This window comes from Aythya fuligula, chromosome 1, assembly GCF_009819795.1.
Source record: "Aythya fuligula isolate bAytFul2 chromosome 1, bAytFul2.pri, whole genome shotgun sequence".
Taxonomy (NCBI): Eukaryota; Metazoa; Chordata; class Aves; order Anseriformes; family Anatidae; genus Aythya; species Aythya fuligula.
In genome coordinates, this window is record NC_045559.1 from 143,674,284 (window position 1) to 143,745,952 (window position 71,669).

The 71,669-nt window shown below is 41.5% G+C and overlaps 2 protein-coding genes across 3 annotated transcripts in view; both read right to left on the reverse strand.

Moving 5' to 3' along the window:
* The window catches only part of UPF3A (UPF3A regulator of nonsense mediated mRNA decay), a 19,306-nt gene extending 2,910 nt beyond the window's left edge, over positions 1-16,396 (reverse strand). The window contains exons 1-7 of the mRNA XM_032207396.1: positions 16,297-16,396; positions 8,404-8,502; positions 8,190-8,300; positions 4,704-4,759; positions 4,454-4,612; positions 2,952-3,112; positions 959-1,253 (exon numbers count right to left, since the gene is read on the reverse strand). Coding sequence (XP_032063287.1) covers positions 959-1,253; positions 2,952-3,112; positions 4,454-4,612; positions 4,704-4,759; positions 8,190-8,300; positions 8,404-8,502; positions 16,297-16,330 — 915 coding nt within the window. The 5' untranslated portion in view covers positions 16,331-16,396. The remainder of the gene's footprint in view (positions 1-958; positions 1,254-2,951; positions 3,113-4,453; positions 4,613-4,703; positions 4,760-8,189; positions 8,301-8,403; positions 8,503-16,296) is intronic.
* A 4,082-nt stretch (positions 16,397-20,478) lies between these two features.
* On the reverse strand, positions 20,479-40,645 carry CDC16 (cell division cycle 16). 2 transcript variants are annotated; one of them, XM_032203703.1, is made up of 18 exons: positions 40,455-40,645; positions 39,421-39,475; positions 38,523-38,620; positions 37,778-37,816; positions 36,843-36,983; positions 35,180-35,339; positions 33,734-33,828; positions 33,031-33,164; positions 32,194-32,273; positions 30,574-30,623; positions 29,806-29,879; positions 28,295-28,420; positions 27,415-27,567; positions 27,012-27,075; positions 26,318-26,379; positions 24,178-24,313; positions 23,217-23,307; positions 20,479-22,095 (listed from the first exon to the last, which is right to left on the reverse strand). In XM_032203703.1, the coding sequence occupies exons 1-18, from the start codon at positions 40,500-40,502 to the stop codon at positions 21,830-21,832; spliced, it is 1,872 nt and encodes a 623-aa protein (XP_032059594.1). In that variant the 5' UTR covers positions 40,503-40,645; the 3' UTR covers positions 20,479-21,829. The 2 variants fall into 2 exon arrangements, with proteins under 2 accessions (XP_032059594.1, XP_032059602.1); XM_032203711.1 differs by lacking the exon at positions 40,455-40,645 and having other exon boundaries at positions 38,523-38,618; positions 39,421-39,461.
* Between the last annotated feature and the right edge of the window lie 31,024 nt (positions 40,646-71,669).

Here is a 71,669-nt window from a genome sequence, read left to right on the forward strand (position 1 = left end):
GGTTTGCACCAAGTGACCTCCATGGCACACACAGCGAGGCCACCTGGACTGGCTCTGGGTACACTCGTATGGACTCACTCCACACATGACCAATTTGCCAGCTCTAGCCTCTGCCACTGATCAGGAATTTGGTTTGAAAGGTTTCACATGCTGAATACATTTCTACACAAAACAGTGTTTCTGTCATCTTTTGCAGGAAATCAGAGAAGAACAGAGAAGGAATGAGGCTGACAGGGATAACCACCTCCTGAAAAGACTTCGGCACATCCATGAAATCAGAGGGTCTGAGAAAAATAACGCCCATGTTTCTGGGAGGCAAGAAGGGAGAGATCTAATGTACGCCCTGCTACGGGCACCATTTTTGCACCCGTTCTTTCCCTGGCATTGACCGTGAGTATCATTTGTGGTAAGCAAACACCAGCCTTTTCTAACTGGCAGGTATACAAAACACTGAAGGGTTCACACACTCACACCTTCTCAATGCAGTGGCTTCAGAATTAGCTTTTTATTAAAGCCCATACAGTTCCCCTATTAGGCATGTCCTGGCCATCCCATGATTTAATTATTTTATGGGCTGGGTAATGAAAACATATTTTTAAAAGGCTAGCGTGCCACAGATTTTGAATTTCATTGCAGACCAGATGTATCTCATTTTTTAACACACTCATAAAATACAAAGCTTCCAAGAATAGCGTTCTAAAAATGCCAGGGTTGAAAGGAAGACAGAGAGTATGCTATATATTGTACACACAAATGAGCAGAGACCAGTGACCTTAACTTATTTTAGCTGCTGTTGTCCTCTGCCAGTAATAAAAAGAAGTCAGGGTTTTACTGAAAATGAAATAAAGAACTGCTTTTTCTCAAGAAAAGCATCTTTATGTTGAGTTTGCCAAAGTAAAACCTGTGACCTTGAAGCAAATTTAACTAATGAAAGATTATCCTAAATGAATAAAAGAACCTTATTTCTTATGCGCTCCTTTTTGGATGCCATGTCATCACACTTGTCCTCTTTACCCAGTTTGTCTACTGCCTCCACAGTGAAGCTGTAGGTGTGGTTCCCTTTCTTTCCTCTGTCTTGGCTGTATCCTTTCCCCCATTTCAGCTCTTCTTCATTCCTTCTCACAAACTTGTCAAACTCATAGTGAGCTCTATGCTTTCTGCCATCCTCCAATCGATACCTTTGTCTTTCAGGTTCTTTTTCTCGAAATCTTCTCTCCAAATCTCTTTGCTCTTTGTCACTATCATTTTGTGACCTACGAATATGCATGAAAAGAAAGAAAATCCAAGCAATTAACAGTAACAAAAAGCAGTTGAAGGACATGACACAAAGTTTTCCTTGGCCTTCAACCTTCTTTAGATGAGCTGTATGGTAAGGATCTTATTTTTTTTTATGTCCAGCTCTTGACTATGCATTCAGTCCAAAATGTTAAAGCTTTCCAAGCAAAATCTGGCTCTTGTGTAACTACTGTGGGAGGACTCTTCTTCAACCTTTACCCCTCTTTGCAACTCCCTGAGTAGCTCCCCAACAGTCCTCACACAATCACATGCTGCGTGCTCAGGGCCTGTGGGCTGCTCTTGAGAAGACTCACGCTGTGAATACTTGTGTTCTAGGCTTTTGTTTATGGTGTCTCCAAATAATTGACTCTATCTTTCAATATTTTAGTTAGGTCCAAGAGCACTGCCTTATCACAACATAATATTTAATTTACACTATGAGTTTATATTATAAAGACTGTTAGTTTGCAATGTTTTGCTGCTGGATACAATCCACACCTCTCTTTTTTACTTCAGTGTTCCTGTTCAGCAAGCGTGTGCTTCTCTCATAAGGTAAAACTACAAATATTGAAGAAAGATCACAGAATAGATTAAATCTTAAAAGCAGCAAATACAGGTAGTTTCTTTTTATATATTACATATATCCGATACTTAAAATTGAAAGAGGAAAGTTGATTTTGACAGTGTGCTCACATTCCGTGAATCAGCAGAGAGAATTAGAGAGGCTGGAGACTTTCCAATGATGTAGTGATCAAGCAGTGAGACGTGTTTCTGATTCAGGTTGGTTTAATATGAATAAATGTTTATCTTTTTACACCATTTTTTTTCTTTTGGATAATGTAACTATGAAAACTCTCATGAACTCTAGATGCTACCTTCAAGGCCTAGAGGCTCTGGAGAACGGCCTTCCCAAAAGGCAGGAAGACACATCCAGCCTCACTGCTGTAGCACTGCCTGGTACCTGTCTAGCTCCTCCGTGACTGGGGGTGATGAGGAACACACCGGTGGTTGATAGGTGAGAGGGAAACAAACCCCAGCTCCAGAGGGGGTTGAAGTCGCTTTCTAAAATTCAGCCCTGGGGAATGGGCAGGCAAGAGTGGGAGTGGTGGGCTGTGGGAATGAGGCTACAGCAGCGACAGAACTACGCTACGCCTCTTGTTCTGACTACTGCATGTGGAATACAAAAGGCAGTGAGAGACTGACAGCCTTCTGCATGCATCTGTCATAAGGCTGTCATTCACACCCTAACTATGCTGCCGTTGTCCCATTTATCAAACACATTTTGCTTATTGCAGCAGAAACGAAGCCGGTATGATGAATTGTAGGGCACTGAAGGTAATTTAGTCTTCAATATCAGTAATAGAAATTGGGCCTTACCTGAGCTCTTGGTGGGGAAACAGATGAAATAACAAAGAAACTCTCAACGATCTTTCACGCAGAAATCCTTCCAACCTGGGATTTCAATGCACTTCACAAACAATAAATCGCATCCACTAATACTGCCATCAGGTCAGTCAGTTGTTATCAAACACTCCTTACAAAAAGGACAGTTCATGTGCAAAATGAAATCAGCTCCTTGCTGACAAACACACAGCCAAACACTTGCATCATGTTTAAGCCTTCATATCAAAGCATTTAGGATATACCCTGGAGACCAAAAGATAAGTATTACTTACTTTTCCTTAAGTTCTTTTAGTGAGCCCTCAGATGATTTGGATTTTATACTCCCAGACCCAGGGGACTTCTCCCATTTGTTTTCTTCAATGTCAGCATCTTCATCTTTTTCTTTGTGCTTTTCACTGGCCTGCTCATCTCCCTTTTCCGGCTTCTTAAGAAGCTAAGAAATATTTGTGTATATTATGATGTAAACTCCTCTGTCGTAATGGATATTTTAACAATGTATTAAATATATCAATGACCTATTAAGACTGAAGATATTTAAATCTTATTTAATAATGTTATGAATATACGTTGCAAAGTATAAAACTTAAAATGTCATTTTAAGAGGGCTTTTGCTAAGGAATGGAGGTCATTAACAGGCGCTCAACAGCATGCTTTTAAATATGCCAAGAGTACTGGAGAAAGCACTTACCTGTTCTTCTTTCTTTAGCTTTATATATAGTCTATGATTTCTTAGAAATCAAGTAACAACAGAGCTCAGCGTTATTGCCAACAAAATAAAAGGAGAATCTCTACAATACCACAAAAAGAGCAGGATTAATAGCTCACTCCTTGAAGTATTGCATATAAAATGTGTAACATATGAATTACTTGGGACAGGCTGGCATACAGAAATAGGTGCTTCATATAAATACACCTTAACAGAAATAGAGACTGAGGAAAAAATATGATGTTAGCAGGAAAGATCATATTACATTTTAATTTTGGAGATCAAGATTTCCAAGAATTCTGTTACTTTCACAAGAAATAATCCGCACAGGGCTTGAGCAGTGTCTGGCATTACAGAAGTAATCTTTATAGAGGGATCAACTGTCTGAAACTACTCTTCTAACACTTCATAAGTAGAACATCTCACCATTCTTTTTTTCCACCAGTTGTTCTTAAAAAGCACGTTATTCTTCTCCAATACTTAAAACTTCTATGTTTCTCTCAGGTAGTATTTTCTTTTTCTTTCAGGGAAAATTATAGTATATTTTAGATATTATAGTATTTATACACCATGTAGGTGTACTGTATAATTATAACACTATTAAAATATATAATTATATATAAACTATAACAAAACATTTAATAATTTGGTGAAAGCATATTATTAAAATAAATCAGTTTTGAGTATAAACACAAAACACCTTCAGCAGATATGGCTAGAAGAAGATTTACCTGACAAAGTGTTAGAAGCCATATTTGCAATAATCTTCCCAGGTGATAGCACAGAACAATTTGGTTCTGTCAGGTTACATCAGCACAGAATTTGGCAGTGTTATTAAAAGGCATCTGAGTTACCTGTTGTTGCAACTGCACTAGCACAGCACGGTACCTGAGGTAATTAGTCAGACTTTTCAACAACAGTACTTAGTCTAGACCTTACTTTAATTCTCCTTTCAGCAAAAACTGTATCGACCCAATGTGCTGCAGCACACTGTATAAATAGTATTAGTGTGAAACCAAAGCAACTTCTAAATAACTTCATCAGAGGAATATTTTTTCATTAAGATACCTTGATTCTTATTTCTTTTTCGGAAATTTTCTTTTGCTTCTCTGCTTCTTTCCTTTTACGTCTTTCCTCTTCCCTGCGCTTCCTTTTCTCCTCCTCCCGCAGACGTTTCTTCTCCAGTTCTCTCCGCCTTCGTTCCTCTCGTTTCTCTTCTCGAATTCTCTGAAGAGTTCAAAATGCTTAATTGTAAATTGTCCAAAGGAAAACCATGTGAAACATAAATGTTGAACTTCAGGCAAAAGTCTGAACGTACCTGCTTTTCTAATTTTCTATTTTTAATATATTCCAAAAGGGGTGTTGTTCTTCTAGCTAAAACACAAAAAATTTGTGATATAGTGTTCAACTCCTAAAATATGTACTCATTTCTTTACTTCAGTACTAACCCCTTTTTTCTAGCTTTATCCGCAAGGGAGCCAAATAATTCACAAACTTTTTTTTTTTATATATATTTTGGACAGTATTCCCATCATTCCATTTTTGAAACACTGCTGGTTTTTGTTTTGTTTTGTTTTGTTTTTCTGTTATGATTAGAATTACCACAGATATACTGCATAATTATTTAACATTTAATTAAAAATCATGTATTTTCAGTTCAGAGAGAATGGCATTTTTTCTCTTGCTCAGCAAAAAGGAAACAATGTGTTTAGTATCTACTCCTACTATATTCCTACCATAGATCTATTCCTTTTTTAACCTTTTTTTTTTTTTTTTTACATCAAAATCTACCTAGACTGCTGTTCATGTACAGCCCACGTTACTGTAATCTCACATGTCACTCTTCAGTCCCAAATTTCAAATTACATTATGAAGGAAATGTCATTCTCATATAACATTTCCATTTAACTCCCATTTGGCATTCACCACTCCATGGGAAAACAGGATAAATGAAAGAGAAGTGGTTTGTGCTAGGATGCACAGTAAGGTATCAACAGATTCAATAAAAGTCTGTTTTCCTAAATAACACATTTTGGGTCGTCATCTACTGAATCACACAGCCATACTTATGTTAAAGAGCTGTCTCCACGCCCAGAAATCTAGCCTGAACCACCCCCAAATTCTACAAAAGCTTGGAGACATCATCAATTTCTTTATCATGTATGGCATCTATGACTGTCAGCACTGAATTGAAGTTTGAACCATGTGCCTATAGCTGCAAGTCGTTACAAAGAATTTTGTCAGTCTTAACATGTCCCAAGACAGAGTTACAGAAAATATTTAGTACTAAAAAATGCTCGGCAACTATTTATAGGTCTCTTCCTGAAACCAGAAGAAAAATTCACTAGTTGGAATACATGATATGATGTGGAAGAAAGAATAGAAAGTGGAAAGAAAAAAATGAAGAAAGAAATTCTTAAAGCAAATTTAAAATGGAAGAGCCAAAATCTAGACACAACCTGTATCCCCAAAAGATCTGAATGTTTCTGTTTTGAATGTCTAACGTGCATGGAGGAGAGGCTGCTTGATGAGTGCTATCAAAAGAGGAGGCCACAAAAGGATGTTTACCAATGAAACCTGAATCTCACCCACCTTGTTTATGAGCCTTACTCTAAATGAAAATCTAAGAGGCTTTTCTGAAAATGTTTACAAAATGTTGAAAGAAAATAAATTACTAAGTGAAGAACTCCATCAGCAATAACTTTTATGCTTTATCTTTCTTTCTAGAAACAAGCCAGAAGAATGAGCTTACCTTCATCCTGCTACAGAGAAATTCTGCTCTATATCTCTCTGTCACACTGAAACTGATGAGCTAACACATCTGACGTGATGCATAAAGCATGCTGGTTTGCGGTAACACTACCTGGAGAAATGCTGAGAATGTGAGGCCCAGTTCTACTAACAGAGTACCAGGTATGTCTTTCATTGACTTCAGTACGTGTAACGCCTTTGGAACTGAAATACACCAAAACCCTGACGTACCTTTGCTATAAACATACTTCCCACTGAAGTAATCTTTGGTTTTGTACTGAGAGAACCAAATAATTTGATTTTCTGTGATTTACCAGAAAAAAAAAAATAAAATTCCTAATGGAAAGCTGCCTTCAGGCAACACGGTTATTCTAAAAACTGCAATACTCAAGACCAATCATTTTCACTGAAGAGTCAGAATATTTTTAAGTTGATAAATCTTTCCTGGGATTGTAAACTGTCTTTGAAATTTTTACTGCTTTTACTTTGCTGTCAAATACTAGGATGATTTGGAGTAAATAAAAATTGTTGGGGAACTTTGCATCTAGAAGAGCAACTATTTCACTGGTAACAGAATTAGCTAAATGTCCATAATTCTGTCACTTCCATTTCCTCTATTTTTTTTTTAACCTCCAAACCTTCCCAAACCAAATAATTTATTATATATATATTTTTTTATTTTATGTATATGAAGAACTAATGCCTCTCTGTATAAACCCTTGTCACAGGCAGGGACAAATAAATAGCACAAATCATGGTATTTGTTCACTGTAAAGAAATATTAGCAAAGGTTGAATTTATTATTTTTTTTCTAGCCAATTGTCACACCAGGGAAAAGAGAAAGTGCTCTGAATGTTGTCAGTTGGAGTTCCAGCACATCAACAACCCTTGTTGCCCTCAAAACTGCATTCTGGCAGCTGCCAAGCCCCAGCATTTTGGAAAGAATTACCTGTGTTTCTCAGTGCACCATGGCACTGTTATTTAGATGTTTTGAGAAAATATACATCACATCACATTTTGAATGAAAAATAGATCTCTCCTACCTATCCCAGGAAAATTTTCCCTCAGTACTGAAGGAGTCCTGAAAACATTCCTCAACATTCATGTCTGCACTGCTTCTTTACATTCTATAAACAGCTTTATTTTTCTCTTTAACGTGCAGTTTTCTAACAGTCCTAGCAATTATGATATTCTGACCTCAGAAATACGTCAGCAGTCTGCACTGCTATGCTGAACACTGCATTTTATTCCAGCTGTTTTTTCCCCCATCTTTCAGTGCCTGCCTTGTGCATTTTCTAGTAACAGTCTTCTCCTACGCATTTGCTGATAGTCAAATAATTATCTAAAGTGTGGCAGTACTGTGCAGTGGCATAGTCACTAGAGTCAGTCCAATAATGGTACTCTTTCAAAGACTGAATTGAAAAGAAGAAAAAACATGGTTCTGTTATATAGTACAGTATGGATCACAGCACATAGACAACTGGCTTTTTGTTGATACTCATGATTTGTATAAATGTAACCAGCAATATTCACATTGCTGAAGCCTGCAATTGAAATTTGATGTGATTTATCCCGGAAGATTTCAATGTTATCTCCTTAAAGATTCCCCCTAAGACTGTGAAAGTCACACCACATGCCTACAGAGAACAAGGTGTTGCCTTACTTTCAAAGCTTTTGCAGAATCCTAACAGAGATCATTTCACGTTAATAAAAGCAGCTAGTAGCAGGGATCAGTTCTTAAGTATTCAGCTACCTTATCTTTTAAAAATATATCTTCCACCTTTTTATAACACATCTGCAAGTATTTAGAACTACTAAGGAGCTAACTTTGAAGCCACTGTGGATACAAAACTTTGAGTGATTGCATGCACAGAGACTCAAAAGCACAGGTGAGGTGCTTCCTGTCACTACTTGGCTGGGGGATAAAAACTTTAACTGTGATAACCTCAGTCTGTGTCAGACCGAACGGGCCATATCTTGCAGGTAATATGATAAAGATATAAAAATAATATATTTCATATTCTCAATAATAAGAAAAGTCAAGAAAACAGACCAATGAGTTCCCTTGTTTTGGCCTCAATCTCTCCCAAAAGAGTCTCAGGATTGGCACAGATTTTCTCTTCATCAGCACAGTAACTCTCTAAAAATTTCCTATATTCTGGATCTGCGAAGATAAATTTTTGAATTATGTTAATACTCTGCAATTCACAGCAGAAATGGAGAAATTGAACCTGTTTTTCACAGTGACATCAAGAAAATATGCTTACCATCTTCAATGCTCCCGGCTTTGGCATCTTTCTTTTTTAACTTCTTTTTTGAAATCTTCTGGAATGGAGCAAATTCAACCACTGCAGGATACTCCAGACCTTAAAAGAGATCAATTCTTAATTTTTATTCTGGGAAGCATTCTTCATATACAAGTAAGATTTTCCAGACTCTTCAAACTTGTGTTGGGCAGCCTTATTTGAAATCAAAGGTGTCTCTAAAATGTCATCCTAAATTTCTAATGATAAATTGCATGTAGCAGTACTTTGGATTCAAAACAAAATACATTTATATCTGAATTATATACTTAAACATTATTATTAAAATATTATTTTGACGTGCTAACAAAGGCTGTCAAGATGAAGAGTGCTGTTGCACAATAAAAGCCTTGCATTATCATTTATAATTCTCTTTTAATTCTTCAAAAATTGTCATTGAGTGGAAAAATTGACATAAAATCTCATGCTGACAAATGAATGATTACTACTGGGAAATGAATTTTAAGTGATCCTGCTGCTCTGTGAAGTGTGTGGAACTCCTTTTTTTTGCTATTTATGGTGGACAACATGACTACTCGCTTGTGTTTACTGGCACCTATTCTTTGAGGTCTGCCTTGTGTATTGGATTCTTCTTCAGAATCTTGGAATCATGCACTGGGAGGAAGGTGCTGCTCTCCATCTTTGGGGAGATCCATCCAAATGCAGGGTAAAAGCCTATCACAGAATCCTGGGACGGCTCGGGTTGGAAGGGACCTTGAAGCCCACCCAGTTCCAACCCCCCTGCCATGGGCAGGGACACCTCCCATCAGACAAGGTTGCCCAAAGCCCCATCCAGCCTGGCCTTGAACACCTCCAGAGATGGGGCATATGAAATATCTCAGACAGGAAATGCTACAGAGAAATTTGTTATCTTGGCAGCCAGCTTCTTTGGAGAGCTACTCTCCAGTTAGACTGGACAAGACTATTTCACAGGTCCCCTGCAACATTCCGTGTTCAGAACAGACAATGGTCAGAGAAACCCACAAATCCAAGTCTCTTTTATACTGCCCATGCAATCCTTTTAGAGAAGGTGTGAGAGAGTGAGGCGAGGAACAGCTACAGACAAAGCACAATGTCTTGGCTACAGCAATTTAATGCTACTATACAGCAGGATTTACCCACACCTACATTACAGTGGTTTTCTTTACTGTTGGGCAAACTTCTGTAGAATGAAAGTTTTAAATAAGGCAGCTAACCTTGCAACTCCTTTTCTTGCAACTCAGGATGTCTGAGTTCTTATCAACACATGCCTGAAAGCACTCACAGTTGTGGACATCAGACATCTAAAGTTTTATCAAGCATTAATGCTCTGGAAAGTCACGGCATACATATCTCAAAGTGGGCAACCAAAATGGTGAAGAAAACTTGTTTGGTTTTGCTTTCTCAAAATGGGAACACATAACACAGCTGAATCTCACAGAAACACACTGAAGATGCAGCCACTCGTGCCTTCAGCGTATGAAGCTATCGTTGTGATGAACTGCAAAGCTCACATAGGATCATTAATAGGATCCTGCTAGTGGACTGCTTAAGGTACACGAATGCAGATAAAGCACGAGCACCATGCAGACAAGTGAGACTGCACGGACAAATACATTTTCCACTTCATTATCTTCTAGCAGCTAGATTCTGGTTCAGTGTATTTTTATGTAATTAATTGTATATTGAGCAGAAAAAGGCATCATTAGAAAAAAAAAAATGAAATGAATTCATGTTCTAAAATGATATATGTATATGTAGACACGTGTAATATCTTACAAATAGGCCAACCTTTATTATCAATGAAGACATAGCCATCAAAGCGATCTCTAAAAAGAAGGATGTCCTCAGGATTTCTAAAGTTAATGTATGCTCTCGAGTAAAGATGAGGATAAAGGCTGCAACAAGAAACAATTTTATTTTTTGTTACTTATTATTCCGTTCAGGACTGGAAAAAGTTACAACCAGTAAGATCACACTGCAATTCTCAGCCTCTTTGGGAAAAGCCTAACTTAAGCATGCATATTGAAGTCCTTATGTATTCATATGCATATATAAAATATATACAGAGAGATATATATGACAAAAAGCAACTCAGTGACTGAATTCCTGGATGCAACTGTGAAATTTATTCTGAACTGAGACAAATATTTCTATGCAGTTTGGTCTCCCTACATTACAGAGCACACATTTTCATTTTGCAGGATCAAAGCTTTATGTATAATTGTTTATGATCTGAGAGGTGAATAACAGCAGTGGTTTCAGGGAAATTCTTGGGCATGTTAAGATTAAGTTTTCTGTTGCTGAAATAGTAGGAGGCAAAGTAAAAGTTCACAGTGCAGTGGCAGCTGCCAAGCTGTCACTGTATTTAAAGAGATTCCCACTTTTGGGAAAGATTAAATAACTTAGTAATTGGCAGGATAACATGCTGAATCACATACTGATAAACAAACTCCATTCGACACACGTGTATGAATATACGTGCAATGTCCTGTTGTGAAGCACGGTTACTGTGAAAATCCCAAACATTTGTAGTGAAAGAAAGACCAGGTACTTACCGAAAACAATCCTGATCCTCCTAGAATTTGTTGGCATGGGTCCCACTCTAGGTGTGTAAATGTTAGCATGCTTGGTCAAAACCTCAGAGCTGGCACATCACCAACCACCGTGGGATTGGGGTAATTCAACGCATTACCACCCATCAGCCGAGTGTCAGGTACACGCTTTAACTCTCCCTCCCACCTAATTAGGATGCATAAAAGTGTGGCTTAAACAGCCTTTAGCAATGGCTATGCATTAAACCATTTTTATGGGAAATACCTGAACGTATTTGAACGTAAGCCCGTAATTTTAGAATACCTATGCTCGTAATGTTGTTGCTGCAAGGCCCATCTTCAGACAAACTCACCAGCAGCAGTAGGAGACAACCAACACAAGCAGATTTCAATTCTGCAGCTACTTCAGAATCAGATTTCACAGCCAGAGAGCAAGAGCAAAGACAGGGGTTGGATCACACGATCCACACACGTGGCATCCCGAAGAACCACGGTCACTACAAACCAAGTGATCATTTTTTCGTTTTCAAACACGCATCCATTTGGGGTGTTGGAAGGTGACCACGATGAGCACTGCTGTCAGTAGCTGGCCTTTTTGTAGAACAAACAAAGTTGTGTTTGACATCGTAGCCTGGAGAAATGTTTAACAAAGAGCTAGAGGGCTTCTCTTGCTCAGATGTTTTGTGAATACCTGTTTCCAGGGTGCCTCTACAGTATGCAGAGGATGCACCTTATAATTCTAAGGAATAGCTATTTCATCTATATTTACTCACTGTCTTGGTGTTTTAGGAAGGGAATAGCATTGAGTAACACGTAAGCAGGATTACAGACTCACAGAATGGGGAAGGGACCTCTGGAGGTCCTCTGGTGTAACCCCTGCTCAGCCTGGAGCAGGTTGCCCAGGACCACGTCCAGATGGCTTCTAAAGACCTCCAAGGAGGGAGGTAACCACCAAAATTCTTAGAAAAAAAGAATTTTTCAAAACTTAGAAAACATAAAGGTATGTGAGATTAAGAAGCCCTGAGTTTCTTTTCCTAATCTAACAAGTACTGCAGTGTTCTACCATCTTCAGCTTTTGTAAAATACAACAAAAATGACAGCTTGATCATATAGGTGGATTTTTTTTCTTCCGCTGTATAACTTAGACCCTGTGGTTGGGCACACAACCATCGCGAAAAAGAAATGAAAATACAAAGACTTGTTCCTTCCTTGTTTCCTTGAGCTTGCACATCAACACCATCTGTTTCCTGTCTGCTCTGGCAACGCAATCTTTTCCTGGTACACGACAGAATATTTTCCTAACATTTTTTTTTTTTTTGCTTAGATTTATCAGAGGATCTTTCAGAGAAATATTTGATGTGGTTATTAAGCAATTACTAGTAAGAGAAAAAAGAAGGCTTGTAACGTGTAAACAGGACTCTGGAAAGCAGAGGTTTAGAATTTATCTTGCAAATAAGGGATCCAACATTGTTGCTATACATTATTAGGTCTTCAAGGACTTCATCACCTCTGCAGAAACATATGAAAATATAGAGGCATGTTTGTCCACAGTAGGATACTGATGTGCACAGTGGCACAGTAAAATAGGGCTGTCTCTCTGCTACTGGTGCTGGATATCAGGGCAGAAGGTTGTAGAAGTACAGCTGTGACAACGCTTAACAGTTACAGGGTTTCTCTGATGCAGCCACTCCTACACAGTCAGATCTCGTACGCACACCCGTTGGATGTCAGAGTGCTTCGTGTATCATAAGAGCCTGATCTCAAAGTGTTTCAGACCCCTTCAGGCTTCTTATCCAACCAAGTGTGCAGTCTACCTAAAAAAATGCATAAAATCCACTCTCTGAACGGGAAGCTAACTAAAACTAGCAAACTGGAGGTGCTCAGCACTGCTCTGTGTATGAAATAACGTCTCTTCCTTTGGGTTTCAGAAGCTGAACTTCCAAGTGCAACTGCCTGCTCCGGATCCCCTCGTCACCTCTCCTCTACCAACCCCCCAGTGCTGCTGAGGAGCAGGGAACATGTTTTGCAGGGCCAGGACTCTGATGCCACCAACCTCTCCTAGGCAGAAAGACTCCTGCTCCGCTGCTGCACTTCATATTCAGCAGAGAAAACACCTTCTGCTCTTCAGGACTTTGCCTTCCAGCTGGGTCCCCAGGCAGTGCACTACAACAGGGCCATCCTGTGTGCCTCCTGCATTTTTTCAAGTATCCACTGGCAGAGATTTCTCTTGGGATTTGAAATTCGGTGCTGAGGTTGCGTGACTAGGTTTGGAAGCAGCCAGCTGGCTCTATTTTGCCATATGCTTGCTGCCTATAATGCTATTCTCCATCCATATCATGTTTTGGGCAGATGCACCGTACACGATGTTGGCATCTCTGGGATATCAATTAGAGGGATCTCTGTAGAAATAACCCAGATGAGTCTGACATTTCTTCAGTTCAAGAGTTTGTTTTCTGTTGTGTTTTGAAGGGTACTCAATCTTCTAGGCAATCTGCATATCTCTAATAATAAACATCCCTTTAAACCCTTGCTTTTATGGCAAGTTTAGTAACAGAAGCATTTAGTTTACTTTTTCTAGAAAGTACTTTTAGCACAAGTGTGTAAAAAGATTGGTATAGAGGAAAGCAAATTTAAACAGTTATCTAAAAGATAAACAGTAGCATGTAAACTCTAAAAACAGCCATTGCTTCTTAGTAGAAATACTTACCGAGGTGGTGATTCGTGGTGTATGTGTATATAGGTACGTATGAATGTATAGACTGACACGCATGTACACTTAAATCTCAATGCTTAAATTTGGGAGTGATTTGTGACCAAATTGATAACTCTTTTGTCTATGTTGTCACCTCAAGCTAAAATCCACTGGTGTTCATCCTCTGGTCTCTCACCTGCTGTTGTCATTCATACAGGGGATGGCAGTGGCATGCCTCGAGATGAACTGAGCCTTCCCTTTTTTGATATGAGCACTACTAGCTCATGGTAACATGGCTACCAAACGTCCCTCAAGGCCACGGAGTCAGTCACAAAAACAGCGTTTTGCTTGCTTTTTCATCCCAGTGTACAAGAGAGAAAAATAAATGTAATGCAGTGAATCGAATGAATCGGGGAAAATGAATGAAATACGACACGGTAGTCATACTTTGTGAAATGATTTTACTGAAATGGATGCAACTGTTATACATCAATGACATTTTAATAAAATGAAAGTTTTACAGTTTGCGCATAAAAACAAGACATTGTAAACTTACAAATAACCTTTAGAGTGCAAAGCAAAACTGGAGTTGACATATGCATGCGTATCTTGCAAAAGCATGCAGGCAGGACTGCAAATGTTTGTTTGTCCTCTGGGGAGAGATGACCTTGGAAATAAAAAGGTTGAAGCAGCTACAGTTTGACCCCTCAAGTTCTCTCTCTGAGAGCAACTGGTAGAGGATGTCTAGAGGAAGTTTCTTAAAAAGGGGAAACTACAAGCTACCTACTACTACCCTACTACTACCTGCTACACCTTACCACCAGTATCACCCACTAACCCATGTCCCCAAGCACCAGGCCCAGCCTCTCCTTGCACACCCCCAGGGACGGTGACTCCACCACCTCCCTGGGCAACCCGTCCCAGTGCCTGGCTGCTCCTTCTGAGCAGAAATGGCTCCTCATTGCCAGCCTGAACAATTTCTGGAGTTTTACTTTGTGTTCTGGAGCATGCGAACACATCATGATTTTAATTACGAACAGATGTACATGGGTGCATGTCAGCACTGAAATAAAGTGGACAAAAGGGGCAAGATTATGCTGGGCCAGTAAAAGAGCAAATAATCAGTCATTCTTTTGCAGAACTGCAGCTAAAAGACATTTAAACAGTACAGTTTGCTGAAAAGGGCTGTAGCCGTACACCTTACAAAGATAAACCTATTCTGAAAAAAAATACATCTTCTGTATGAAAACAGAATTTTTAAGCAACAAGAAAAATGAAACTTTGTATTTGCAACTGTTGCCAGCTGCTTATCTTTCCTGCAGCTGCTGACTCCCCAGATTCTTATGTCAATGGCTGTTCTGGAAAATTAAAATTGCAATTTTTGAACTGGTTCCTAGCATTTGTGCAGCTAGACACACTGAGGACAAAGACACTATTTTGGAGAATTTTTGGTTTGCCTCTGCTATTTTCCCTTTATCAAATAAATAGTTGGGACTGAAGCCTTCAGGAAAACCATTTGGAAAGATGGATGGCTGGGTTCAGAAAAAAAGTGCAGGTGGATATAAAGACTTTCCATCAGACTAAATCCTGTTCTATCTTCACACCCAACGTGGTTCTTCTACCGTTCAAGCTGAAGCACCTGCTATTTTGATGCACCGAACTGCCAGGAGGCTTTGCTAACAGAGACATTTCTTCCTCTCTGATTGTGGAATTGACTCAGAGACAACCGATATAATCAGATTTACCCATCTAAAACACAGCGGCAGCATCCTTTCAATTCAAATCAGCCCAGAACTAGATTGATTCAAGTGCAATCGGCTACAGACAGCTCCCTAAAGAAAAGCTACCTGCTCCAGGGGGTCACCCGGCCCTAGCTTCACAAGTTGATCTGCAATCAAGATCCAGGATCTGTCTGCAGTCACTGAAAATAACCTGATGCCTGCGGAGGATGATTCACTGCACACTAAGATAGGCCAAGCTGGGGAAAATGAATCACACCCGTTAGTTTTCCTGAACACGTGCAGATGCAGCATAGAGGGTGTTTGGCTTATTTTAACGTTTAAGTTTCTTCTCTTCTAGAAGTCGCTTTGTTCAAACGGGGATGGTATTTGGCCACTGTGATACTGAGCACATGAAATAAATATACCAGCAATTCTAACTTATTATTCTCTATATAACTTAATTTTGAATGACACAAAAATGAATAGAAGTGGATTACTTGAAAAAAACACGTGTAAAATAAATACAAAGATACGTAAACAAACGATTAAGTTAAGCTTAAATGGCACACATGAAAAACTTTCTGTGATATTTTGCCCTAGGTTGTCTTTCTCGCAGCTGATAAACAGCCTGCTGCATTTTAGCAATGAAGGTTTAAAGAAAGATTAGGGTTTCCAACAAAGCTATGCCATATTTGCACATAAAAATGTTCTGTTTTAAAATCACCAGTTTAAAAGAAAGGGGCAGGAATGCATTTTCTCTGCACTTTTATCCCACTTTTCAGAAACATTTTAAGTAACTGACAGAACTAATGAAAAGGGCTCCATGGACAAAATACGTAATTTGGTATGTCCAAAATACATTAATTGGGTTTTAAACACCTGAAAACCTGTATGAACAGCTCATCCTCACCTGGGATCAGCAGTGCAAAACTCAAAATAATCATGGGCAGGCAGAGGATGTAACTGTTCCTCCAGTTGCTCCTTAGTTAGACAAGGAGGAAGGCGTCGAATGACTACCTGCGTATGTAACAGAAAATGGAGATTTATCCTTGATCTAAATACCATGGAAAAAGATGAAACAAATCATATTACTCCTCTTTTGAAAGCTCTTCCTTAAACTGGGAGTTTGAGTTGGAGTGTTAGCCTCACAGTGAGTTACCCACTTGGACTCGCTGACAGATGGCAAGATTGTCCTATCTCAGGTTCTGCTAACATTGCAGAACTGCCAGGTAACTGAAATACTCTAATGAAAAGCTCCAGAACCACTGCAATCGGGCCAAGAAGGTATTAAAAAATCATCAAAAATAGATGCTGACTACATAAAATGTTAAAAATATTTATTTTTTAAATGGTTTAAACTAACTTTTAAGTCCCTTATTATAACATCATCTTAATGCACTGTATCTAGATGTAAAGGTTTTGGTAGCAGGGGGGCTGCAGGGGTGGCCTCTGTGAGCAGAGCCCAACAGCTGCCCCGTGTCAGAGCAGAGCCAGCTCCAGCTGCTCCAAAAGGGACCTGCTGCTGGCCAGAGCCGAGCCAGGGAGCAACGCTGGTTGGGTCTCTGGGAGCAAGGATTTAGGGAAAGGGGAAAAAAAAAAAAGCTGCAAAAGAGCAGCTGGGAGAGAGGAGTGAGCAGCAGCCCTGCAGCCCCCCAGGTGAGTGCAGCAGGAGGGCAGGAGGTGCTCCAGGCGGGCAGCAGCAGTTCCCCTGTGGCCTGTGGAGAGGTCCCTGGTGGAGCAGGCTGTCCCCCTGCAGCCCATGGGTCCCACATGGAGCAGATCTCCACGCTGCAGCCCCCCCACGGGTGGAGGAGCCCCCGGTGGAGCAGAGGGATGTGGCCTGGAGGAGGCTGCGGCCCATGGAGAGCCCCCGCAGGAGCAGGCCCCGGGCCGGAGCTGCAGCCCGTGGAGAGGAGCCCATGCAGGAGCAGGGGTCTGGGGGGAGCTGCCGCCCACCCGTGGGGGACCCGTGCTGGAGCAGTTTGCTCCCGGGGGCTGGCCCCAGACCCCCATGGGATTTATCCCCCTCCCCTCCCCTCCCCCCCCCCCCCCCCCCGCTCGCCTCAGGGGCCCCGAGGCCGCCTCAGGCGGTCCCCGCGGGGCGCCCCGTCCCCGCCCGGGCCCGCTTGGAGCCGAGCCGCCCCCCGCCGCGCGGCCGCGCCCCTCACTTTGCTCAGCGCCGTTTTTTTCTCCTCTCGCTGTTTACCGGGCGCCGGGGGAGGCGGCGGCGGCGGCGGCGGCGGCAGCGGGGAGGGCGGCAGCGGGGCCAGCTCCGGGTCCCGTCGCGGCGGTGCCGCCATGGCCCTGCGCCCCACAGCCCCCGCCCCGCGCGGGAAGGAAGCCTCGCGAGAACTGGCCGCCGGCAGGGGGGAATCTCGCGAGAGGTCGCTGAGGGGAGAGCGGGGCGCTCCCGCCCGCGGTGGCGGGGGTGGGCAGCGCCCCTCGCCCCTCAGCCCCATCCCAATCCCCGTCCTTCCCTCAGGCTTTAGGAACCCCTGAGCCCGTGGGGTCACAGAGCCAGTAGGGTTGGGAAAGCCCTCCAAGATCACCTGGTCCAACCACCCCCCTACCACCAATGTCACCACCAAGCCATGTCCCCAAGCACCACGTCCATCCCTTCCTTGCACAGCCCCAGGGACGGTGACTCCACCACCTCCCTGGGCAACCCGTCCCAGTGCCTGACTGCTCTTTCTGAGCAGAAATGGCTCCTCATTGCCAACCTGAACCTCCCCTGGTGCAACCTGAGGCCGTTCCCTCTGGTCCTGTCACTGATTACCTGTGAGAAGAGGCCGACCCCAGCTCCCCACACCTTCCTCTCAGGTAGCTGCAGGGAGCAATGAGGTCTCCCCTGAGTCCCCTCTCCTCCAGACTAACCAACTGGTCAGGAGCTCGCACAGTTCTCTCCCTGGAAGAGGCTGATCCTTGCAAGCAAGAGAGCAGGCTATGTTTAGGACATCTGTGGATATGCCTTTTGGAGACATGTGAATAAGATACTCAGCCTGATCAAGACCTGGCCCCTTGTACATGTATGCATGGCCAAAGCCAACTGAGGCAATGACCAGAAGCAGGAGTCAAGAATCTGAGGTCAAGTCAGGCCAAAATTATTAACCAAAGACCTCATGAGGACAAGAACAATGCTCAGTTTAACTGGAGCCAAACTGAAAATCAGAATGCCAGAATAACCCAGAAAGGCACCAAGCACAGTCAAGGAAGCAGAGTCCAGGCAAGAGCAGGACAGGTGCTGGGAGGTGCAGGTACAGAGATGAGGATTGGGACAGAACAAGAGCAGATCAAAACACTGGGCAACAGAAGAGAGATGAACGAAACTTTTCCTGAAGTCCTGTCCAAGAGACACACGTCATCAGCTTGCAAGCTCTAACCTAATTGTATCTGCCTGAAGGGCTGGGAGCCCAGCCAAGCCTTATCAAGAATTCCTCTGTTATTGTCCAGGAAAAGTCATTCAAAGTCTAGGACAATTTGCATATGCTTCCTTCTAGGTAAGATTTGATGCCAATAAATGACAGCTAGCAACAGCCAGCCAAAAAACAAAACAAAACAAACTCCAGCAGATATCTGTAGAGGCATGATGTCATGATACGTTGCCCTTATAGCAACACATTTTCTGCATCCCATCCTTTTCTTCCTGCTCCTACCACTCTGCCCCACTGATGACACCAACACAGGGGTTTGCTTCTTTGAACCTGAGAAATGGTCAGACAGAGAAAAGATCTGTAACCCATCCGTTACCTCAGACATCGCCTCCTCAGCCCTATGATGCTCCACACAGAGACTGCCCCTTGCTGTGTTCCCCTTGTCGCCCTGCTCCTGGGGGTGGCTGGTTTCGGCTGAGATCATTTTTGACCCTTTGTGGTCAGTCTGTGTGGAGATTGCTTTTAGACAGCACTGCCCTCCCCTTTCTGGGATCTGTTTGATGCATTTAATACCATTTAATTTTATGCATATATATCAATACTATACTTATGACAGATTATGTATAAAAGTATAATCTGTCATAAATCTATTTGCTTTTATTATATTGGTAAATTTGTAATCTGCATTCTCTCTGCCATGGTATTAAGTCTGCTGAATCTATGATTATTTTCAAAACATATCTGCTGCAAGATTACTGACTTCTCCCACGTCAGATCACCTTTGTACTACCTTCAACTTCTTCTGTTATTAATTGGCACTATACCCCTAGTATCTGTTATATACACACACTTATTTCTGAGTAAGATCCAATAGCTTTTACCCACATATATATCTGCCTTATTAATCACAAAAACAGGTGCTAGTGGTGAATCACGGAATCCCATGAATGTGTTGTCTCAATCTGTATACCCACAGGCCTAGCCATTTTGGATCATCACAACAGGAAAGCAAGGGAAGATCCTTGACCTTTCAACAGATTGCTCTTCCCCTATCCATTCTCCACTCAATGCCCTTGAATTTTAAAGTGCAGGTCTGTGTAGAATTTGCATTCAGCTTCAGTAAGGCCTAGATAATGAGGAAAAAAAAGCCAATGCCCTGGGCTTAATCTACATATGCAGCCTGTATGGTGAAGTCTCCCTCTTCCAGCTGAAGATTTGTCAGAGAGCTGCCAGGAAAAGAACTGAAGAATGGAGACAATCAGTCACATCCTTCTGAGCAGCACAGCAAGCAGATCAGCAAAGCACAGGGGGGAAAAAGGGGGAAAATAGGATGAGCATTAGTTTCCAGCTCAGTTTATGCAAAGCTCTTCATACACGCACCATAAAACAACCCAAAGCACTTGCTGTTATTGCAGTAACAGCCCAGTCTTTGATATCCATTCTTCAGCACAAATAGAAGTAAACATATTATCAGTCTTAGTTAATAGGACAATTAATGAAGAAAGACTGCTAAAAAGAAAAAAAAAGGCAAAATTTCAATATAGTTACTTTGATTCATCCCTTGTCTCCTCGTATTTATGTAAAGCATAAAAAAATGTATAGGAAATATTTCCCAAATTACACAAGTATATATATATATATATATATGTATAAACATCTTGCCCCCAATAAAGTGGATGAAAGTTGTATCAAGATAACCAAGCATACACATTTTGTGCTGAAGGTATAATTGAAAATAAATGTGTAAATATTAACACAAGGATACTGAAATACAGTGCAGAAATAACAGTTTAGACTGACCATTCTATTTAGCTAAAACATAAGTTAGCCATTTTTTTATTTCATCAAAAAAAATCATCTATAGAAAAATTGCTAGTTCTGAAGTACTTCCAACTGAAGTCTGGACCGCTAAACCTCAGAAAAATCTCTTCATTCATTTAATGTCAAAACTTAACTGTAAGTCACAGAAGAAAACATTATGACAGCTTGTAGCATTAAGTTTTTAATTTTAAGCCTCTCACAGTGACATATGTGGAACAGGCAAGAAGGGAAGGGAAAAATTTACACAAAATACGTTCAGCGTTCATGCTAAGAAGGCAAACTGTTCTGTTTAGTGGCTGGACAAGTCCCTGCTTCTGTTTCAGAGACATAAGCTTTACTTCATTATTTTTCAGTGAACAGATGACATTTAAAAATACCAATTTAGAGACTTGTAAAAACTGTATACGTGTATTAGTATTATTCCATTAATCCTTGACAGAACAGCTATGTGTAAAGAGAATGACTACAGTCCCTTCAGAAATAGTACACCGTGGCTTACAACTTGATTGTTACACTACTGAAAAACATCACAGATGTCAGTAATTGCAGGAAACACTGATTCATCTCAACATTTTTGCCATTCATGGTTGTTGTCTAGTCACCTTACCAGAAACAGTTCTTAAATGACCTTTCAGTAGCACAATACAGAAGAATGGTAAAGAGCTGAAGTCAACAACAGTTAGGAGAAAGTATAACAAAGTCACATGCTTTGTCATCAATTTAACATATGCCCAATTAGAGTCAAGTGATGGAAAACCACTGAAAGCACTTTGTAAAGGGATATACTTATTACTTCATAAATGTGTCAAACCTCATGGATTTTTTGGTCTATTTACTATGAAAGCATTCCTCACCGACAGGATGAAAACTCAGAAGCCACAATTACTATATTAGACTCTGGCTACTCCATTCAGCACATTGGAAACAGTTCAATCTTTAAGAGTTATTTTTAAACCTTCAGTCCTACTGATGGCAGACACAAGGATGAGTAAACAGTTTTAAAAACATAATGTGAATTTATTTTTTTTTTTTACTTCATCACGTATGATTAATTTTGTAGAAATAATAAAATCGGAAATAGTCCATCATGTATATTTTAATCATCCTTAAGGCAAGCATTATTTCTCCGGTGTTAGGTACAGTGTAGTAGTTTGAATTCATATAAAAATAGCAAATTCCTGAAAGTATAACACCATAACAAAAATGCTAAAACAAATACTGACAAAATGAGCCCTGTACCAGAATTTACAGTCACGTACTATGGTCTGACATGGATGTTTCTAGCATCATATCGCTTTCATTCATTTCAATCTCAAACGTTTCTTCCAATGGACGACTGGTATCCGTACTTTTCCTTTGATGTGATGTTTCTAACGTTACTATGCCACTCTCATCCAGAGTCTGTCTCTCTATGTCGAATTCTCTGAAATCCCAGGGAGGTGAAATTATATTCTTTAATGTCTTCATTGTGTGTACATCAAAGTCATAACATCTTAATTTGTCTTTGATTTCTGTTCCTAGGAAAACAGTCAAACCATTAGTTTATTCCACATGAACGCTCCCAAACATCCATCTTAAAAAGCTATCATCAACTCCTAAAACTATTATAGTTCTTCGTATTCAGAACAGCAAACTGTTGTTGCTGCTAAATGACTGAAGTCTGTAATAGAGCTGGTCTGACACAATCCAGATGACTCCTTGTTTAAGAGAAAAAATAGCACAACGTGCTAAGTAAGATTAATATTTGAAGTCTTATTAGAAGTAATTGCCAATTCCCTTCCATGTGAGGGTTTTTCTTGTTGTTGAAAGTTACATGCATCATGGTTTGCATCAATGTATAGCACACAGCTGCGTGGCCATTGTGTATGCGTTAACTGACTGTGTGGAGCAAAGCATTATTAAGAAGAAACAGCTGCTTCAGCTGTGTGAAAAATGTGCTGGAGAACCAAAGAACACAGATGACTAAATGGCTTCAGCTTATTATCATGCAGATTGGACATCAACTTTCTTCATTATTGATAAATTAAGCTTAATGAAGCGGAAATATGTTGCTATAAAGTTTTTTGAGGGGGCAGAAAACTTTCACAGAATATCTCAGACCACAGCAATATAATGTATTACTGTTATGAAGATGTTTTTAAACCACGTGTAAAGCTCTATTTTTGGAGGCAGCAGGATTCCTCCTGTCTTCACAGACCACAGTGTCTATATTGTGAAAATACCTCACCCATATCACTCCGCAGTACTATAAGCTGAAATCAAGGCCTCTGATTTTTTTAATCCTGATTTCTGTTTTATCCCCACCTGCCCCCCCACTGGTTTCTAAGCAATCAATACTTTCTATAAAAGAAACCATCACTGGTGCCTCCGATGGCAAAGTACCTGCTTTCTCTACAGCATTAAGAATTATCTATTTCCATGATGCTTACAAAAAGCAATGATTATCTGCAAACGCTGATCAGTTCTGACTTAGGTTTTCTGTCTTTTTTTTTTAATATATATATTCTACTTTCAGTTAACTGAGGTAAACAGACTACACCACAGCCATAATGGTAGACAGTCTTTTCTTGATGTAAGAGCAAAGACTTCTCTCAAAGGATTCAGTGACTTTAGCAGTCAGCATAAGCGACAGACTTACCAATGTAAGCTTCAGAATCACCAATATACATTTCTATGCAATGGCCAAGCATTGTGACTGAAAATGTGTCATCCCTCCTAAGACCAAGTGCCTATTAAAAAAAAAAAAAGTAAAAATTATTCAGCTGTAATTAAAACCATTTACATCTTAAGTCCATTACTCTATTTGTTGCTTTGTTGTTCGACAATGCAATCAGTGCAGTCTTTGCTGTAAATGCAAAGCATTGTGCAAACAGAATATTTCCATATGAAATGGCTGAAGAAAGCAAAACAAAAATAAAACCAGAAATGGACGTGTGTCCAGACAGAATAATTCATAAATCATGAAGTAAAATATACTAAAATAATTCTAAAACCTGAGGAAATTATATACGTATAGCTAAACTACAATCGATAATGAAAGACTGAGACATGCTTAAGTAATTACAACTAAATTTATGTAATACAAGCTTCTAGGTAAACAGAACTACAGCTGAATTCTCAAGCCAATCAACCTGAATGCTGAAAACTTAGCACTCAAGAAAATTCACTGTTACTCCATGAAAATGTGAAATCACCCAAACTGCCCTGGAAATAGTGATACACAATTATCACATAATAAACATAAATCCAAGGCAACAGAAAGTTGCATATTTTTAAAAGCTGCACTTACTGAAAAATTTCTACTCTGAGGCATACGTTGAAAGTATTTCCAATCATTTTGTGAGAATGAAAAGTTTATGTACATACAACTCAATTAATTGTTTACAAGAAAGAAGGATCCAACTACAACGTTCCAAAAAGTAGCTTTCTTTTTAAACCTACTCAGCAGAAAACTCAGGAAGACTTTTTTTTAAAATTAAGATTATAAAATAAAAACTTGTTTAAGGGTTGAATAAACGTTGGTTCTCTGTTTCAAAAGAGGAACAGAATGAACCGGTAAATACAGAATCTGTTACCAGAGCCTTAAGGCTGTTACATACCGTATGAAAATAGTCGATTGCACTTTCAAAATTGCCCATCAGACTATGTATGTAGCCAATGGCAGAATAAGTAGAAGCGTTTTGAGGAATTAGTACTAGAGCCTGGCGATGGTATTCCAGTGCTTCTTCGTATTTCCTGTTAGGGTTAAAACCAGAGTATCTATTATTTCAGGGTGAAAGAGGTTTTTATTGTGCTATATTGATAATTTCCTTAACTCAGTGGCAGGCAATCCTGTCAAGAACCTTAAAATTATTGCTTCATACTCAACATAAAAGAATGCACGGGAGTCACGGATATTGATAATTTTCTTCCTCAACATAATTGAGAAATCATTGTTCCCGTTATGTAGCACAACAGCTGTCTGCAGCTAGGCCCCATTTGGAGAGGATCTTAGCAATTTGATACGGTAAATTGCTTTAGATGTTGAACGTTGCTCCTTGAAATATTGGGTTTCTTTCTGTAGCTCTCATTTTTCTCCCCAGGGGAGCAAAGGAGCAATATAAGACTAAATCACTCATTGTTCAAAATGAGAAAAGCTCCCCAGGCAGAAACTACACAACCCTTAAGTGCTGCATACACTGGTACTTCCAACACTTCCATGTTGCTGCTGCCTCTATCAGGGAAAAAAAAAAAAAAAAAAAGATTTACACATATCCATAATTTCTTTCAAATACCAGCCACTCTTTCTTTGAAAATCCTCTTAGCTAGGCTGCTTATTGCACTCGTTATTTTACAAACCAAGGATTAAATGTACCGTATGACACTACTCTGGGAAATTAAACTGCCACTTTTAACAACCTAGTACAAGCTATTAAAAATAAGGATAGCAATTGTCTATTCAGAAGAAATTTTAATGTCTCTAGTTGTAATGAAATTATAACAACGTCATTTGTTGGTGTTAGCAGAGGGTGTTAGGAAACCAGGCATAAAAATTTGCAGCTGTTTGCCTGCTGCAGAAAACTTCCAGTCTGAATTTTATTTTCGCTCATACTACTTAGTTGTCCAATTAACTACCAGTGTACTTTAATTTGCTGCTTTCAAATTTCAACTACATCGTGCTAGTGAAGAGATATCTAGTAAGTTTTTCACAAAAGCAATAATGTGCATTATGAACACTACTAAAATCAGTTGTTATGGACATTTTATCTTGTTAAAGAATATGCAGAGCTGACTAAAATCATCTTGATTTTCATGAAAGATAGCTTATAAGGATGAAGAAATATATTAAATTGGCTTTCTGAACCTGAATAACAAAATGCAAGTTGTCCTAAGTGTGATGTAAGCAGTTACTAAATTACTGCGAGGAATTAAAAAAGATTAAAGAAATTATAACTGAAGTATGCATTTGGAAAAAATAAAAGCCACACCCTACAATGATAATCATAAATAAATCACAAAACCAGTGCTTTTTGTTTTGTTTTGGAAGAATGGGTAACTATTATACATTGGTATTTCCCAGTGAAAATGAAGAATTCAAGCAATTCAAGCACAGAGCAATTCCTACCAAAGTCAAAGCAGAAGCATGACTTATATGTACCAGAATCACTTTAGCAACTCAAGAAACAAGAAGTTATAGCATATACCAACTGGACAATTAAAACCATGACAAAAAAAATATATGGTACTGGTTAATACGAAAGACAACACGGGTTACAATCAGATTAAAGTAATTAAGGAGAGAACATTTCTCCATGTTAAAACTGTTAACACTTTCACATGTTCTTTGCACTTCCTTTTTCTCATCCTAGAAAAGAAATATGAAATATCAACTAGTTCTGTTCTTAAAAAACACAGTAACATTTTATTGTTGTGTTAAGGTCACTGAATACTGCACTTAAATAAAAAAGCCCAAGCACTGATCCAAGCAATCAATCAGCACAAAATCACCTTTAAGCCAGCTAAATCACTGCACATAGTCAAGTATGTCAGGACTGGGACAGCAGCCAGTTTGAATTCAGACCCATCTGAGAATCTGAAAGCCTATGATCAAATTTCTATCAAACAAGAATCATCAGGTAAAAGATGCTTCTACATTGCTTTCACGTGGCACATAATCTTGATGGAAATAAGAAGGAAGCTCATCAAAAATACATTTGTGTAGTATTCCAGATAAAAGGTAGCTCCTGTACTGTCACTTACTTGAGTTTTCTACAGACATGTCCTAAGTTGTTCAATAAAGGCTCCCACTTATCAACTGTTACCTGCAAAATAATGCAACAATTCAAGTAGAATCACAGAATGGTTTGGGTTGGAAGGGACCTTAAAGCCCACCCAGTTCCAACCCCCTGCCATGGGCAGGGACACCTCCCACCTGACCAGGTTGCCCAAAGCCCCATCCAGCCTGGCCTTGAGCACCTCCAGGGATGGGGCAGCCACAGCTTCTCTGGGCAGCCTGTGCCAGGGCCTCACCACCCTCTGTGGGAAGAATTTATTCCCATTATCTAATCCACATCTAGATTTTAGTTTAAAGCCATTCCCCCTTGTCCTGTCACTGCACTCCCTGACCAACAGTCCCTCCCTCGCCCTACTGGCCACACTTCTTTGGATGCAGCCCAGGATGCGGTTGACTTTCTAGGCTGCAGGCACACATTGCTGGCTCATGACAAGCTTCTCTTCAACCAACACCCCCAGGTCCTTCTCCTCAGGGCTGCTCTCAACCCATTATCCACCCGGCCTGTGCGTGCGCTTGGGATTGGCCCAGCCCAGATGCAGGACCTGGCACTGAACTTGCTGCAGCTATCTTATAACAAGCGTAACATTCTGCCACAAAATACAGAACTTCCTGGTGTTTTATGAATAGTTTTATGACCATGTGTATTATTAGGAAACATACCTCATTTCCAATAGCTTTGATTTTTTCCAGTGCGTCAAGAAACCATTTTTCTGCAGTCTTCCAGCTAAATATCGGGGGTGGGGAGGAAAGAAAAGTAAATCAGCAAAGAGTTCTCATCAGCAGAATGAAGAAAATTGTATTACAATCAACAGTTCTTTGACATTACTTGTTGCATGAGTGAAATTATCTGTAAGAAAAAAAATAGTAATTACGTTCAGCTGTATTTTGCTTACTTTGCTGTGTGATCTTAACAGCTGACAAGATAAAAAAATCAGAAGCAAAACAAGAATGTTCATTAAACAGTTCTTATATCCATTATATTTTTTCTGGAATACATTAATAAATGTATTGGCACGTTGCATTTCAGAATAATCCATAATTAGGACTATTTTTGCAAGCTTACTCTCCATTTTGAAATGCGACCACTCCGACTTCATGCATAACAAAGGGATCTTCAGGTGCAATGCTTAGAGCTTGGCTGAAAAACCTTTCAGCTAACTTGGAGTTGTTGGTCAAGCCATATTCCAGTCCAATGTAGAGCATCGGCAAGTGACACCTAGGAAGAAAATCCATGCACTTTATCAGGAACAGTGCCACAAACTAAAAAGAAATGCCAGCTGTGTTCTCCTATGTACATCTAAACGAAAAGCTGTTTTTAACTGGACTGCTAACCTAAGGGATGGTTAAAGAGACTTTCTACCTGTTAGCTATTGACAAGAATTTGAACACCAGTATGAACTGTAACTTAAGCTGGAATTACACGTATGTATTTTCTCAGTGCTTTAGTTCTGAAGGTTTTTTCCCCCCCAGTCTCCTCCCTACATTTCATTTACAAACGGAATACAGAAGAAGCAATAATAATGGGATTGCATTTACAAATAACTACATCCAAATACAATAGTTTTACATGCAATATGACGTTGTTAGTCCATTACTCAGTTTACAGCCTTCTCCATGGTATGCAACAGCTGTTCAAGATACTATTATACAGCACTTTATGATCTGGTAAGACAAACACACCATTCACACATTTTAGAGAACTCTGTTAGAATAGAGATTACCTGAATAAAAACTTGGACTTTAGAACTTGCAGAACTACAACAATAATCAAGTACAAACAATGCAGTCAAATACAGACAAAGTTATTTTATCCCTGCCCTCCTTTTTATTCTCTACCAGAGAGATGTTGCATATAATTACTTATTGTTTAAAGCAATACAGTTATTTTTCTATACTATTTATGGATTAACTTCAGTTTTTCTGAATGATTTTTTTTGACATACCCTTTCATGAGCTGTGCAGCTGTGAAATACGCAGCCATTGCTTGGTCATGCTCACTCTCAACTGCAAATGAATGTCCATAAGCTATCCATGCTGGTCCATAGGTTCTCTCAAGTGTCGTAGCTTTGCTAAAAACAAGAGCAGATCACAAGCAAACGTATGAAATGAAATTTCATCTGCTTCAGATGCCTACTTACAATACTGTGTGAGATAGATAACTATTATCATAATCTTTAGTAATGACAACTAGTAAATGAAGCTCATTTTAAAAGTTTGAACAGCTCATTCGCTGCCTTCTCTTGAATTCAATTCAAATGCTTCACATCTGTCTTGAGTTCTCTGTGCCTCTTTCTGAAGCGACCAGAATGATACTTCCTTTAACACACTACTGGGCACTGTCCAGATGTACCATCTACTGTGTTCAGCATGATGTCCTACTGACTCCAAAAACAGCGATATGGGAGCTGGTGTTTTTATCCATAGCCTCTCCAGATACTTTCCTAACAAATTACTGCTTCGTCCAGTTATCACTAGCCTTGTAGTTGTACATCATCATTCTTCCCCAAGAAGTTCAGGCATCTCATTACTATTCTACTCTTGCTAGACCTCTTTTCCCCTCTTTGCCACGATTACTCTGACTTCTGTGGGGTTTTCTTCCCCTCTTCCCCAAAACACATATAGGACCTTCCTGGCTAGGGTTGCTTGCATATTTAATAGTGATGTTCTTTATTTCACCCCTCAAACTACTTAAGGCTCTCAGGACAACTTCTCAAAGAATTTTACTGAGCACACTGCTAATTGCCAGGAATTTAAATAGACTACTCGGAATAACCAGGCATTCAAATAGTCTGTTAGTGACTCATCCTTACGTATACTGCCAGTCTTTAAAGGTCTTCAGAAGAAAAATTGAAGCCTTACAGATTGGTTTAAGGCTTCTCAGTTTAAGCTTACAGTACCAAAACAAATGCTGTACTTCACAGCCAGGTTCTGCTCTCTGATGCTGGCAATCAATACACACAGAGAACACAGGAAAAGAGCACTGGACTGACTGAACAGCCGAGAAGTCCAAGGCTGTTTGTGCACAGAAAGAAAATCCTGCCATTTGGCTGTCTAGTTCTGTCTAACTCTTCCCTTTTAGATATGCAAACTGAAACAGGGAGAATGTTTGAGTATCTTTACACTAAAAAATGAGCTTTGATTAACTAGTTGTAATTAGCTTGCCATCGTAAGTGAGTGCAGAGACGACATCTGCCAATAACAGGAAAGTGAGTGGCAAGAAGTTCCAGGTAGGCCTCTAAATCATTTTTAAAGCATCTGGAAGGTTGAGGTCTAAGTTGCCATACCAGAAACAGGTTATAAAAAAAAAAAAAAAAAAAAAGGAATAATTTATCAGTAACCAGTGTACCAAGGCTTCTGCTTACTGTATGAGCTTATCAACAAATGTGGATGTTAAATATTTACTTAGCAAATGAACAACAGATTCAGTAAAGAAAACTAGAAAAACAAGTTTTACCTGAGGTATCTTCTAGCATGTTCATTTTTGTGGCCAACCATGAGATAGTAGCATCCTACTGCAAACCATGACACCTACACATTCAAAATAAAAATAGAATTATTATGAGATATATCACCCTGATTTTAGCGAAGCATCATCATAGGTGATGAGTAACAAGGTAACACAATTATAAAAGCTATGAATGTTGTCACAGACATCAGTCAGCTTTTTGATTTGTTTTACATCACAGACAAGCTAGAACTGCTGGCAGCTGTATGTCACTACCTGGGTTTGTTCAGCCCCAAAAAGAGGGCTATGTGGAAAGCTTATTGCTGTCGTCAATTTTATCTAATCATAGGGAATATAGGAGACTGAGCAACTCTTCTCACGAGATGCACGGTGACAGGACGGGAGGCAGTGGGTACAAGTTGCAACAAAGAAAATTTGATTGAATAAAAGGATTCGATTTTCACAATGAAGGTGATCAAACATTGCAATAGGTTGCCCAGAAAGGCATATCCATCTATTATTGTAGCACTTTCTAAATGATTATGCAAAGTGAATTCTTCATGTTGAATGTTTTACAGGTACCTTACGAAAAAAAAAATCCACCTTAATATAATTACAATGTACAGAAAAAAGAACGAACAATTTTCATCAGCTCCAATCAAAAAATATTTTGTTTATTTTTAATATTCTGTTGCTCAAACTGACTATTATGTTATAGGTGACAGCAAATAAAAGCTAAAGAAAACTACTTGGTAATGAAGGCATAGAACAACTTACAGGATTATTTGGGTACAGGTCGACCAGTTTATGAGAAAGATAGAAAAGTTCTGCGCAAGGGAAAAAAAAGACAAGAATATTAAAATATGATAAAACATAAGATATTTCAAGTCCTCCTTTAGCTTTCTATAAAAACATCCTTTAGCTTTCTATAAAAACAGGAAGCATGTCTAGAGTTATTAATACACAATAAACAAAAACATTTTAGTGGTAATGCTTCAGACTGCCTCAAAACGGATATAATTTTGCAGTTAGTTAAAAAAACAACCTAAGTCTTCACAGCACACAAACAAGCAGCTATACATCCCACTCCTTAAGAGTTCTACAACAAATTGGGTCACTAAATTATATTAAATATCTAGTATATTACACAAACATATAAAGTAAAGGCAAAACACAGCTTAGCTTTCTACATCTAAGAAGTATAACATACTGGCTAGCTCAATTTCAAAATGAGAGTCCTGTGCATTAATATGATGAAAATAGGACTTTTAAAGGTAAATAAATTGTTCCATTATTTGAAATAAATCTGTGTGATTACTTCTTAGAAAAAAAGAGCATTATTTTCTGTTAGAAAACTTGCTACAGATTTTCTAATAAAAATGGAAGTAAACAGACACGGGATAACAATTTTAATGCCTAAACAATTTCAAAGGAAATTGCATTACTATACACAAAACAATTTCATCAGAGCATGGTGCTCTTATATCAATGAGTTCAATTCTAGAGTGCATAGCATCAATTCTTTGCTTCAGAAAAACCAAATATGAGAAGTTGCTTGCAAAACACCAGCTTATTTACAAAAAGCTTCAAGGCAGACTTAAAATGAAGATCACAGTACTGGCCACACATTCAGATGTAGCTAACTGTAAAGTAACTGAAAAGGACATTAACTGAAGATTAAGAAGTACCAGTGCACCTAATGACCTCTGTGTGTACAGACAATGCACCATCCTTTGAGAGACTGCAAATCATATGAGCTCCTTATTCTATCTTCCAATTGGTTCTAAAGACATTCAAGCTCTTCACTTGATTTAGGTGTTTATATGCAGTCTGAAATGAGAAAAAGCCATCCCAGCTGCAAGTAAGCTATTCTTGTAGTTCAGCAAAGGTGGTGTCTGATTATAAACTTACTTGAACTACAAAGAGACCTTCACAATAGCAAAGGCAAGGAGAGAGAGCATAGAAAGTCTTCTAACATGGAAAACACATGACCACCTGAGCATGCACACTGTTGAAAAGATCCTCCCAGTTTAAATTAATACATTTTATTTTGTTAAGGGGGAAAAGTACACCTAGATTCTCTAGGAAGATCACATCAACACATAAATCGAAGAACTGAAATGCAGCACTGTAACTCACGATTACGAGCAAAGATTCTTTGCACAACTACTTCCCCAACCCTCACCATCAGCTCTGAAACTGCCTTCTCTTCCACTTACCCGTTGTTTTCTTGAAACTGCAAATCAGAGGAAAAATAAACAGGTTTTCACATCAAATTTTAGGGGTGGCTATTTTTTTAAATGGTCTGTAACAGTGTTTCTTGGCATCTTTAATTCCTTTTTAAAATTGAAACACGACAGTGCTCTTTTGACTCACTAAAAATGTTGTGTTTCTTACCGTTTGCTTTATTAAGCTCCACAAGCGTCCCTATATGCACAGGTAAACAGTTTGCATGGAATGGATCCTTTTCCATTACCCTAAAAAAATAAAATTAGAAAAAAATGATCTGTGATACACATTTCAAAAACGTGTGTTTGAAACAGGCTGCTTTTATACTGTGTAATGTTCCAGTTAATTACCACTTCTGGCATTAGACAGCCATTTGTGACTAGAACATAACTACTGTAATACTGTAATGTAATTACTGGCACAATAAAGGTTTAAGACCAGAAAAATAGCCATTGATTTAGCTTAACAGGGCTAACACAAAATTTGGGTAAGGTGAATATAAAGTTAGAAGAAAACCAGAATATAGTATATTATTTGTTTGCAGGCCACTTCAAATTTAACTACCAGACAGCATGGCTTATCCAACCTTTAAGTTGCATAGGCTGGACAGCAACTTTTCAGCAAGGCCTATGTTTTCTGAGCTTAAGGAAACAGGCTCTGCAACATTAAGCAGTACGCCAAAGGAAACAATTAGTTTCAGGAAAAGTATAAAATTTTAATAACTTCATTGGAGTCATTTACTTCAACAGGATCATGATTTTACTCAGCCGTTCCAATTCACACAATCAGCATTCTCTGCAACTTTCCCCTAAGTCTTGCCCCTTTGTGTTCCAAGGGATACAAGGTGTCTTGCTGGGCACAAACTATGTATTTTAACTACCTGAAAACCTGTATCAAATTCTTAGGCATGTAATGCACTGAACAATAAGAGTCACGGTAAGTCCAGTCATAATTATTATTCTACACCATACTAAAAAAGGAATCAAAGTTGCTTTGTATACTTACACGGAAGTCAGCTTGTAACACATTTTGAAATCACAGTTATAATAATGCCTTTCAGCTAAGGACACTACTACGTCCAGGTTTTCCTGAAGACCGTCTACCGACTCAGGAATCAATGTTTCACTGGGTTTATTATACTGAAAGACAAAAGAAACACAACGTGCAAATCCAATCTAAAAATCGAATGCTATAAAATACTTCTAAAATAATATAACTACATTGATGTTACGAATTTTAAGAAGCTTCAAGTCCGTAAGACCTGTATTTGCTCAAATGGTTCTTTGCAGCGTGCTTAAAAGCTCATTTGGAAGATGAAATATGGTTGCCAATGCACGAAGCGGAGGCTGTAGAAATGAATATTGAGTTATATAGAGTTGGCTTGCAGTGTTCTCATATTCTCTTTAGAAAAAAATATTTTGAAATATTTTGGAAGAATATTGTTATAACGTAGTATTTTCAGGAAATTGATATTTTGCCTACATAATTAATGTATTCTCAAGAAATAAAGCTGAAACAGATGAGTTTACACAGAACTTTTCTAGCATTCAAAAAATGATACCTACTGCATCATACATTTTAAAAATAACCAGCGCTACAGAGCCCTTGCTTTTCCAAAGTTTGCAATAAATGGAGCCAAATAAAATTTACAACTGAAGTCAGGAATTTCATGCAACCCATCAGCTTTTTATTCCGTTTATGGTTTTACCTTCTTCAATTTATTCTCAAACAAAAAGTGCAGCAATTCTTGCTCTTCTTCCGTACATTGTTTACTAAGAGGTAGAGATTCAAGAAGTTCTTTTTCTAAGTAAATTAAAAGAAAATTGAAATGGTCACATTAAAGAAAAATTGTAAGGTCAAATATTAGAGCTTAGAGATGCAAAATAACAGCACAGATGCACTAAAACACAGTAATACTAATTATGGAAATTAATGATTGAATTCTTACTTAGTTTTTCCTTGTAGACTTTTAAAATGGAAGGTTAATGACATAGCACCATTATTTTTATTTATGCTATACATCCAAGTTTACCACTCAGAATGTTCTGTTAAACGCTGCCTACTATAGTGTAGCAAAACCCAACAGGGTTTTATGAATCCAAAGGCTGTGAAGTTGGTAACACAAGGAAAAACTTCGTTTAGGTCAGGCAAAGAGCAGGGGAGCTTCTGGAGCTAACAAAGGAGACGCCTGGGTTACTTTGTTCCTTTTAATTCTTAGCATGGCAAAACTAACATCTAAATCATAGAATCATAGAATCATAGAATATCCTGAGTTGGAAGGGACCCTTAAGGATCATCAAGTCCAACTCTTGACACCGCACAGGTCTACCCAAAAGTTCAGACCATGTGCCTAAGTTCACAGTCCAATCTCTTCTTAAATTCAGACAGGCTCGGTGCAGTGACCACTTCCCTGGGGAGCCTGTTCCAGTGTGCAACCACCCTCTCTGTGAAGAACCCCCTCCTGACGTCCAGCCTAAATTTCCCCTGCCTCAGCTTAACCCCGTTCCCGCGGGTCCTGTCACTAGTGTTGATGGAGAAAAGGTCTCCTGCCTCTCGACAACCCCTTACGAGGAAGTTGTAGACTGTGATGAGGTCTCCCCTCAGCCTCCTCTTCTCCAGGCTGAACAGGCCCAGTGACCTCAGCCGTTCTTCGTACGTCTTCCCCTCAAGGCCTTTCACCATCTTCGTAGCCCTCCTCTGGACACTCTCCAACAGTTTCATGTCCTTTTTATACTGTGGTGCCCAGAACTGCACACAGTACTCGAGGTGAGGCCGCATCAGCGCAGAGTAGAGCGGGACAATCACCTCCCTTGACCTACTAGCGATGCCGTGCTTGATGCACCCCAGGACACGATTGGCCCTCCTGGCTGCCAGGGCACACTGCTGGCTCATATTCAACTTGCTGTCTACCACGACCCCCAGATCCCTCTCCAAAGTCCAAACACAAATTTGAACAGTTACAATTTTCAAGCAATTCAAAGTTTTCTTCTACTTTTTAACATAACCGTCACCTAGTATTTTCCTAGCACCCGAGGGCAACCAGTACTTCGTATTTTATACCCTCTTACTTGCAATACTGTTTCATTATCCAGGAAAAAGCATATTAGAAAGCAGCTAAATTGTACTTATATTAGAGAAATACTGCTATCCAGACCTTCTTGTGCTGTCAGCATATGGTGCGATGTTAAAAGATCAAACGCTTCGAAGCAGTAAACATCAAGCTTCAAGGCCTCTTTGTAGCTGTATGTTGCTAGGGTTCTATTATCCAAAGCATCATAGATCTTCCCTCGCAAAAGGCATATAGAGCTCTTGATCTGGTGGAAAAGCAGGGCTGGAGGTCAAAGACTGAATCAATGTTTGCAATTTGGTTTTGAGCACAAATCAAATGGGCTCCCTGAAAAGTAAAAAGCATTTCATGTATGATGGAACCTGGTTTCCTAGTGCTGTTTTTAAATATAATATTATTTCTACATGCTTAAAAAAAAAAAAAAAATCAAATGGGCACTTCCAAGGCAATTCACCTCTCTTGACTTTTAAACCACTCATTTCACAAAAGACAAGAAGTTCAGCAGAGGTGAAAAAGGCCAAATCAATGGACTCAACTGCTTTGAGGAAAAAAAATAATTCTTCCTTTCAACCCAAAACAGATTGTTTCAGAAACAAAAAGCAGTGAAAGGTAATTATTAGCAAATTGAAGTTGTGCTAGGATGTCTAATGACGAACACATTCTTTCACGGATGAAACTCCCAAGGATGGGCGTTTTATTCAGTCAGAAGGCCACAGAATTGTCAGCGTGTTATTTGGAGAAAACTTACACATTATATATCTTTATTGTCACACTAATCAGACAGAAGTCCATATAAAAGAAAAAGTAGAGCTGTTTTAACAGCCAATATGCCCTAGGGGGCTGCCAAAGAGATAATAAACGCTGTTACCACTTCACAGGCCAGCGACTCTTACTCCAGAACAAGTGTCTGTGCAAACCAAGCAAATAAGATTGCAAAAGCGACATTCCTGGAGAAGAGTTTGGTTTAAGGCTTCTTGTAGCAGTACCAAGTTGACTAGCTCCCTCATTTGGCAGCCAAATCTACCCTCCTTGCATCCTTGAACTACATCAACTGCATTTGTAAAGATCAGGGCTGATGAAGTCGAGTTTTTTTTACAGGGTTATTTCTCAGCCAAAATAGTTGTTCAACAATCGGCCACCCGGACACTGGGGTCAGAGTACCACGAAACAGAAAATGACGAAGGAGAATGAACACACAGCCAAATCTGAGGACCACCTGTGCTACACAGGTTTTTTTCCACTGAGCTTCAGAAATCTTCACCTTAACGCAACATAATTCTCGCGTGTGACAAGCAATGTCCCACTGAGAATACCGTCTGAACGATTAAGGAAACCTCCGGTTAAAAAAATACCCGAAGGAGAGGAAAACGTGCTTTATTATCTCAGCACCTGCAGCCCAACTGAAATAAATGTTAGTTTATATTACAAAGACTGAAGTTGCAGTATAGAGCTAGAGGACTCTAAAAACCAATACTAGATCAAGAACTTCCCGCAAAGTGCCTGCAAAAGCTTACAAAAAGTTGTTGCAAAGCACTTTTCATTTTTGCAAATCAAGTTACTTTCATACAGGCAAGCTGACAGCGGACTTCTGATTGAAGAGAATGATTCAGCATTTCTGAGAATTATGTTACCCAGGAAGGAAAGCATAAACACCTCGAGCTTCAAATTCATCTAGTTGCTAGATCACTTTTTGACTTCACACATTTTTTTCCTCGGTTATAAAAATGCTTGTTTAGAAATTGTCACTTACAGAGGATTGCGACATCTCCCAGTCTGTGGTCGAGTCTTTCAATCCATTTTCATCCTTCAAGTACTTCTCAAAAAGTCTTTTGTTGATTGGCTCTTCCATATCAAGGATATCCAGGGCCTGTTGATGTTCTTTCGCAGCATACTAGCCGCAAACACGTGCATGCAAAAAAACAAGGTTGGGATTTGAAACATCTGTACATAAAGTCACATTTCAAAGGCACAGATTGTAACTGGTACTTACCAGCAAGGTTTTTTAGGCATGCAGAGTCGTATTTGGACACATGCCATTTTATAATCATAATCAACTGTTTTACTAGTCACCTATAATATACAACTTATATTAACAGAATTAGCACCTACAGAAAAGCTTATCATTTGCCATTATGCAATCACAGAAGTAGATGTTCCTCTAAAAATGGAGAATGCAGGATTTAACAAAATACAGTTGACTTATTCTATAGTAAGCACAATATTTTATTTCATATTTTTGTATTTAATTTATGAGTTGATTCTGTTTTGCTGTGAAAGCACTGCATTTTACCATTTACGTATCGCTTTTTATACGGAAGGACAAAGCTGCTAACTATATTTACACAATCATAAAGAACATCTCTTGATGGACTACACCCAATTAATTAAAAACAAACATGCAGACATGAGAGAAAAATCACTCACATTCTTGTATAAAAGGAATGTTTCCTTTCCTGGACAAAAGGTCAACTGGGTTGCTATGGAGTAGAGTACCACAATGGTACTCCACCAACCATTGTCAAAGTTAAGGGATGAGGAAATCAACTACCACAAAACGTAAGCCTGTTATTCCAATGAATGTCAATCCTCACACAGCTACGTTGTGTCTCAGGTACCTAATCTTCCGAAGACGCACCTTTTATTTAGTTTGCTATGTTTCTAATACTGATTAAAATGTGTACTCACATGACATCTAGCCGCAAGGTAGCGACAGGCTTCATATAACTGGAAGGAAGATTTAATTTGTGTTAGTAATTAAAAGAGCACATTTACATCCACTGCTAGACTCCCTCTTTTGCTCTGTTTTTGGTTGTAGTTTCTTCAACCCAATCACGTAAGGAAAACCTTGCTGACCAAAATGACTGAATAAGTCTGTAACACTTTCTCTACTATTAAACTCCCACAGTCAAAGGACACAATATTCACTCTTACCACATTTATTAGCAGAGCAGAAGGACAATTGAAATAATTACACTTTAAGTGACACCCCACCTTCCCATACCTACTGCTCTTCCATCCTTGGACTCCTCCTCTTCTCTCTCACCCCACCTTGGGCCAACACATAAAACAGTTCAGTTGGAAGGGACCTACAAAGATCAGTGTCCAACTGATGGACCACTTCGGGACTAACCAAACGTTAAAGCATGTTATTGAGGGCATTGCCCAAACACCCCATGAGCACTGACAGGCATGGGGGTGCATCAAACACCTTGCTAGGAAGCCTCTTCCAGGGTTTGACAACCTTCATGGCAAAGACATTTTCCTTATCTTGTCTGAACATGGCTATACTTGGTTCAGATAAACTGCATTATGCAGGCTTAACAATCAACCTTCCTGCAGACTTTAAGCTGTGATGGTGAAGAAGCCACTGCGATTAGCAGAGGTTTGTAAGTGGAATGACAGTAATGTGTCCTTGTCCAAAATGACTTACCTTATCCAATTTACGGGATCGAAGGGCATGTGCTGCCCTATGATACTGAGCTGTCAGGTAAAGACACTGGGCCAACCAGTAGATATCTTGAGGTTCCTCTTAAAAATAAAGAAGAAAATATAAAACATTAATTTATAGTATTTTTAAACAATTTCATACAGAATATTCAGTTTTGCTTCCCTAGAAGAGTACTGGTTTTCCACTATTCTAGCATCCTTTTAAGTTACTGTGTTTTACATATATATATATATATTGTATATAAACAACTTATCTGTCTGTCAAAATGAACAAAACCTATTGTATTTTAACTTTAAAGACACAATATAGTGCTCTGGACAGTGAATACAATGAATCTCGTACTAGAAGTGCATCATGAGAAGGAGATGACAGCGGTAAAGATTTAAAACAAGCTGTTTGCAGGAGCTGTAGGTTACCTTGCCCTTAGACACAGTCGGAGCAGAGAAAAACAACCCAGAATTGGCTCTTTCAAAGAAGATCAGTAGGAACCCAACTACAATGAAAGCTTATTAGACTTCTGCACCTTGATGTTCAGCTCTCCTTCTGCCTGCCAGCATCAGTGTGCTCTGCTAACCTGGGTTCTGTTTGTCCTGAGCACCCACAGCAAAAGCACGGCCTGTAGGGAACTACTACTCTCTAGGTTTCTCCCCTACCACCTCTTCACTCGTGGGTTTGGCCAAACACTAATTTTAACACAAAGTTAAAAGGGAAGCAAGGCTGGCCCTGCTCTGTTTGGAAAAAAAGCACTCCAAAGACCGCAGAAAACCACATGCACCAAGCCCAACTTTCAACGTTTAGCCAAGAAGCTTAAAATAAAGAACACAGAGCAAGGGTGCCAGAAAGAAGTTGCTGAAGAACAACGTAACAAGCACCTACTTACCATGAGACAGTGAAGCTACTTTGTCTGCCCAAAACAGGGCACTTTGATATTGCTGCTGTAAAAAAAAGTGAATAATTATTATTTATTGGAGATTAGCGTCCTGGGCTTATCTTGAAATATATTACACGTAGTTTCTATTTAATGTCTTATTATGTGTGTATTCTCTAATGAATGGTGATTTGCTTTAGAGTTCTTTGTAAGTTCAAAAATCAGTTTGAAAGGGCCAGCCCCACTTCTTTTTGATGTCTTTCAAATGTCATTTGAGATGGGTTTGTGCATTTATTTTCAATTAAATGCAGGTATGTTTGACCAAAAGGCACGTGCTAAATAGTAAATTAATTAATAACAAGTGATTAGTTAATTTGCTGTCACTGAAAACGTGGCATAAAAGCTACCTAACCTAGTAGTTAAAATAAATGTTTATTTTGGAAGAAAGAGTTCTATGCAAAAGAAATAGCACAAACATCACTGCAAGAACATTTTGCAGCAGCATGCCTGACTAAGAAACGCTCATTCTCCACTCAGGACGCTTTAATTTCACGCAAACCATAGTCTATGTGGGAAGCAGGAAGGAAATTCTCCATATGTTTGCATGGATAGCTTGACTTATAAGCCCACGGTTCAGGAGAAGGGGGTGAAATAGAGAAGAACGTTATCAAGGAGAGAATGGAGCAGGGCTTGCAGGTCCTTCCCAGTAACTAAGCTACGTTTATCACCAGATTTGAGGTACTAGGAGAAAAACTTAGAAAACTGGTTGGAATTATTATCTGAAAAGATGAGCAGGGACTGCTGATTTTTAATTTTCACCCTTCTCCAAGCTGCGAGGAGGGACAACGTGCTTCCCAGGCCCTCCTGCACACCGCACAGATACCCTGGGGCAGCGACAGGCCTTGCAGCACTTGAAAAGCCGTCACCACCCCTGCACCTCCCCGCAGGATGACAGCCGTGGAGCTGCCCGGGGCCCCCCAGGGCACAGCGGGGCCCTGCCGCCCCCCCAGGGCCGCAGCCCCAACGGCCGCCGCCCCGCGCCCCACCTGGTCGATGTACTGCCGCACCCGCTTCCGCAGCCGCTCCAGGTTCATCCTCCTGGAGGCTTTTAGGGAGGTTTTGGGGGGTTTTGGGGAGGTTTTAGGGGGATTTGGGGGGGTCCTGGCGGGGTGGCGGCCCGCGGCGCTCGCCCCTCCGCCTGCCCGGCCAGAGCCTGGCGGTGCAGCGCCCAAAGCCGCCCCCCTTCCGGCCCTCACTTCCGGCCCGCCCGGCCTCCGCCTCCCGCCCGGAAACAGCGCCCCCGAGCGCGGCGTTCCGCCTCTTTTTTTTCTTTTCTTTTTTTTTTTTTTTTTCTTTTTTTTTTTTGTTTTTGGGGTGGTATCAAGGGATTGCCCGCCACGAACACATACATCTAGTTTTTAAACTAAACTCTTTCTGCAAATGCCACAGAGGCGCACAGGCTACTGAAAAGCAGGCACGCAGGTTGCTAAAACGCAATCGGTTGCATTTTGATCATTATTTCTGGCAAAGTTTGGCATGTGGAAGGTGTCCGAGGTGGCCACAAAGGTGGCCACAGACAAAAATGTGAAAAATAGGATCCGCATCCCTTGTCTTGAGCCATTTGCACTTGCTCCCCTTTGCTGTAAAGCTGATTTTGGTGGTCTCCTCCTAGTAGGTTAGATTTTCACCTCACAAGTCGCTCCTTTGGGGGTATTATTTCCCTTGGCATTGCTGAGAGCATTTGCTGCAGATGGCTGAAACACATTTTACAACTGCAGTAAAACTTATTGTGCTTTGTTTTACTCAGCTGCTTTTTTAAGTCTGCTATTTTTCCCATTTCACTAGCTGAGACTTTGAGGAAAACAAACTCTTTCTCACCTTCCCATTACCTTGTGCAATAAGCAGACTGATCATTTCATTATCATTTTGTTTTGATCCACCAGTGTCATCTGATGAGCGTTACTATCATGTTTGGCTTCCCTGAAGACCTCTTTGTCTCCCCAAAAAGCTCTGTGGCCTTCTTACCATACTTTGGCAGAAGACCTGATGTGATCAAGCACTGTATCTCCAGCTCCGTGAAACCTGTGGCTTGTTATGATTGCACTTGTTGGCTTGAGATCTCTTTGAAATTAGTGTATGTGCATTTGTTAAGTTTGTGGATCTTTCCATGTACAATAAAATAAGTTTGACTGAGATTTTGATATCATTTTGAAACTACTAAGTGGTGGAGCCCACAATTTGCTTCTAGGTGGCACATTTCCCTCCAAGACCAGGTATAGCAGTAACTTCCCAGAGCTCAGTAGTTTCCTTCAAGTGTCAGATACCAAGGCAGCAGCTGCAGAAACTCAGGAAAGAGCAGGGTGGACTCAAATATCTCAGCAGGACAAAAATCGTTCGGAGCTAACCTCTAAGACAAAAAGTTTTGGTTGGGGAAGAAAAAACAGATACACAGGAAGTGTGGGGGTTGGAAGAGAAGAGACTGCTCTTGGGGTGGTGAGGGTGAAGAGCAGCCACAGCCATGGGGAGCTGGTCTGATGCCTGCGGAGGATCTGTCACCTGCAGCATCCCGGGGAGGCTCGAGGAGGTGAGGAAACTGAGGCACAGAAATGCATGCAGAACACGTTACTACTTTATATCTGTAGCTCTCGACATTGTCACATTAGAGTATGGCATCTCAGGTTGCTCTGCAATGCCCGTGTCTTATGTGCTGCTTTCTCGTGTCCTGCTGAAAGCTTGGCTTCTCCAAGCGAGGTGCTCTTGGGGTGGGAGCTCTGAGAAATGGCTGCCCGAGCTGCACAAGGGGCTCTGGGCAGGTGGGATCCAGACCTGTTTCTGCAAAGGGGAGCTCTCAGCTTGATGATCATTAAATTGCTTGTTGTTCAAAGAGTGTCTGTACACGGGGTGTGATGGAGGTGTGTGGGCAAACGGGGCTGTCACACAGCACTGAGAACAGCAAGATCTTTGTCAATCAGTGGCTGAAGCTTAAAAATTATGCTAGGTGTAAACTGGAGGGAAGTTGAATTTTAAGTAGTTGCAGAAATATGTAAGCTTCTCTTTCAAATTAAAAAGTCGTGATGTTCTAAACTGTCCCAATGGTTAAGTGGTGCTGATACACCAACAGCTTTGCTAATGGTACTTGTAGGTGTGGAGGTATGGAGAGTCTGTTAAAAACTGCTTTACAAATCTGCACTGTAATCTCTTAAATCTTGAGAGGAAGGGGACAGCTCCACAGTCATATCAAAACTTTCTCACGTTGTTGAACTTTCTATACTTGCTGCATGGAGAACCTTCTTGATTTTTGTTGTTTTTTTCTCCCTTTGTTCTAAAAATATCTATAGGTACCGTATTCTTGTACTAGCATGCAGCTTCCTGCTGCTTTTATTTATTTATCTATTTATTTATTTTCCTGAATCCACCTGGGGCTTGTGCATGTAAACTGGTTAAAGCGTGTGTGTTCACTTTGGGTTTGTATGTGAAAAAGTTTTATGATGTACAAGTTTCTTTTTTTTTCTTTTTTTTTTTTTTTTTTCTGGCTTGGGCACTGAAGTGAGGTGGTACGTTCGGGCTTTGGAATAGAGGACTGTGTTGTGGTGAGAGAGGTTGCCCGAAACTCCCCAGCAGCAGGTGTTGGTTTCTCTGGAACAGTTTCAGAGACAGCCCCTGACTTTGTCCAGGTAAGAGGCTCCCCCTGAGCCCTAGGAGCTCTGTGCTGTGCGGGTGAGGAGCCCTGGCACAGGCTGCCCAGAGAGGCTGTGGGGTCTCCTCCTTGGAGGCCTTCCAAAGCCGCCTGGAGATGGGCCCGCTGGAGCTGGTGGCCTCCAGAGGGCCCTGACAGCCTCAGCCCCTCTGTGTGCCTCTGGTGTGTGGCAGCAACCTTCTGGTTTCGAAGCTTTTCCTCTCATGATCCCTGCAACCCCAAACCCATCTGAGCTTCTGTCTGCAACCCCCCGTGTAACCGCCACAGGGCCACCAGGGTGTGACCCTTTGCAGGCCCCACTTCATAACTGAGCGTCTGAGCTGTTCCCCTGGTGCAGCTCCTCTCTGCTGTACGGAGAGTAGCTAAGCTTTGGGGTAGGGAGATGGAAAAAGGTGTTATTCTGATTTTGAATTAGTCTAAAAGAGGGAATCCAAAGGTGGGATGAACTTGATCAAACTGGGAGCATCCTTGGCATGCACAGAGATGGAGGGCTGGAAAGTGAAACCATTGGCTTTGTCATGTATCCCAACAGCTTTCTTCAACTAGCTCACAGCTTATATTGCTTGTCCATATGGAAAAAGTATCATCTCTTTTACCTTCAGGCTCAATAATTACAATAAGTACATTACTTTCTGTATGTAGATGTTGTATTATTTGTTAACCACCATGAACTGCACAAGCTGTCAAGAAACCAATCTATAATTAAACTGAGTGTCTTTAATTTTTCTTCTCTTCTTTTAACTTCTACTTACGCAACTGCACTGTATATTAATCCTGCTTCTTCCACTGCATCTTTCATCCTGTTAGCCCTTGTCCAGCAACTCTGAAAATGAAATAGAGGTCTCCAATAACAAAGATACTTCCCGCAAGTTTTGTGAAAGTCAGTGGGAAGATTAGGGAAGTGCCCCTTTCCCCTAAGGGGAGGCTGCAGCCTGAACAAAGTAGTTATCTGCTCTGTTTGGCCTGCCAGCAGTCCACTGAGCACACATATGGCTCGGGATCGTGGCCAGAGGGTGTGAAAAGGCTGATGGTGTTGTGGAGGAAGGGAAGCTGGGGCTTGGCAAGTAGCTCATGGGGATGCATGACTTAGTCCATAGGAAATTAGGCCTTGTAGGGTCTGCTGCTCCCAGGATACTTCACTGCCTGTGGTTATCCAGATGATGCAGACCAGTTGCAGGTTTTTTTTCCCTTAAAATAAAGAATCTTGGTACTTAGATTTGTCCTCTGCAGCAGGTTTTGATTTGGTGTGGTAGTGGTGAGTATGGAGTGAGTGCACTCATTCCAGTGAGTCCTATTGCTCTTGTCAGAATAACCAACATCACATTTGGCTTCAGTTTTGCCAAGAGTTTAATTATAGAAGAGGCTTTCAGGCTGATTTCTCTCTTTCACATGTGCAGTATTAGTCTAGTATGGTTACCAGAGGTGCCAACAATGAGCATAAGGATGTTTAATCTTTCTTGTTCAAAAGTAAACAGAGAAATCTGTTTCAAGGCTATAAAGAAAATAAAAAGAATATTTTGCTTCTTCCTGCTGCTCACAATAAAATGTAAAGCTGTTGGGGTAAGTATTAACCTGCAAAATAAATATTTGCACTGTAAAAAGCAACTTTTATTACAGAATTATAGTACTGGCTACAATAGGTTCCCCTATACATAAGTTTAAAGAAATTGTAGTGTGGAAGTAAGACTTAGTCCTATGAGTTAGTTTCTGCTTCACTGAGATTTTCTTTTAAATCCTATATCCCTTAGATATCTTCTGAGATGTGCCTGAACTGGTTACGTTGGCCAGTATGCAAAGTAATATGGCTACATAAAGGTCCCAAGAGAGGAAGCATCATCCAAAAACAGTAAAGGCGAAGAGCTGAACTGGATGTACTGGGAGGCAGCTGAAATGCTCCTGGCTTGCTTTGCCACCAGTCTAGATTTTGCCATTTTCCTGGAGGCTTCCATTTTCAGAGGAGCACAGCCCATGTCGATGTCTTCATTAGGGGAAACCGTCTTGCTCTCTGGAGCCTATTAATGTATTAATTAGATTTCTACTGACTAGAACACCTATCTCATAGTTACCCAAATGTATGTGTTTTAATATTGAATGGAATCTAACTCTAGGGGCTTGATTCAGTTCTCTAAATGTAGGATTGTGATTACATTTGAGCAGTGTCTGAGTTGCTGCAGAGTTCTCACTGGAGATGTTTCTGTGGTAGTTTTCAGCCTAACCTTTAATTTTAAGTCAAAAAAAAAATGTTTACTTAGGAGTGTGCCTATAATTGCATGTTACAGGACTGTGTCTGCTTCTTTAATTTAGCAAATTTGCTGTCTAGGTTTTAGGACAGTGAAATAGTGAGTAATATGGAAACTTTCTCTCTTGAATATGTGACCTAGCACGTATTGCAGGGACCATAGCAGGAGCAGGTGCACAGCTTGGTGCTGATCTCCCTTAGCTGCGGACAAGGACTGCTCACCACTGCACTTAACCACCAGCATGGACAAGAAAATCCAGGACACACTTTCTGGTTGGTTAACTAACAAGAAATCCAGTTTGTTGGCATTTCCAAAGAAATACTGATTTTGATTATTATGTTACTAAGATGCAATGTTTGAAACAATTGTATGTAGAAAATAATTTTTACTTTTCTCAGGCCACTGTCCCAGGCAGATGCAACCTTCTTACACCAAGACGTTATACCATGGTGGATGCATCCTTCAGTGCTGCAGAGAAATGGAATCAGTGGTTGAGAGAGGTGCAATGCATGCAAAACAGAAAACATCTGCAAAGAATGTAAGTATATACCTCAATTTTTAGCTTCCTTGAAAAGCAATTTTGTAATATCTTTGGAATGAGAGTGGGTTTTTGTTTGTTTGTTTGTTTTTACATAGTTATTGCTGTCTTTAGCATTACCCTCTGAATTTAGTCTTTTAACTAATTTTCTTGCAGTCACTGTGCAGCTTATAGGTTTCCAAAGACATGATGATAATAGTATATGCAGTTTGCATTTTCCTATACAATTCTGTTGTTCTGCTGAAATGGATGAGAATTGCATTTCAGGAGATGAAAACAGTATTTTTCACTAATCATCGACTCTTCTGAGATGCTAAACTTCATTTCTTTCAGAACATCTATTAAGATTTTCATTTTTTCCAAAACAAAGAGCTGCTTGAATCATGTTGTGGTCCTTATCTGAGCCTTGTATCCATTAGCACGTATGTCAGAGTAGTGCTTCACTGTTTCGAAGAATTTTTTTAGAAAAAAAAAAAAAAGTTCCCATGAAACGGAGACTAAAAACTCCTGTGTTATCTAAGTATTAGATACATCGCAACAACTGCTCTCGCAGGTGCATCGGGCAGTTTGCATAATCACATTTGCATTTTGACAGAGTTGTGCTCATAGTGTGAATCCCCTCTTCTTTTGGCATCTCTAGACAACTTGTGTAAGAGAACCACGCGTGCTTTTTCTCCTGACTGACTGTTGACTCTGTGATTCATCCAGTGCGGGCCCTGTGGACTCCTGTGTTAAGATAGTGCTGACGACTGCAGATGCTAACCTAAAGTTCCAAACTTTTTTTTTTTGTTTCTTTGTTTTAGTGCCAATTTGCAGATGTAAAAATGCTCTGATGTGACAAATAGTTACGCATGTCTCTGCATCTTATAAATAAGTAAATGCTACTTTGTTCTGCCAAAGATGCAAATTCTCACTGAGGCTGAGCAATATCACATCTTCGTTGTACAAGTCAGAGATGCTTTTGAGCCGAGAGGTTGTTAGTCTTGACTGTCTGTATCAAAGAAATTAGTCGTGAGAGGAGAGGGGAACCTGGTGGTTCTCTGCATGAGGATGGTAGGAAACCCACTGAATCTGAAGAACCCTTTACAATTGGCTATGATATATTGAACAACATATGAAATTCCTTTTCAGGAGGAGGAGAGCCTAACCAGTACAGATTGCATAAGTTAAATAGCTGGCCAGAGGGGTGCTAACTTATTAAAAATAAAGGATGTCAGCGAAAGCAGGCTTCGTTGCAAGTTAATTTCTTCAGCTCCACTTGGTGCTGCTTTCCTTGTGCTAGTACATGGGAATAAAAATCATGACACTTTAACCACATGTACGTAGTCCATAAGAATAGAAATATCTTATTTCCATTTTGTCACCCGACCAAAGAGAAGTTCGTGTTCCAGCCAAGTGAAGGTTAAGTCAGAACTGCAAGGCTTGGATTTAGAAGATGCTCTCCTGCCCTCTAGTGTTAAAGTAACTCCTGGTTACCGCGCAGCTTCTGTCTCAAATCACCTGATTGATTTTTGTGTCTGTGAATTTCTGCTGTCTTTTCAAAAGTGGAGAACTTTCAGATTGATCCTTTCTATAAGTGGAAAATGACACTGGGAGATGAAGAGGTGTTTTGAGCTGTCAGGAGCTGTCTACAGAGTGAAAACACTTTCCTTTGTTATAACCTTGTTATTGCATTCTCTCTTGCTCTTTCTCTCCCTCATTTGCAGTTTATTTTCCAATTGGGTCTAATACATGTGTGAAGATATGTATTAGATAGTGATTAAAAAATTAATTTATACCTAACTTTTCTATTGATCCAAATTGCTACGTAAGTGTCAAAGGTGAAATACAGATTAGAATAGGCGTATTTTAAAGCTTTTATATGAAAGAAAAGGAACAAATTTTGGTGTTCTGGTCCAAAATAACTGTTATTTATTGATATTGACTAAGCTTGGCATTGGAACATAGAGGAAAACTTGGGAACATGATTGATTGCAACATCAGCAATGAGAAAAAATATACAGTGCTTCTGAGGGAAGAACACTAGATGAAAATAAAGTTAAAAATCCCTCTGTTGTAGCTGAGACTATCTTTTGAGAAAACAAGAATAATGAAATTCTGTTCCTGTTGAAGCTAATGGGCCAAGATTGCTTGTCAGTGCTCTAGGGATAAAATGACTTCTCTTTCCCTGGCAAATTAGCTCCAGCTTGGTTTGTTGGTTTGTCCATTTTTTGCACTTTTTAAAACGGTATTTTTAGAAGTTTTACCCTCTGTTTTCAAGAAATGACTTAGCTTTTAACATACTGATGATCTCATGTAGTTTCCAATCAGTAAGATTGGGAACTATGTATTTTTGATGGGTGAAATAGTAAAATTTATACTGAAGCTCAGCAGAATGAACTCGAGCTGAGCAAATAATGCAGACTCAAGCATTTGTGTTTGTGAAGCATGGCCCCATCTACTTGCCCCGGAGTCAGTACTGATGATGATGCTCCACTCATTACAAATTCAGGCTCCTAATTAGCTTCTTGTTTTGCTGTGTTTTCATTTATTTATTTATTTATTTATTTATTATTTGTGGTTTGCTAATGGAAGTCCTGGTTAAGGGCACGTCAAACCAGACACTTTACATGAGGTTATGGCTATACAATGTTTAATCTGGGTTTGCACAGATAACTGTAGTAAAAAGAGAGCTGTGCCCATTGTATTTAATGTTTCTCTTTATGACAAAAATGTTGTCATAAAGTTGGTGGTCTTCTCAAGCCTCATTTTGCTATGCAAGTATGTTTATTTATGCAGCCATTATGCCTAGGATCTGGAGTTTCTTTCCTGCTTAATTTCCAGGTTCCTCTCTCCTCGCCTTTTACTCCGCTGCTCCACTCTTTCGATACAGCTCAGACTCCCCCTTTTTGGTAGTCCTAAATGGATCTCAGCAGAAATAGCTAGCCAGCACTTCATATCCTTTGAAATTCCCCCAGTTATTGCCAAAATAGATATTGTGCCATGACACGTTGTGCTATTCAACGTCATGCCGTGACGTTTTGACTATTGTAAATAATGTAAACATGTGAATAATAAGATCAAATATTAATCGCATTTGTAGCAATAGGTCTGACTGAAAAATAAAACAGAAAAAAAAAAGAAAAAAAGAGAATTGTATGGTGAGACAGTGTTGAAATAAAATGTCATCAACAAATCTGCCAGTTACATCTCATCTAGATGTCCGTAATACATGCCAATAGAAGCTTTCTCAGGTGGGTTATCTTTTTATCATTATTTTTATTTTTGATAAACGCTAAAGGAATCCTCCAACAGAAAGCAATGGTGCTGCCGACCAACACCAGGGGTCACTGTTAGACCCAATTTAATGAGCCTTGGGGCGGGTGATTTGCAAACAGCCTCGCGTTAATATATTGGCGCTTTCAAGAGTATTTTATTTGTCTTTTTTAATTCATCTGAAGGAAGATAAACAAATAGAAACCAAGATTCAGCTAGGAAAAAATAAAAGATCTGTCTTCTGATTTGTGAGCCGTCTTTACAAAGGCATAACTTCTCTTTGCAGCCTGTTTGTCACTGCGTTCAATGATCGTACAAACAGTTCCAGCCTTTTTGTGACGAGCAAACTGAGAGAAACAGCCGGTCTCCATCTGGGTCCATGGGACCAAGCACTCTGCTCCACAGGACCCAGAGTGTCACCGGGTCCCATCGCTCAGCAGGGGCTGAGGGTGTCCTGCAGTATTGGTACCATCAGCTCCTGGCAGGCACAGCCCTGCTCCCTGGGTATTTTACTTTCTATCAGTGATTAATGAATTCTTCCAAATATTTTAGGTTCAGAAATATTCTCCTCTGTTTTTCAGCCTAACAAGAGAAGGGAGTTGCATCAGCTTGAAGTTTTTCTCCAGAGCTGCACGGGAGATTAGAAAGCTCTCTATAGCCTTTATGATTTTCATCTTGTTCAAGTGTGGGAAGCTGCAGGCACTGGCTTGCACCGCGAGGGCACACCTCTTTGGGTCGTATGTCTTTCCTCAGTAACATCGTGCTGTACCATCAAGATGTGCTGCAGGGGAGGGCTGCAACCCTCAAAAGCATCTCTGCCGTCGTGGGTCCTTTTTGCCCGTGTGTTGTAGGGAGGGAGGGGAGAGACCTTGTGGGAGGCTGCTTTGTGCTGTAACCACCTCTCTCCTGCTCCAGGGCCGCTGGTCTGGAGGAGGCGAGCTGCTGAGATGGCTTGAGATGGAGGTCAGGTGGCCGATTTTCACTCAGGAGCCTTGACAAGGTCTGCTTGCAAAGCACAAGAGCCTGTGCTTGCTGCACAAGTGGCTCCTCACTAATGTTTTCCTCGTGTCTCTTCTGTTCCTGTTCAGCACCGAGGAGGATGGAAGAATAGCCCTGGGTATAAATGCTGGGCTGGGAAGCTTCAGGTGGTCCTGGCGTTTTGCAGCTGTCAGCAGGTGACCAGCTGACTGGCTTTTCTGATTCGAGAGATTTTTGAACCGAAAGTGACATGACCAGGGAAAAAAAAATGGAGCCTGGCCCCAAAGTGTCTGCAACCTGTGGTTTTTGTTGCTGTGAGGAGCGCTGAACCTGTGGCATGCCATTTACAGCAAGGCTTTGCTCCGATGCCTCTGTTTTGTTTGCTGGTCAAGGCTGTGAGGCCTCACAGCTAATATCTGTCTGCCAGCTTGGATATGTTCGTTTTTAAAAGCTGTGTCCAATCAATGCAAATATTTTAGGGGATGTTTTAGGCGTCAGAGGGCACAACTGTAATGGTGTGGGCATTAGAGACTGGGAACAAGAGGCAATCACTGCTTCGAGCACTTCCGCAGCTGTTTATAGAACAAAAAAAAATAGTTTTGAAGGACAGCTTGTGAGATCCTTAACTCATCTGCCCTCAAACTTTTACATGGTAACCCTGTGAGTAACTTATTTTCAGACAGGAAAGGAGCAATACTGTTGAAGGAAATAACGAGGGAGAGATGATGAGGAGGGAGAAATACATTGAGCCCTCAACGTAGACAGGAAGGAGATGGAAGAGCTGCCCAGGGACCTTCTAGAGAGAACTGGGGGATGTGTAATGAATCCTAGAAATGCTGGTAGTCTGTAATCCCTTAGCAATTTAATTCACAGTGCTCTGAGAACCCGAGGATATTTTTTCTCTGCTTTTAGAAAACAGGGGAGTAACGTTACTGTAGCTACAATGACCGACTGCCTTTCCTGGAGGAGTGATTTAGGTTGTTTTATCTGATTCTGTCTATGAGCTGGTGAAGAAAATGGTCGCATACTTCACTGTTCGTATTGATAACACAACAGCTTCTACCACAATGACATTTTACCTGGGCTAAGAGTGAGTACCATGCTTTACACAACACAATCTTTCAAAGCAAGGCCTACGAGCCTTATGTTAACATGCTCTTGAAATTGCCTCATTTCATTTCTTCCCCTGGCATTTCTCAATCTATCCTGGCTCCCAGTGCTTGCAAGGAGGTGTGCACACGAGCGTTTGTACCTGCTCATCCCTTTCTACCGAAATAAATTCAGGGAAGCTAAAGAGACACTGAGATGTGTTTCTCAGTCTATTAATCCAGACCGCTTCACCTGTCCTTCAAAAGCCAGGGGTGTAATTCCCCTCCTGATCTTTTGGCTTGCACTGTGCTACAGTTACATAAATTTTACCAAAAAAAAAGTAAGAGATTTCACAGAATAATCTGCCTTCCGAAAACACGCCTCACCAAAAAACATGGCAGGAACTGGAATGCTGCTCATCAAGTTCAGCCTTAATATCTCGTTTGTTCCCATTTGGTTCTGTAGTAGGTCCTGCACTGGCCTCGGGCAATAGCAGCGTGTTTCTTCGTGATGAAATGTGATCGGTTATTTGGATGCTCGCAGTAAGAACCTAAGTGGCATTTCTGTTGGTTTGGCAAGAGTCTCCAGAGGTACTTTTTTTTTTTTTTTTTTTTTTTTTCTAGCTGCTGGCTTGGTCGTGCTAGCCTTGGAAGCATGGCAGGCTTCGCTGCACGTTCCTGTTGTCTGCTTTAGGATCCTCGCCAGCTGACTCACCTTCGGTATGCCTTCTGCCACCCGTTGGGTCTGGCAGGGCCAGCACCTGTTGACTCCTTGATCAGACTTCGTTCAGCTGTCTCGTGGCGCATGCAAATTTCCACTTCTATCTGGACCTTGATCAAAACCCGCGTGGAGATCTTACAGATCCGGTAGGGTATGGCTGAAGGCCGGGCCCGTGCGGCTGAGGAGCAGCTTGCAGAGAGGTCCCAGGTGCTGTCTCTCATCACCAGCTTTCTCTCCTTCATCAGATTTCATTTTCCAGTCGGTGCAGGGGATTGGATTGTGCTTGCAAATGGCCAGTAAGGAATTCCCCTGGAGGAGGAAAGCTCCAGTTGCCATAGAGCCAGTTCCTGCACGCTCTTCTTCCGTTCCCACTCCTCCTGCCTGGCAGCTGATGATAGGAAATGACCGAGGCTGAAAACAAGGGATCTCACTGAGCTTTACGTGGGTCATCGAACCAAATTATAGATTCCTCTTTCCTGCATTGGGATTGTCACAACTTGGCCAAAGATCTTGGAGGCAGGACCTGCTGCTCAGAAGTGCCTCATTTTCTTGTGCTCATTGTTTTAAGGAGAACCTGACCCACAGCACCGCTGGCAGCATTTTCCTCAGGTGGCTTAAATTACTCGGACACCCAGGGCTGATGTGCCTGGGGTCGTGGTTTCTTTGTGTGCACAGAGGGGGGTCGCTCTGTGCAAAAGCCACAGATATTGGTCGCTGCATGTGTGCAATTTTGGTAGTTTAACCATCACAAGAGCAGGGGAGTAGGTAAAAGGAATAGATTTTGGAGGCTTGTCTAAACATAAAGCCACGTGGAGGGGACATCTTTACCTTCTTGTTTGTCTCTAGAATCGAAGCAGCCCCATAGCGCCTTCTGAATGAGCTCGTGTGGCATCTGGGCTTTCCATCCTCATGGACCCAGCTAAACTGAATTGTTTAGCTTTGTTTGCAGAAGCTGAGGATTTGAAAACCACTTCCTAGAGCCTCACATGTTCACCACGATGAAATTAGCAGGGTCGCTCTATGCAAGTGACTCACAAGTAGCAGGGCTTTAAAAGAGGTACGCATTTCACTTCCACGGGGTAAAATTTCCTCATCTGGAACCTGGAAAGAACAGACTGCTGTTGGGTAAAGAGAAAACTTCTTATTGATGAGATTTGCTCAATACGTGTTTCAAGAGATACGTGAAGTTCTAGTGATCTCAGTCCTTTTGTAGACCAGATGACTATACTTAGTAACCTCCCAGTTGTTCTAGGGACATTTAAATATGTTTTCTGACCTGTGAACTGTTTATGGCTTTCCTTGGTGCAGATGGAAATATTTCTCCCGTTGTATAATTGAGCCAAATTATATTTCGAGTTAAGCAGAATGCTTATTTGAGAGGAGGAAGGGTGGCTTTGAAATTGAGGCAAACTAGAAAAATTCAAAGCATTTTATGGTCATTGAAAGGGCTTTTTGAGTTGGAGGTATGTTAGATATATATTTATTTTGATGAGACCATGCATGGTATAAGGAAAAAAAACTTCATCCTAAAAGTTTAACCCAAAATTTTCTCTGGAGCAATGCTTTGAATGAAGCCTTCTCCAAACACTAAGGTTGAAGAACGAGTACTAGAGCTGAAAGGTGGGACACGACCTGCACTCGGAGGTGCAGACTCCCCAGGAACTTTTGTTAGATAAATTGTAATGCAGTACTTCCCCCCTATTTAATTGTTAGTCACACCTGTCCCCATATGTTTGCTCAAGTTTATTTTCTGCAGCTGCTGCAAGTCTGTGCCAGATGGCAACCTAGCTCCTGGAGCATGAAGAAAAGAAGTGAAAGAGCTGTGAAGGTCCCGGATCCCCCTGAGACTGCCTCTTCCCCTTCAAGGTCCTGATCCTGCAGTCTGGGGGAGTACGTGTTGTATGGGAAGGGCATGTAAAGTCAAGTCCTTTGCGTGCTTTAACCTAATGCAATTAGTCTCCTCTCCTTTAGTGACTTGAGCTTCTTGTCGTTACAAGTGTGGTCAGGTGAACGATGTTTTTAAAATGGAGGCAAAGATCTTAAATTGAGTTTGATTATCTAATTAAGATGCAGAACTTATTTATTTAGCTAGCTAACAAAAGAAGGTTTGGTTTTGCTTTTAGTCTGACAGTATAGGATGCTTTGAGATCAGTGCATTTTATTTGGGCACCTGATTTTAAATTTCCAGCTTCTTTTCTCCCTTAGCTTCCACGTGGGCTTGGCATGTAGCCTGAGTATGTTGTGGTGAGAGTGTTTGTTGCACAGAACACGCAGACCAAATGTGTCTAACTCTAATGTCTGCCTCTAATATTGGAGGAAACAGCATGGAAATTAAAACTTCTTATAAGAAGACCCGGTTACAAGCAGGATTTTTTAAAGAGTGTGTGTATTTCTAAACACAGCAGGAGGTGTTTGTCATGATGAGCATCAAACTAAAATTATGTTTACAGTGGAATAATTAGTTGCATCAGGATAATATGTTACATGATGGAAAAAATGTGCAAGTGTGCATCCATGCCAGCCTTGTTCCTTTCCTCAGAAAGGTCAGAGGATAAGAGTATTATGCCCTGTCAGGCAGCCAGCACCATTTTACAGCTGTTACTAGTTGCACTCGGCATAGAGGAAATGGGCTCTTGCCTTCAGCTCACAAAAGCAGAGCCTGAAATGGGTTGTGCAAAGCATTCAGCTTGGATCTGTAACATACTTGAAATCAATCTTGGTTCAAGTCTGGGCTGGCTCTGTGCACTTGCACCCATTTGCTGGAATTTTGTTTGTCTGAAGTTAGCAAAGGTGGGTATGAATCTTTTTTTTTTTTTCTTTTTTTTTTTTTAAACCCACACTGGAAAATTTACAAACTTCCACAGGTTTTCCTGATCAGCATTATAATGCAGTCTATGTTTTATAGGTTTTTTAGCTGGCATCTTCAAGGGCTTGCAGACACTGCTTTGTTTTTTCACAGCTGAGGTAAGGCTTCTTTGGCTGATGTTCCAGCATAATCAGATGGACAGGGAGCTGAACCCACTAGCAGTGAGTTTGAACGTTACATGGGCTGGACAGTTATTGTCTGCCAACCTGTGCATCTTCTCACCTTGTTAGATTGATCTGTCAGCCGTGCTTTGTCTAGCTTAGGATGGAGCTGTGATAATGAGATTCTCTAGCTAATGGCTGCTCCTGTGTTCCAGGAGTGCTATATAGGATGTAACAACGCTGCAAAACACCATAAAAAAATCTGAGTTTTAGCTTAAATCAGCTAGCCAAAGTTAACTAACTCAGGTTAAAACAGCAGCAAAGATGAAATAATTTGAAGTTTAACTTGATGCAGGAAGCTTGCTTTCGAGACTGCATGAACGCGCTTAGCAAAAAGGAGTTTGAACAGTTGCAAAAGCCATACATTAGCAAAGCTGCAGGCACTCTAACTAGTGGGTAACCAGTATTTCCTGAGGGTTATACCCTTTTTGCTTGCCTTTCATAGTGGGTTTTCATAGGTGTTTATGTAAGGGTGTCCAAGCTGCAGCTGCTTGCAGTTTGCTCTGCAGATGTCCGCAGCAGCTGCCCCCAAACTCAGTTTCCATCCTTTGTGGGAATGCCTGGTTAACACCCTGCTTTTTTTGCACTGTAACCAGCTCGTATATATTCTATTTTTTTTTGATAAGCTTCAAGTTGAGGAGTCCAGAAGCGATAGGAAGCTTGTGCTGTGCAGACTGTTCTCTCAGGAGCTCAGCCAACACTGCTTTGCCTGCTTCCGTGGCACGAGAAGCCTGGCAGAGGTGGGGAGACGAAATTCCAGTGATTACCAGTGACGCGCCGTTCAGCAAAGCCCAGTTTCTGTTCCTGACGGTGATAGCAAAGCGCTGGGATCAAATCAAAGGCCACAGCCCCCGCGACAAAGCCCTGGCAGAGCACAAAGGATGCAGCACGCAGAGCCACGGAGGACAGCCAGCTCCAGGGGAGGGGGAGGCGGAGGCCAGGAGTGATTGTCTGTCTCCCGATAATGGGACCAATTTTCAGTGCAGCTATGCCAGCTGAGCTCCAGGAAGGCACCAGGGAATCCAGCTCAATGGGCTTTAATTTGTGCATATGTGTATAGATTGTATATGACAGGCACGGTTCCAAACGCCTGCCAAATCACGCCGCTGCGCTTACACCCTAATACCTAGATAATGCAGCCGTGGGATAATCAAAGCCATCTTTGTCGTATGGAAAGCTGAAACTCTCGGGGGCACAGTTTAATCAATGTATTATTGGAACTAGAGTCCCAGCCTGGCTGCGGTGATTGTGTTCCTCAGTGCCATATTTAATTCATGAAGGAAACCGAGTTTTGAAAATCGAAATGCGGCTCAAAATCTGCTGGCCGGTGCAGAATGCAAGATTAATTTTATGCTGCTTGTAGGCGTCAAAGAAAGGGATAAGGAAGAGCAAAAAAACTTTCTCCTTTGTTTTTGGGTTCTTTTTATCAGATTCCTGAAGGGCTCAAAAGTTACAAGAAAACGCTTCAGAGAGGTAGCTGTGATTTACTTCACAGCTTCCATCTCTGTTTTCACTGAAGGAGGTTTTTCTTTCTTTATTAATATATATAAATCCCAGACTTCTCGGCTTGAAAGAAAAATGTCAGCATCATTTAAATATATATCTCTCTAATCAAATGGCTACTTCCTTATGGGTTTTGGTAATATTCCCCCCTGTTTTCAGGTAGGTAATATAACACATCACCTCCACGTACATATATAGTGGCCGTAACCCTTGCTCTCGAGCTTCCGTGTTTTCCTACAGATGTGGCCTGATTTGCCTTAATTAAAAAATAAAGAATCTGCTGATTCAAGGGAAAATACCGCAGTGAAACAAATCTGGGTTATATTTGGCTGGTGAGGAAACAGAGGATGACGCCGGATGTGGAGGTGAGCAGGACGTTCCATCCCAGCTTTCCTTCCTCATTTAACTTTTCTTTGGCTGCTCTAGCTAGAAGTGATGCACGAGGGCTGGAACAACAGTAGGCAGGGAGGTTTTTCCTTGCCAGCCCCTCTGACACAGTAGCAGAGCAATTACTACTCCTCCATCTTCCTTCCTTCCCATCCCGGGGGCATTCTGTCTCCTGATGCCCGCTCTCTTCCCCCATTAGCCTGTTCCCTACCTCTTGACCCCATAGGGGAGGTCAGGCAGAAGTTTGCACTGGCACCACGTGCTGCATCGTCTGCTCCTGAGACACCCCTGGTCCTGCCTATTGCTCAGCTGTGTGCCACCCCGTTAACCTGGCCCGGCCTTCTCTGCCTGTGGGAAAGAAGATGCAGTGGGAATCAAATGAGGATGGTTTTATAGGTACTGTTTGCAAAGTCCCCGCAGAAGTGAGCTTGTAAATTGGAGAACTGTGACAATGCTGCAGGACGACAAATTACGTAGTGTCTTCCTGCAGCCCGGCAAATCCGAGTGCTTCCCCGCATTGTGGTTCGTATGTTTGCCCAGACACGGGCTTTTCTTCTGTAGGAAAAGCAAAAGAATAATTGGACCTCTGGCTGGCAAGGAAGTGGCATCCACAAATGGGATTTTGAGCACCCAACTCACTGACTTGTGAACCTCGGCCTTGAACTCCACGGTTGTCTGTCTGCAGACTTATGTAAACGTGCTTGAGCTTGCAGAATCAAGTGGCTGGGGCCAGCTGAATTTCTTTTATATTTAATTTATATTTGTTTTATATTTAAGTCTTGGTGGTGGAGAGTTTGAAACATAGGGCAATTAAGCTGACTTCAGCAAGGTTAGCAGTAAGAGTCAAACCCAAGTGTTAGGGAGAAACAAAGATCCTCAATGTTATGGTTTTATTACAACATTTGTGGTGTTTTCTCTCTTTCTCTCTTTCTTTCTTTCTCTCTTTTTGCCGGGCCATCACGTGAAAACCCTTCAAGAGAAGATTTCTCAGCTTCATAAGAGCAAACTGGAAAATGTGAGCGCTACATGTTCTGTAACCACAAAGCTAACAAAAAGGTTGACAATTCAGTTTTCAGTATTACAATTCACTATTACAATCCCAACACTTTTGGAAAGCCTGATTAATTGCTTTAAACTACCAGCAATTTGGATGCAGCTTGTTATTCCTGCTTAAATCCAGGGCCTGGGAATCCGGCTGAATAGTTTTCTCCTGAAATCATAAAAAAACTCCGTTTTTCAAAAAACCAAACTGACAAAAAACAATAATTTGGGAATATTTAAGTAATGTTCCATTTCTGCGTTGTGATAAATTTATAGAAACAGTGATGAATGCCCTCATATTTGGTGTTTGTCCAGTTAAAAGGGGGGCGGGGTGGTGAATCGCAGATTACTCATTCCTAAACTTGGACAAGCCCTGCTTGTGTCAATAGTCATACCTTTGCCATGGAAACCAGCACGGATTATTGAGTGGTGACAGTTTTTGCCATGCTCCATGTGTTCCTGTTGACCCTTCGGAGAGCTGTTTTGGTGTTAAATGCTGCCAGGCGGTGAGCAACCATTTCCCACTTCAGCGAAGGAGTTTGTGGCGTTACTTCTGCCTTGCATCAGCTGGGGCCTTAAACGTAAATTCATCTCCAGTGATCTGCTTCAGCTCATTAACCCGCTGGAAAACGATTCCTCTCTCCTTTTTAAAAACAAAACCAAACCCACAAGCTTTGCTTTTGTCATGGTTTCTTCATTGAAGGCTTTTAGATCCATACCAATTGCAGTCAAGGCTGTTGGCCTGGATTTGCACTAGTTGAGAACAGAAGCAGAATTTGGCCTTCAGATTAACATTTCTGGTAACTCAACACATTCTTTTTTTTCATAATAGTACTTTAATTCTGTTTTGTTTCAAGCGTTTGGCTTATAATCATACCAGTGTTTCAGTAGCAAAGTGTTTCAACTTTGGAGCCAGGGATTTGAAGACAGTAACATACCTGCTTAATTACAAGGCAGTAGCATTCAGTCAAATATTTTAGGTTATTATCATCCAACGTGAAGCTTTTAAAGAAGAGAAGGACACAGAAATTCAGCACGCAGGTCTGTTTCAATCCATATAACTTGTTAGGGACAGCTTGTCCCTTACAGAGTGCCCTGAAACCCAACCTGGAACAAGGTCAAACAAGGATCCCCTCTGGCCTTTGGCACAGGCACTCGGGTGCAATGAAGCTTTCCTCTGTAGCATGATGGTGTTTCAGGTCCTGCCGTGGGAAGCTGTGAATTTTCTGACGTGTGGAGACCCCAGTTATACGGCACATTCACGGGCTGCAGAGCTGCAATTTCTTCCATCGGTTCAGTACAGTAAAGGTACAGTTTTATATTTCAGAATTTCACAAAATAAATTGCCACCACCAGTGCCTCAGACATTATTTGCTAAACTGTATTACAAATGAGAGAGGAGAAAACATCACAGAAAGCATTCCCAAGTTCCAGGAGGCAAACAGTTATCGCTGGGATGCCTGCTTAGAAAGTTGGCAGCCTGCAGGATGATTACAGCCGAAATCCTACTTCAAATAAAGCGAGAGCTGGTATTTATTCCTTCCTGCTTGGTTTCATTTGGTTCCTCTCCTGAGAGAACTGCTGCCACCTTGCACGTCTATGCTGAGCTCAGTTTGTGATTTTAATGCATGTTTTCTTGTGACGAATTAAACAAATAACAATAATAACACAGAATATATGTTCCAGAACATAAGTTTCTGTCCCCTGAGCAGTGAATCAGTGATGGTCTAAGAGGGGTAGCTTGTAGCACGCTGGGAGCCGATGGGTCACGCGGTGCTGTTTCTCCCCCTTTCAAGCTGCTAAATCCCATTAAAGGGGAAGCTGGAAACAAATCTGGTGTATTTTTAGTGTTTTCTCTCTGGGAATGTAATTACTGTGACTGACACAAAGATTGCATGAAATCGTGAGGAAAGAAGGAAGTGGTGTCTGTGGCTGTGCTGGGAGGGTGCTGCTCCACCGAGTCCTCTCCCTTGTAGGAAGAGGCTCAGGGGCTTCAGGGAGCCTCTGAGGACATTTCAAAGCCCTCGCTCTGAAGTATTTGTTGTCATCCAGCTGGGTCTTCCCTGGGAAGCCTTCGGGTACTCGGATGAAAGTCGTCACGTGGTGAAACAAAAGCCCTAATCTTACGCAGATTAATTTATTAGTTACGCTACGGTTCCTCGGCGATGGTCCTCTTCCCAGCAAGGCTCCTCTCTTGTCAGCTTGTCTATATGCAAAGTAGTTTTTTGGTAATTATAAGAGGAAATGGCTTTAACCCCTGTTTGCTTTATGCTTTTTTTTTTCAACTATACTGAAAGCACAGCATGTTTAACAGCTACACTCTTACTTAAAACCACAGCACCCTAAGCTGCGTGGCTCCTCCACCTGCTTTGCCCAGCCACCCCAGCTCGTGCTGGATTTCTGCTTGCAATTTTTGCTGTGGTAGCTGCGTAGTCGAAAAGTTACCGGCCTCACAAGTCCTGTCATCACCCGTGTAGGAACAGTATTTTTACTTGAACCCCAGAACCCAAAGTGCGCTGGCGCGAAGGGTTGCGGTCCCCAAAAGGACTCGCAGTCCCCTCTTGTGCTGGTCCACCGTGCCAGGAAAGGAGGGACTTCCAGAACAAGGGCAAAGCAGGAGGCTGAGGACAGTAACATTTCCAAATGCCACAGTAAGCCAAGAGGGAGTATGAGTAAGAGCCCTTTGCTACTTCCTAAATTGCTTTCCCAGGAGACTACTGGAATAATGCTACATGTATTTCTGGAACGGCGTCCTGCTCTCATTGATCTTTTCCCTTTCCGTGGTGGACGTGATGTCTTTCTTTTTCCCTCATCTTACTTTTCACACCTTCTTCTTTCAGTTGCTTTTCTCCTTTTCTGTCTTGCTTAGGTGTTTTCTTCTTAAATGGCTCTTCCTGCCAGAAAAGAGAAAAATCAGGAATAAGGAACCTGACAGTGCTTTGACATGATAACCCTCCATGATTTATTCTCAGGATTATTCCCTTGGCAGCAGAGCTCAGTTAGCAATTACAGGTGACAAGCGTTTGTCAGTGATGTTGCTGTTCTCCTTTTCGAGAGCAGAGGAAGGGAATTCTGCCTTTCTCGTGCTCCTCGGAGCTGCCTGAGCCATCCAAGTCAGAGCAATTTCCATTGGGCAGGCCAGTGGGCGAGCTGGTTCAGCTAACAGATTTATTCAGTAAAGAATGTCATTATATTACTATTTGTTTATTTATCTCCTGCTATTGTAGCATATCTATGACCAGGAAAAAAAATTTCAATTGCAACAGAGGGAGAGAAGAATGGCTGATGAGAAGAGGCATGACTTGTCATTGTCATTTATTAAAGATTGACCCTGGACTGGCGGACTTTAAAAGCATAGAGAGATCACAATTTTAAATTAACACAATTTTAAATTAACACAATTTATCACAGATCTTGCCCAATACTTCCAGTGATCCTGTTTTTGGCTACCACTTTACTGGATTTCCTCTGTCCAGCTGAAGAAGTCTGTGGAAGGTATCTCCCTCAGGCTTGCTTATTTATCTTTTAAACATCCTTCAAAATAGCTCAACCATTTCTGAAGTGGGGACTGGAAAAAGGGTTTTCTAGGGACTACTTCTTACGGGTGTTTCTGCTACCTATTAATTATGGAGCACAGACTTAACAGATGATGTGGGGAAGGTTGCAGGATGTGTTTGCTTCTCTATGAGAATTTATTTGTGCTTTTATGAAGATGTGCCAAACCCAAAATCTGACCAAAATAGAAATCCCTGGAAAAAAAATCTTAAAACCATAATTCTGGTACTTTCTAACTCTGGAACACCTGACATTACTATTTTTAATGTAATTCTTTGGTTTGTAATGATACCTCCATAGTAATTATATCTGCACAATATTTTCTCGTATAGAAGTCTCTCTTTTAGTTGCTTATTTCTTTGCCAAGTCTTAGCTGTTTGGGTTGATGTTTCCTATACTTGCTTTCTGCCTCAGACTAAATACTTTGGGGAAGCTTTAGTAAAAGTGAGGTAGCTGCATTCATGGAATGTTAAAAAGACAATCAATTTTCTTTTTCTGGGAAAGCTTGCCACATAAATTTTTTTCTTTTTTTTTTAATGATTATTATTATTATTTGTTTTTAAAATTTATTTATTACCATTAAAGTTGCTGTGGTGTTTGGCTTTTTCTCTCAGGGAGCTGTTAAGCCACTGCTTTAATGAATGAATGAGCTAATTCATTGATTTCTGAGAGCTGTCTTCCTGCGGTGGGCGGTCTGACAGTAGAAACTGCAGCACTTAAGATCACCTAATAAAGCCTGAAAACCACTCTGGGACTCGTCTGATAAAAGGGGCTGTGTAAATGAGAGGCTGCTGGTGGTGCAGCAGTAACTCTCTTGAGCAAAAGCACAGCAAGGCGCACCCTACGGACACTCCCCATCCAGAAATAACCAGAAAGGAAAGAAGAGGAGCTGGGGGCTACCTTTTGGCTCTGCGATTTACACTGCCCACAGGGGTGTCTCGCCACGTTGGCCGTGTGTTTTTCAGCTCGCTGCCAGTCCTCGTGCCACCTCCGAGCTCGGCGGCGAGGCACAGACTTGGTAACCCTACCCGGGATGGCAGGGTTCCCTTGGGTCGCTCTCTGCTGCTCCTGCTTTCGTTTTTCTCTGTTTAAACTAGAAGGCAAAAACACATAAACAGAATCAAACTTCTCCTCAGTTGCTCACGTTCCCACGCCTGGGAAGCCAGAATATGAAACATCTGCCCATCTTGTGTCAGAGGAGCATTGGCCCAAGCTGTCAGACCTCTCCTTCAGGGACTTTCTCCTCCGTGAGCTGCATTCACCAACCCTTACAACCCCATCCTTTCGTCCTCCTCCAGAGGACAGGATTTTGGTCTTCCAGACAGAGCCCTGCCTATGTGGAGCTTTGGTGCTTTTTACAGGAGGAAAAATGCTAGTTTTAACCTTGTACCTTGAATTAATGCCAGTTTGGGGATTGCTTTAGCGTAGGGGAGGGCATGGCTGGTGTCCGAGATGCTTAACGATCTGCTTCAGTTGCTTTGGTTTGTGCCTGCATTTTGTTTACAAACCTGATGAGCCGAGTTGGGAAATGGAGAGAGAACCAAGATAAGCGTGCTGTCTCAAACCTCCTTGGAAGCCTGCTGTGGTTTCTTAGGCTGTAATTTCCCAGGCAGCAGAGCTGATCTCATAGCAGCTTCCTGCCACCAGAAAAGGAACGGCTTGCTCCTTCCCCTTCGCTCCCTGCTCATCTCCCCGCTGCTGCCAGCTGTGTGGTCTTCCCCTCTCCCTTGCGGCAGCCCTGGAATTCATCATTTGTCTCTGCAGAAAGTGGCAGAAAAGCTATCCAGGTTTGTTTGCTTTTGCTGGGCTGGCTTGCTGCTGCTTTCTCGAGTTTAATTAGCGGTGGAGAGGGCTGATGAAAACCAGAGTTGATCCAAAGAAAACAACGCGAGTCTGCCACTTGAGTCAGGAGAGGGAGAGAGGGACTGGAAAGGGGGAGGATGCTCTTCCCCTTCCATATCTTAGGGGGTCATACCTTCAGCAGTGGAGTTAACTGATGCCCGTCGATGCCTGCACTGATCTGGGTATTAGTCACTAGGGACAAGTGCGTGATGTGCGAGATGTGATGTGGATTTGCAGGATGTGGACATGACAAACTATTTCAGATCATTTCTGCCTTTCCAAGGAACTGTGCAAACGTCAGGATATTCGTGACCATGAGGCGCAGCGAGTTCGACCTCGGTCACTGGCACATGAGCTGCGTTTTGCCATCTGGAGGCACTTTAGGACACGATGAGCAGCCAGTATGTCATGAAGTAGGCTGTAAATGAATCACAAGAGGTAACAACCACCACCTAAGCCATATAAACCATTCTCTGTTGCACCATGAGGATTTTTCCGTCTCTTCAGGAGCCTGTCCCTGCTGTTGACTAGTTTACTGTACCCTGTTAGGGGTGTGAATTGCCTTGTGAATCCAAAATACGTAAGCTGGTTCTCCCTAGTGATAAGTCTTCAAGGTGTATTTTGCTGAGTCTCCTCTGAGCAGTAAATTAGATCTTGATTTCTTTGCTTCCTGCTCCAATGACTCTTTTAAAATTTTAATTCTATTTTTTTGCTCTGTTTTTATTTCATCTCTGAGCTTTGGATCTCCCTCTTTCCAGCGGTGTCTGTAGGAACAACTGGCAAAGTCAGCAGCAATGACTCACTTAGCAGCAACAACAGCTCTGCTGAGGCATAATAGGTTTGCTTCATTTAGTTCCCTTAAAGTAGGGCAACGTTCTCTCACTCTCTTTTTTTTTTTTTTTTTTTTTTCCTTTTTCTTTTTTCTTTGCATTCCCTCGGTTGTTAAACTGAAAAACTAATTTAAAGGCATCTTCTCCTCAACGGAGGGTAGGAGGAAAATGGCCTGGCATTGGATTTCGTGTGACAGGGCAAGCAAGTGGCATGCTGAAGTGCTGACTATACCTAGGGCTGCCTTTTAAAATCCACGTCCTCACAGAGCAGCTTGTCCTTAGCTATGCTCGTCAGTGGGAAGGTAACTTGATAGCTAAGTAGAGATAGTGCTGCTGATGTTACCTTTTGGCCTTATTTTTGTTGTCGATCTGTCCTTTGGTTCTCGTGGTGCAGGACACCTTCTCCCGCAGCAAAGGGTTGTCTCTCCTGATGACTGAAAGCTGATCTTCCTCCAGCTTTGTGTACAGAAGGAATGAAGAAATGCTTCTGTTAGTACAAGGCCATAGCAAACAGCGGGGATGTATTGTGTGTGCCTAATTTGTGCTAGCACTGAGAGAACCTCTCTTTCACCATTGTGCTGGTGACCCAATGAGAAAAGACCCTTTGCAATACTGTGGATTTGGCCCTAAAGCACTTCCCTCTGATCACACCAAATGCATTTCATCAGTGTAAGCACAATTTCTAAAATTATTTGACGATGTATATTGGTCATCATTATCATTTGTGCCTACAGCAGTGTTCACAGACGCTCACCAGGATCTAGGATTGTGATGGACACTGTACAGGAACATAACAGGACTCATCAGACTCCTCTGAAGTCAACAGGAGTCTTGTTGTTACCTTCAGTGGGCCTTCGGAGCATACTCATTCACTCTTCTCTTTCCCTTTTTTTATCACACTGAATTTTGGGCGCCACAAAGATGTAGTGTGCCCTGTATAAACTCACTCATCCTGCTCTGATAGTTCTGAATGGCTGATGTTAGAGTTGTAAGCTACTGTAAGTTACTACTGCTAGATGTACTGCGTCTGCCTCATGTGCTAGGGTTTGTACCCAAAGCAGGCCAGGTACTGTAGTATACTGCCAAACTGTAGTGTAAATGTCCCTAAAATTGGTGCATTAAGTAATCCCATCAGGCTCTGAGTTACCTTGGGGAGAATGATTTAAGGAAGACAACTGGTTACTGGCAGGTTGCAGCCCTACAAGATTTTTTCCTTCTTTATAGAGCACATTGGGAAGAAGCGGGATGAGAAAGAGATCAGGTCTCACTTCCAGGTAGCAGGACCTGAGGAACATGCCCAAGAGTAGTGGGTTCTTATTTTTCTATTTTGCCTTTTTTTTATTAACATGGGGAATGCTGTTGTTGTTGGTGACTATGTACACATGCGATTTTCCACTTTCGGAGGAACTTTGTCAGTGTTATTTTTGCAGCAATAGGAAAAAAAATATAACGACAGCAATTGCATCCACACCCTAATATAGCATATGATTTTATGCACGGGGAAGAAGTGAATTGTTTTGATAGTGAAAAGATTTTAAGGTGCCTGGGGATTATTATGTCACGCAGTGAGACGATAAACTATTTTAAGGAAATTAATTCTGAAGTCCTTGCGTGGGCTCTGCTCCCGCTGCCTGCGGGGCACCGTGTCGTAAATTAAGCCTGGGACAGAGTTTAGCTGCATGTATTATTATTATTTTTTTAATTATTTTTTTTTAATTGTTGTCATTTCCTTAGTTAATTAGGTAACAAATTTATTTTCCACTCTCATCTTTTAATAAAAATTTGCCTCTTGGGAGCAGTAAGCTTGTGAAGGATAACTGCCAGTCAAGGCTACCCATTGTTATTCCTTGTGCTTTGAATGTGTTAACATCCTATTAATCAGTTCTTTGCTCTGTGTGCATCGTGATGATTGAGCTATTCCTGTTACATGAAAAAAAAAAAGGGATTTTTTTTCATGATTGTGCAAAAGTATCTTTTAAAAGGGTACTCGAATGCTTTACTACTCCTCAGTCTGAAGCAGTTTGATGAAATCAGTAATCAAAAAGACAAAATAATGTGTGTTTAGTACAGCTGGGAGCATGCTACCCATGGATCCCCATAGTCCTGTTGCAGCAGTCACTGCAAGGAGATAAAAAATGGCCCTGAAATTTAGACCATCTGGTGGTCTCTTTGTTTGCATTGAGGGGAGACGTGAAGGTAAGGCTGCTGATGCTCAGGGAAATATCCAGGACAAACCTTCAGCTTCCCAAACTTCAGATGGAGGCGGCTGCATGCTGCAGGGGCACTCGTATCCACTGAGGGTTTTGCCGCTTGGATCTGCAACAGAACAGGAATGTTTACCCATATTTTATTTTTTTTTTGGTTGGAAATACCCTCGCATATCATTACAGGAAATCTTTTAATTGTCTTGTTCTGTTCTGCTAGCCAGCAGTAACACTACTAAACACATGATTCATTCTATCAGCAAAGCCAGACTTGCCCAGGAGGAGAGGAGGGGGAAATTAAAATGGTAAAGGCAGCTGCTGGAAAGCCTGCGGGAGATGCAGAGCGCTCTTTGTGTTGGGGAAACGTAAAAAGACGTGCAGCCAGGTTACACTGGTGGTGATGTTACGATAAGGACTGTCTAGGAGAAGTTTTTGCTAGGCATCCAGCAGAAAGAAATAAAATAAAAATAATAGTAAGAAAGCCCCAGGTATGCTGAGATGTTCAGGGTCTTCCAGGGGGATGCAAATTTGGGATGCTGACGGAAAGAAGTGAGCAATATTGGAAAAGGACTTGTGTTGAAAGTGTTTGTGGATCTCATTTTAATGGAGTTGGGAGTTCAGTGGCACAATAAAAATATTAATCTCCAGCCTGACCCAGTTGATTTATCAGCCAGTGGAAATCAGCAGCGTGAGGAATAGCACGTGATAACTACACACGCTGTGATATTCATGTACGGATATGCAATTTATTTCAAACTTGGAACAGCAAAAGGTGCTTTGAGAAACAAATTTAATTCCGTGGCGTTCATGCTGATGTAATTTCATTTTCTGGAAAGTGATACGATTGACTTATCTCCTGTCCTTATAGGCACAAGTGTAAAAAGTGAAAGCAGGTATTTTTTAAGCCCTTCCTAATCTCTGTTGAGGCACTTCCATGGCGTTGTGGGGCTATTTTATATTAAATTCTACACAGGATGTTGCAGAGAGGAGACATAACTCTGTTTTTTCCCCCAGCCTTTTCTTCCGTTAAGAAAATAAAATGATTCCGGCCGAAATTATTTGCTCTTGAGCACATGAAAAACACACTGGTGCTTCCGGCTGGCTTCAGAAACCCTGGAACAAAGGTGCCGGGGCTCCAGCAGCTGGCATTCACCAGGGCGAGCTCAAATTTGTGCCAGATGTCGGCTCGGTGAAACTCGGGGCGCTGAGGAGCAACTCGGCCGCTGCTCGACCCGGGCACGGTTCCCAAAAGCTGGGAAGTCGAGTAGCCGTGCTCGTGGACCAGCAGGCCTCTCGAGGCTATCTCACGGAGAAGGAAGTGGAATTATTGATTTCGATGTCAGTTTGCTTAGAAAAAATATCTCGAGTTCAGGTCCCTGCCTCATCTCTAACTTTTTTCCACCTGCGAGTCAAATTAGGGGAACAATGGAGGGAAGGAAGGAAGGAAGATATTTTTATCCAGTTAATGAAACAGACCCGGTCTGGAAATAATGAAGTCCTATTTCTTCGTATTAAAGCTAATTACATTGCGATACAATCTTCCTAAGGCAGCAATTCAGTTGAATCATCACCGATGGCCCTCACGGCTTAGGGATTTTTGAAAGGGAGCAGTCCTGCGTTACAGGGCAGAGGACTGCCCAAATCTAATCTTTTTTACATCTGAATTCGGTGAATGTCGTTCGGATAATTTTAGATGGACACAAAAAAAGTGCAACTATATTTGCAGGATGTTCTCAAAAAGTGTCTCTTGTAACTTGGTGTTGATCACTAGCTTACATAAATAGCAGTACTAAGAAAGAATAGGGATGAGCTGGAGCTTTTGGGGGCAAACTTATTCTTTTGGGAAGGTCTCCTCTCTGTATCAAACAGCTGTACCTACCCTTTTCTTGTGCTCTTCGTACTTTGCTTTGTCCCATTTTAGCTGAAGATATTTGCTGCCACACGGTAAAATCGACTGGTAGGCTCGATGCATCTTGTACGAACTAAAGTACCATTGAATCTGGGCTTTGGAGGAAAAAAAAATAGTAATAATAAAAAAGGGTGAGTAATATCAGGCCGAGCCTTCCTAAAGCAAAGCCCTGGAGACTTGTGGTATGTTTGCAGCCGGTCACGTGGAAGTTGTCATGGCATTTCTGCGAAGAACAAGAATGAATAGCTGGTGGTAGCTGTTCCAACAATGCATTTAGCGAACAGCAAACAGGGGCTGAACATCACAGCAGAGTACTCCAAAGAGTATGGGATCGGTGCATCACACAGCTGACTGAGTGCACCTCGCTCGCCAGCCCTGCCTCCCCTTGTTCAGGGGAAGATGGCGGCGTGAGCAGCTCGTAGTGCTTCGTACAGCACTGTGCACGTGCACAGGGCTGTGTAATGGGCTGTCTTTCCCGAGCTTTTAATTGAAAGGCATGCCTCAGGAAGGCGCTGAGCACACCCCAGCGTGAGGTGTCATCCCATTTTACTTGTGTAAAACATTATTTTCGTCAATAAATATGTGCTATGCAAAAGCCACAGCAAATGTTTCTGGTTTCTAATGGCCTTTTCTCCTTTATCCACGTGCTGTCTGACTGCTAACGAGTTGTGGAAAGCTCAAGCTGACTTGCCAAGGCCTGTCAGAGGCCAGTTACAGAGGTGACCACTGGCTATCACGTGAATTTCCCTCATTGTTGGTTGTGTTTGGCAGAGGGCCAAGGGGGCAAAGACGTTTCCTCGGGCCCACACAGACCTGGAAAAGCTGCTTCTGCTCCTTCCAGCTCAGCTTGGCCTCCTCCCCAGCTGACCCGATGTCCTCAAGGTTTGGCTGGCAGGACCAAAACTCACACTGGTCTGCACCAGGATGGGCCACGGGCGGCGTGTTTGTTTTAGCACAAGGCTCTTCATGTCAGGCACTCTTACACGCAGCAGTTCGTGTGGGTACAGGGGATGAGCAACACTTCTATCTCCTCACTATCCAGGGCAACTATCGCTGCGGTCAGGCCCAGTGCTCTCTTGAATCCTTATCTTGATTAAATGTGGGGTTTTGGTAGCGATGCTAGGTTGGACACTCTTCTTAAGGCCGGTGTGAAATGGTGCTTAAGAAACAGGAGCAGAGATGGCATTAGAGCCTTGATGCATACTAATATTGATCTGTAAAAGCCAACACTTAATTTTCAGATGAATGATGGAAGGAGTTGAAGAGTGCGTTCTTCCAGCTGCCGGAGTTTTTGGTATTTTGTTGTTGAAGTAGCAGGAAGACATGAAGAATAATTGTAGTAAAATAATAGTCGAGAGTTGAAATGCATCTCCTCAAATACGCAGAAAACCTAACGTTGTATTTCACCCTTGAGCAACTAGAAATATTTAGGCCCTCGTTTGTTTTCAGGGCCTCAGCCTCTGTCTTTTAAATATTACATCCCTAATGACCTGCTGTGGAGAGATCCGATGAGCAGCGTCATCAAGGGATTCTTGTGACTGATTTTGATGAATCCCTTAAAAAAAAATGGGGAAAACTTAGCTCCTTATGTTGATGGCAGCATGGCCCACCGAGGAACTGGAATCACTGGAAATCATTTCCCTGCTGCTTCTGCATGAAAGTTTGTGAGAGCAGGGAAGTGGCTTTAAGCTTCCTTGGTGGTTGCCTGCTCTCTCTCTCTGCCCTCAAGAGCTGTGGACCGTGTACGTGTTCATTCAGACTTGGTTTTGGGTGGGGTTTTGTCGGTGGTTGTTTTTGTTGATGGTGGTTTTTGTTTTGTTTGGGGGTAAGGAAAGCAGAATATGGCATTTTCTGTCAGGGGATGATGCTGGAAGAAAGGATCAGCCATGCACTACCTCCCTCTCGAATGTCATGGTCTAAACATAGCTTCAGCCAACCTGAGGGGATTCTTCAGCATTTCAGTGCTTACTGAAAGCAGACTCATGAAGTCTCCTTCACAAACCGGTGGGCTGGACCTGTTATCTCTGCAAGATGAAGCAGATATTTGCCAGATGCTTCCTTTATCTATGACCCTTTATGGAAGCTTTGAGCAGGAATTAATTTGGGGCTGGGGAAAGAAAAAAAAAAAAGTTTGTTTCCCACTTATTGTCTGAGAAATTGAGAGGAGGGAAAGGGGGGTGGGAAGAGAGGAAGAGGAGTGGAAAAACAGTGCTGTAATTAAAAGGAGTTTTAGTTATATATTTATAGGACGTTGATAGACACATGCATGATGTTAAATCTTTTGGATGATGTTTGCTAAGATCCAGCACACTTTTCTGTCCATCCGTCCATCCCGTGGGAGGCTGGCGGGGGCAGATGTCAGTGTTAATCCTTGCTGATGTGTGGCTCTGTATTTTAGATTTTGCTAAATGCTGTTAGACACTGCTTATAGTCCTTCCTACTCCAACCATCTGACTGCTTTATGGGGGTTAAAACCAGTCAGTGGAGAAAATTAGGCGTTAATTATAATTTTATGAGGTGCTTGGGCATGAGTGTTATCTGGGAGAGTGCTTCTCTTCTTCTCTGTCATTCTCCACTCCATCCCACAGACCTGGATACCCTTCAGAAATCACTTGTATCCCAGTCTTCCTTTCTGATTCTCCTTCTTTGGCCCTAGAAATAACTGAAAGACACCCAGGGAAAGGCACTGTGTTCCCCTGAATGTGAGCATTATCTGAACACGAACCCTCGGCAGCCCTCTCCACATGAGCCAGAGAGGCAGGCGAGTCCTGCAGCACTGCCTTTGGCTTTGCCCTCTGGCTTACTTGGACTCCTTGCTCTGGTTTTACTGGCACGGAGGCAGCGAGCTGCAAGTGCTGGGAGAAATACCTCATCCAGATCCAAGCCCTCTCTGTTTTCTTTTTATTTATTTTCTTTGAGTGAGAGCAGATGTCTTGGACAGGCAGGTTTTGTTCCCCGTAAGGGTGCTGTGGGCCAGCCACACAACCTCGTGTTCAACTCAACCTGTCCCACTGGGTGCAAGAGGAACCTGCTCCCGGCTGTATTTTGCTGAGGGTATTTTGCTCTTTGGCATCCGTGTGTGCTTGGTGAATGACCAGACCTTGCGTCTCGGGGCCTAAGCTGAGAGATATCACAGCTATTTCCAGCAGGTGGCAGATGATAATCGTGCTAGTAACCGAATCTGGGTACAAATGATGGGTTTTCCAGGCTGTTTACTCAGATATTGACTTAAATACACACGTTGTATAGTGGCTACAAATGTGTTTCCAACATCAATAAAACGAGATTGCATAATTGGAGTGGATTGGTAGTTACCCGTGATAATATGTAATTAAATACTTGGAAATCAAGCGTGGTATGATTTTTTATTTTTTTTTTAATTCAGCTTTGATTTTTTTTTTTCTTATCTCCCAGATCAGAGGAACTGCTTCTCTTCCAAAAACCTC

Excerpts from the sequence above, each read along its gene's own strand:
- CDC16 (XM_032203703.1), bottom strand. The coding sequence starts at position 40,502 with ATGAACCTGGAGCGGCTGCGGAAGCGGGTGCGGCAGTACATCGACCAG. Across the intron at positions 29,880-30,573 it reads ACCTGTACCCAAATAATCCT|GTGTCATGGTTTGCAGTAGG; the intron begins GTAAGTTGTTCT and ends TTGAATGTGTAG. Across the intron at positions 27,568-28,294 it reads GCTGCACAGCTCATGAAAGG|GTGTCACTTGCCGATGCTCT; the intron begins GTATGTCAAAAA and ends TTTTCTTCCTAG.